Source organism: Nicotiana sylvestris, chromosome 1 (genome assembly GCF_000393655.2).
Source record: "Nicotiana sylvestris chromosome 1, ASM39365v2, whole genome shotgun sequence".
In the NCBI taxonomy this organism is placed as follows: Eukaryota; Viridiplantae; Streptophyta; class Magnoliopsida; order Solanales; family Solanaceae; genus Nicotiana; species Nicotiana sylvestris.
Window position 1 is genome coordinate 76921356 of NC_091057.1, and position 72089 is coordinate 76993444.

General features: G+C 39.6%; 1 protein-coding gene and 1 long non-coding RNA gene across 4 annotated transcripts; one reads left to right on the top strand and one right to left on the bottom strand.

Annotated features, from left to right (window-relative positions):
• The first annotated feature begins 33981 nt into the window (after nt 1-33981).
• LOC104224596 (uncharacterized) lies at nt 33982-48857 on the top strand. 3 transcript variants are annotated; one of them, XR_011403109.1, is made up of 5 exons: nt 33982-34618; nt 47017-47085; nt 47167-47298; nt 47996-48401; nt 48485-48857. It is a non-coding gene; the product is annotated as an uncharacterized lncRNA (long non-coding RNA). The 3 variants fall into 3 exon arrangements; XR_011403133.1 differs by lacking the exon at nt 33982-34618 and adding an exon at nt 46461-46861; XR_710386.2 differs by lacking the exon at nt 47017-47085.
• Nucleotides 48858-56604: 7747 nt separating this feature from the next.
• LOC104224595 (FCS-Like Zinc finger 8-like) lies at nt 56605-59069 on the bottom strand. The gene is made up of 3 exons (XM_009776280.2): nt 58704-59069; nt 57738-58613; nt 56605-57058 (listed from the first exon to the last, which is right to left on the bottom strand). Exons 2-3 carry the CDS (start codon nt 58553-58555, stop codon nt 56953-56955), a joined length of 924 nt encoding a protein of 307 aa, XP_009774582.1. The 5' UTR covers nt 58556-58613; nt 58704-59069; the 3' UTR covers nt 56605-56952.
• Nucleotides 59070-72089: the final 13020 nt, after the last annotated feature.

The window sequence follows — 72089 nt, forward strand, 5'->3', positions numbered from 1 at the left end:
TTGAAGAGGCTCAGGGAAACACCCTCGAAAAGGACCATGATGAGGCATCATAACCTAGCACCCAACTTCGTAAACCCACTTACCATACTGGTAGATTCCTCCATAAAGGCATATGCTAATTCCATCGAAACAACGACGAAAGAGCCCGACACATCCAGGGCCAAACAAAGGGAGAATAAAATGCTATGGGAATTCGCACCTCATTCCCTGATGGAACGAATGGGATTACCCCCGATCTCGGATGACCAGGCAATACAGGCCTTCACTCAAAGCCTAAACAAACCAAGCCCGATGTTTCAGGGCAGTTCAAACAAAACTTGATGAGGTACCCAGCCAAGATCTGGTTTGTTATGCTTTCAACTAAAAACTTGAAATTTCCTCTCCAATGGCTGATTCAACATCCCAGAAGAGGGTTACTCGAGGTATACCCATAAAAGCACTCAATTTCGATGGGCCCTCTTACGATTTGCAAATCACTTAAGCGAAATATGTATTTGCAGGTTCAGCAACAAATACAGTTGCAGAGAGGAGAACAAAAATACGCAATGACACATCGAAAGAAGCCCATGTTGAGAAATCTTCGAAAGAATCAACACTTCCTGATGCGGAAAAGAGAAGAAAACTTATGGATGGTGCTTCAGGTGTTAAGGGAAAGGAGGTCGATGCAGGAACTAGCTCGGATACACCAGACAAAAAGGTAATTGTAGATGTATCTATATGTATTTGAGTCCGCATACATTGATTATTACCTTCTACAATGGGTTTCTCTTATTGTATGTAAATGTATTTATATGTATTCAATAGTGCCTACACTGATTTCTCTTATTGTATGTTGATGTATGTATATGTATTCAATAGTGCCTTCACTAATTTGTACTTATTACAGTGACTTTTGTATGTTGTATTTAGATTTATTTAGATGTATACTAGTTCATCCCACATCTTTTTTTAAATACACTAGTTGTTCTAGTTTTAGTTATGTATTCCAACTAAGTGTTTTCATGTGTATTCTCAAGCCAACTGTATTCTGTTGTATTTAGAACAACAATCATTGTCACAACTCTCATTTTTTATGGTAATTATCAATACATTATGTTTGCAAAATATGAATGAGTTAGGTATTCCAAATAACTGTATTCATCTATATTTTCACTCATTTATTAAATCTTTGTAATTTTTATTATATGTGAGAAATTAAACTATTTGTTAAACACCTACCTATTTTATCACCGCATATCAGTTCCTACACTAACACAGACATAGTCTCCGATCTTAAAGAAAAACTTACTCCAGAGCAGTACAAAATATTTGGTCCTACTTATTTTGGAAGTTTCCTCGATATGAAGTGGTGTGAGGTCCAACATCAATTGTTCAGGTGCTTCGTGGTTCTGCAGTTGGAAAGAAGTCATGATGATTCATTTTCAATATAAGTCAATGGTACAACATTATCCTTTTTCAATTAGGGAGTTTGCGTTGGTTACTGGTCTCAATTGTGTTAGTGACGTTGACGATTTTCAGTTTAACACAAAGGTGCCTAACATGATTGTGGATACATACTTTGGCGGTGCAAAGAATGTCAAGCAGAAAGATTTGTTGAAATGCTTTGATGACAAGAATTGGGGTTATGACAATATTGAGGATGACATCAAAATAGCTGTGTTGGTTTTCATACACACTTTCATATTATCCACCGAGAAGAACTCTTTTACCATCCCAAGACTACATTTTGACTTGGTCGAGAGCGGGAGATATTCTGATTATCCATGGTGTAAGGATGCATTCGAACACCTTATTAAATCCATTAGCAAGAAGATGGATTCTCAAAAGAAGTACTATAGGATAGTTGGGATGCCTCTCGCTATGCAAGTATGATTTTACGAGTACTATTCAAAGGTTGACCCTAAAATTGCACTGTGAGTTGATAACCGGATTCCCAGAATACTCAAGTGGAAATTCATTGTTAACCAGCCAACTTATGTTTACTTGGTGAACGGCATGTTCAACGACCAAGGAAATGTGGTAACTTACTATTCGTTAATTGGCTGATATTTTTGGTTTAGAATATATTTCACTTAGTGAGATCATTGTTGAAATTAGCATTGAAATACAATTGGATGCATCATACATCAATGTCCATGTTTCAAAATTAGGCTGAATACAGTAGATACATAATACAGTGTTAGTATTAGAAATTAAATATATTTGCATACAACGTACATTAATATCACTATTTTCCAAATTAATTGGAATACATTAGAATACATAAAACAGTTTACAAATACACATTTAATTCAATGTGCATGATTTTGTATACAATACAACTGAATATATGTATACACATAATTTCCCATCATATTACATTTGTAATCATACAACAAGTGTCCTTTACTTGATTGTATTTTTATTTTCAGATTGTATACAACAATATTCAACCAAACAATATAGAGTTTGCTGTTATTCAGGTTCCTCCGATAGGCATTGATGCAGACAAAGGTCCTATTCATTCAAACAACAATGAAGATGATTCTGATGACTTTAGTCCTACACCACCTCTTCAGCCTAAGAAGAAATATGAAGCAAGTGTTGGTCCATCTTCATCACCGCCTCACAAAAAGCGCAAACAACAACTAATTGATCCCTCAACTACAGAGAGTCCAATTCAATATGTGTCTATAATACCTCAAACCAAATCGCCTCCTACTAGTAATACTGAAATCAAGGAAACTGTATTGCTTGTTAAGAAGCCAGCAGATTCTAAATCAGATGATTTGTCTGTTTGATGAAGGACCTAAATTCATTCAAGGATTATGTGAGTACTGTTAAAACATAATCCTTTTAAATTTTATGTATTAACTTTCATATATGTTTCTAACCCCTCTCTAATTGTTTGTGTATTGATTAGGTGATGGGCGAGTTCACTTCTCTACAAAAATTGATCAATGAAAAATTAAAAAACTTTCTGAACACGTTAAAGCCAATCAGAATACAGAAAGGGTATACCAAAGAAAGAAATATATCGGAACAATTGATGGTGATATTCAAATGTCATTCGAGGCCAAATTGCATGATAATCAAAATGCCAAACACAATGTGATATAGCTGCTGGGGAGAATTCAGAGGTTAACATTTTTAACCTCTTTAGTATATATGCAGTATAGTGATACATGTGTAGTCAGTGTATGTATATGTTTATATAACTATATTCTGAATATATATTGTATTATGAATATAGATTTTGCTATTATTCTATGACGACCCAAAGGGTGATCTTGCATTTTAGAATCAAAATTCGGGTTTCGAGGCTTTAAAAACTTTATTTTTCTTCTTCTCGATTCGCGTGTGTAGTACATGAGCATTTCCGAAAAGCTTTTATGTGAAATTTAAGAAAAATATTCAATTTGTCCTTTAAAATTGATTAAAGTTGACTTCGGTCAACATTTTTGGTAAACAGATTCTGACCCGTGATTTGATGATCCCGTAGGGTCCGTAGTAAAATATGGGACTTAGGCGTATGACCGGAATCGAATTCCAATGTCCCTAGAACGAGAAAAAGAATTTTTAAAGAAAATAGTTTGTTGGAAAATATAAGGACTTTTGGAAATGAAATGGTATGTGATCTTGATGGTCTCGGGCCCGTATTTGGTTTCGGAGCGCAGTACATTAAGTCGAATTTGTGAAATTTGCTAAGAATTGGAGTTGATTTGGTATAAATCGGACCCATAGTTGAGAAAATGGAAATTCAATGTTCTTAAGAATATCATGAATTTTTGTGTTAAATTCATTGTTTAAGATATTATTTTGGCGATTTGATCGCGCGAGCAAGTCCGTATAATATTTTTATACTTGTGTGCATGATTAGTTTGGAGCCCCGAGGGCTCGAGTGAGTTTTGGATAGGCCACAGAGAGTTTTGGGACTTAGGAAAATTTCTGTTGCAGCTGGTATTTTGTTGCAGGCTCTGATCTCGCAATTGCGAGGTCAGGCTTCGCAATTGCGAGCCTATCAAGCTTGGCAATTGCGAGGGTTTTATCGCAATTGCAAAGAAGCCCCTTGCCAGCAATAGTTCGCAATTGTGAACATCGTCTTCGCATTTGCGAAGTCAACAGGAGGTCAACCTTCGCAATTGCGAACAATTAGTCGCAATTGCGACAGCAGCAGACCTTGCAGCAGGTTCGCATTTGCGAAGCCTATCTTGCAATTGCGAAGCACATGTTGCAAATGCGACATCTACAACTAAGTAAAAGCAGTCTTGGACGGGATTTTTACTTCATTCTTCAAAATTTCAAAACATAAACTCCTAAGGGCGATTTTTCTAGAGCAAGTTCTTTCCCAAATCATAGGTAAATGAATCTTAACTCTTTTTCTTCAATCTATTTCATCTTTTTACATGATTTCATCTCAAAATCTAGGGTTTTTCATTAGAAATTGAGTGTTCTTGGGTAGAAATAAGGAATTTCAAAATTTGGGGATTTTGGACCTCAAATTGAGGTCGGATTTCAAAACCAATTGCATATTTCGGTTCGTTGGTGAATGGGTAATCGGGTTTTGGTTCGAACTTAAAGTTTTGACCAAGCGGGCCTCGGGTCAATTTTTGACTTTTTGGGGAAAACATTGGAAAATCTATATTCATTTCAATTGGTTTATTTAGAATTTACTGATGTTATTAAGTAAATTATGACTAGATACAAGCGGATTGGAAGTAGAACCGAGAGGTAAAGCAGTAATTGAGGCTTGATTTTGTCCGTGGAATTGAGGTAAGTGTTTCGTCTAACCTTAGCTTGAGGGAATAGGTGTTGTGATCTTATTTGCTACGTGTTAGTGTTTAGTACGACGCATAGGTGTGGTGACGAGTATCTATATGTTGGTGTCGAGCATGACCGTGAGTCTTATACCATGACTGTTGTGACTCTTATTATGTACCGTCCATGATTAAATTGATGATTATCAATGTTGAACAAGACTTATAATAATTTCTTTGTAATTGACCATTGTTAAGTATTGGCTCAAGTTGATATTTATTTTTGTGAAGTAACTATTGGAATGAGATTGGTTATAGCTAAATCCCTTGTCGGGATGTATTTGTTTCTATTGTTGATTCCCTTGCCATTATGTATTGTTTCTATTTTTTGGGTGAGGAAGAGTGTAAAGCACGAAGGGTGATGCCGTGCCATGATTATGAGAGCTAATTCACGAAGGGTGATGTCGTGCCATAATTTGAGAGCTAATGCACGAAGGGTGATGTCGTGCCATGATTATGAGAGCTAATGCACGAAGGGTGATGTCGTTCCGTTTCTGTTGTTTCTTATGGTGAGAATGTGAGTAAAAGCACGAAGGGTGATGCCTTGCACGTGTTACTATTTCATTATTCCTGTTGATACAAATATGGTGTTCATTATGCTTCTCTATTGAATTACTGTTAGAATTTGATATTCCCCGCAGCATGTTCCCATTCCCATCTTTATCTGTTATTTTCTGTTACTATTGTTCTATTCGTATATGATTTAACTGCATAGGTTTATATGGTTGTCTTGTCCTAGCCTCGTCAGTACTTCACCGAGGCTAGGCTCAACACTTACCAGTACATAGGGTTGGTTGTACTGATACTGCACTCTACACTTTTTATGTAGATCTTAGTGTCGGACCTTGTGAGTAGCTTGAGGTAGCTACCTTCAGTACAGGGAGACCAAGGTAGATCTACTGGCGTTCACAGAGCTTGAAGTCCCCCTTTTCTAGCTTTAGTTTTCTGTTGTCTCTTCTATTTCGAGAACAGTTGTACTTCTTTCAGACTTATATTTGTAGTAAATTTAGTCATTCGTGGATTGTGACACCAGATTCTATGGGGTAGTTATGTACTTGAGTTGTGGCACTGTTATATTATTTCTGCATTTTTTAATTATTTTGCTTAGCTAATATCTAATTCAGTTTTATTAATAAAAATGGTGGTAAAAACTGTAATTGTCAGCTTGCCTAGCTTTCATGAGTAGGTGCCATCACGACTCCCGAGGGTGGAAAATCCGGGTCGTGACAAGTTGGTATCAGAGCATTAGGTTGACTAGGTCTCACAATTCACGAACAAGCTAGGTAGAGTCTGAGGGATCGGTACGGAGACGTCTGTGCTTATCCCCTAGAGGCTATAGAGTTTAGGAAAATTTCACATCTATTCTTTCTTGTCGTGCGACTTGATTTCTAAATGCTAACTGAACTTCCACTGTATTCTTTCGCAAATGGTGAGAACACATACCACTTCATCAGCTGGCTAGCAGCTCGAGCCCCTAGTGGCAGCTCCTACAAGGGGTAGTGGCCGAGGCCGTGCTAGAGGTCGGGCTCAGCCTAGAGCTCCAGCAACAGCACCAATGGTGGAGCCTCAGGTAGAGTTTGAGGATGAGGTTCCGGCCCAGACAGTTCCAGCAGGGCTAGCTCAGGTCCTAGAGAGGTTCATCACCACCTCGGTACTCTAGGATGCTCTAGTCCGCCTAGTGGGCCTTATGGAGAGTGTCACTCAGGCAGGCATATTCCCTGTAGCACCAGCTGTCTCTCAGGCTGGAGGAGGAGCCCAGACTTCTGCTACTCGCACTTCGGAGCAGATGGCTCCCCAGTTTTAGACCCCTACGGGGTAGTTCTACCGAGTATTGTGGCACAGACTGGTGATGGGTCAGCTATGTTTGTTGATGCCTTGTGGAGACTAGACAGGTTCACCAAGCTTTTTACTACCACATGGTGGTACATCTTCAGAGGATCCCCAGGATTATTTGGACTGATATCATGAGGTTCTATGAAACATGGGGATAGTGGAGACCAATGGGGTCGACTTTGCTGCTTTTCGTCTGTCAGGTTCCGCCAAGACTTGGTGGAGGGATTATTGTTTGGCTAGACCAGTTGGGTCATCGGCTTTGACTTGGGATCTGTTCACTCAGCCATTTTTGGAGAAGTTTCTTCCTATCACTCAGAGGGAGGACCATCAGAGGCAGTTTGAGCGTCTCTAGCAGGGTTCTATGATCGTCACTCAGTATGAGACCAGATTTATTGACTTGGCTTGTCATGCTCTTCCTATACTTCCCACCGAGAGAGTAAGAGAGAGAGAGAGGGTGAGGAGGTTTATTGAGGGACTAGCTCAGCCTATCAGATTGCAGATAGCTAAGGAGATGGGGAGTGAGATTTCTTTCCAGGATGCAGCCAATGTGGCCAAGCAAGTTGAGAGGGTTCTATCACAAGGGATTGGTCATGGGTCTAACAAGAGGCCTCATCATTCCGACAGGTTCAGTGGTGCCTCATCTGAAGGCATGGATTCTTTTGTTAGAGGTCATCCTCCTAGGCTATTTCATTTAGCACTTCAGACTTCTCATAGTGCTCCAGGTGGTCGTGGTTCTCATATGCAATATTCTGATCAGCTACCCTATAGTTCACCACAAGCTCCTATCAGTGCACCCCCACTCTATAGTTTTTTAAGGTGGTTACTTAGGATGTCAGGGTCAGTTTCAGGGTCAGCAATCCCAGCAGCCGATGACTTGTTATACTTGTGGCGATCCGAGGCACATTGCTAGATTTTTCCCTCGAGCATCGAGCAGTTCTTAGCATCAAGGTTCTCGTGCCATGGTTCATGCACCAGGTGTTCCACCACCCGCTCGGCTAGCTAGAGGTTGGGGCCAGGCAGCTAGAGGTGGAGGTCGAGGTGTTAGAGGGAGAGGTCAGGCCACTAGAGGTAGAGGCCAGCCAGCAGGAGGTCGTCCCATGGATGTAGTTTAGAGTGGTGGGGCCCAGGCACGATGTTATGCTTTCCCATTCAGGCCTGAGGCTAAGGCATCTGATGTCGTTATCATAGGTACGGTTTGAGTTTGCAATAGAGATGCATTAGTTCTATTTGATCCCGGGTCTACATACTCCTATGTGTCATCTTATTTTTCTACGTATTATTTGTGCCTCGTGATTCTTTGAGTGATCCTCTATATGTGTCCACACGGGTGGGTGATTCTATTATTGTATATCGTGTCTATCGCTCGTGTGTGGTTATTATTGGGGGTCTTGAGACCCGTGTAGATCTCTTACATCTGTATATGGTTGATTTTGATGTCACATTAGGGATGGATTGGTTGTCACCTTATCATGCCATATTGGACTATCATGCCAAGAGTGTGACCTTAGCCTTGCCAGGTTTGCCTCGATTAGAGTGGAGAGGTACTCCTGGTCATTCTGTCAGTAGGGTTGTTTCTTATATGAAGGCTTAGTGTATGGTCGAGAAGCGATGTTTGGATTACATGGCATATATTCGTGATTCTAGTGTTGAGGCCCTTCTATGGATTCCGTGCTAGTTGTTCGGGAGTTTCTAGAGGTTTTTCCTACAGACCTGTCGGGGATGCCACTCGATAGGGATATCAACTTTTGCATTGATTTGGCTCCAGGCATGCAACCTATTTTTATTCTGCCATAATGCATGGCCCCGCCAGAGTTGAAAGAATTGAAGGAATAGTTGCAAGATTTGTTAGACAAGGGCTTTATTAGACCTAATGTCTCGCCCTTGGATGCGCCGGTGTTGTTTGTTAAGAAGAAGGACGGATCGATGAGGATGTGTATAGATTATCGGCAGTTGAGCAAGGTCACCATCAAGAATAAGTATCCATTGCCGAGGATTGATGACTTTTTGATCAGCTTCAGGGTGCCAAAGTGTTTTTGAAGATTGATTTGAGATCTGGCTACCATCAGTTAAGGATTAGGGCATCCAATGTCCCTAAGACAACTTTTCGCACTCGGTACGGGCATTATGAGTTCTTAGTGATGTTATTTGGGTTGACAAATGCCCTAGAAGCTTTTATAGATTTGATGAACCGGGTGTTCAAGCCTTATTTGGATTCCTTTGTGATTTTCTTCATTGATGATATTTTGATCTACTCTCGCAGCCGAGAGGAGCATGAGCAGCATCTTTGAGTTGTTTTTCATACTTTGAGAGATAGTCAGTTGTATGCTAAGTTTTTGAAGTGTGAGTTTTGGTTGAGTTCAGTTGCCTTCTTGGGTCACGTTGTATCAATAGAGGGTATTCAGGTGGATCCGAAGAAGATAGAGGCAGTCAAGGACTGGCCTAGGCCCACATTAACTACAGAAATCCATAGTTTCTTGGGTTTGGCGGGTTATTACCGTTGGTTTGTGGAGGGTTTTTATGTATAGCAGCCCCGATGACTAGGTTGACCCAGAAGGGTGCCCAGTTCAGGTGGTCGGACGAGTGTGAGGCGAGCTTTCAAAAGCTCAAGACAACTTAGACCACGGCGCTGGTGTTGGTTTTGCCCACAGGTTCAGGGCCATATACAGTATATTGTGATGCATCTCGTATTGGACTTGGTGTGGTGTTGATGCAGAATGTCAAGGTTATTGCATATGCTTCGCGACAGTTGAAAATTCACGAGAACAATTATCCAGTTCATGATTTGGAGCTAGCAGCCATTGTTTACGCGCTGAATATTTGGAGGCATTATTTATATGGCATGTCATGTGAGGTGTTCACAGATCACAAGAGTCTACAATACTTGTTCAAACAAAAGGAACTAAATTTGAGGTAGAAGAGGTGGTTGGATCTATTGAAAGACTATGATATCACCATCTTGTTTCATCCGGGGAAGGCCAATGTAGTGGCCGATGCTTTGAGTAGGAAGTCAGCTAGTATGGGCAGCCTTGCATATATTCCAGTCGGTGAGAGAACACTTCCTTTGGATGTTCAGGCTTTAGCCAATCAGTTCTTGAGGTTGGATGTTTCTCAGCCCAGCCGTGTTTTAGCTTGTACAGTCGCTCGTTCTTCATTATTTGAGTGTATTAGAGATCGGCAGTATGATGATCCTCATTTACTAGTCCTTAGGGACACAATGCGGCACGATGGTGCCAAGCAGGTTACAGTTGGAGATGATGGAGTTTTGAGGATGCAAGGTTGAGTTTGTGTGCCTAATGTGGATGGACTTCGTGGGTTGATTCTAGAGGAGACCCATAGTTCCCGATATTCTATTCATCCTGGCGCCACTAAGATGTATCAGGATTTGCGGCAGCATTATTGGTGGAGGAGGATGAAGAAGGACATTGTTGCACATGTAGCTCGGTGTTTGAATTGTCAGCAGGTAAAGTACGAGCATTAAAGACCTGGTGGTTTTCTTCAGAAGATTGAGATTCCTGAGTGAAAGTTGGAGCATATCACTATGGACTTCATTGTTAGACTCCTATAGACTAAGAGGAAGTTCGATGTGGTATGGGTTACTGTGGATAGGCTGACTAAGTCATCGCATTCCATTCCTGTGGCAGTCTCCTATTCTTCAGAGAGGTTAGCTAAGATCTATATCGGGGAGATTGTTTGTCATCATGGTGTGCCCATGTCTATTATTTCTGACCGAGGTACGCAGTTTACCTTGCATTTCTGGAGGGCAGTTCAGCGTGAGTTGGGTACACGGGTCGAGTTGAGCACAACATTTCATCCTCAGACGGATGAATAGTCCGAGCATACTATTCAACCTTTGGACGATATGCTCCGAGCATGTGTTATTGACTTTGGAGTTTTGTGAGATCAGTTCTGCCATTAGCAGAGTTTGCCTACAACAAAAGTTATCAGTCGAGCATCTAGATGACTCCCTATGAGGCATTATATGGTAGACGGTGTTGATCGCCAGTTGGGTGGTTTGAGCCGGGGGAGGCTTCGTTGTTGGGTACAGATTTGGTACAGGATGCCTTGGACAAGGTTAAGATCATTCAGGATAGGCTTCGTACAGCTCATTCCAAGCAAAAGAGTTATGCGGACCGTAAGGTTCGTGATGTGGCATTCATGGTAGGAGAGCGAGTGTTTCTTCGGGTGTCACCCATGAAGGGCGTGATGAGATTTGGGAAGAAGGGCAAGCTAAGCCCTAGGTTCATCGGACCTTTTGAGATTCTTGATCGAGTGGGAGAGGTGGCGTATAGACTTGCGTTGCCGCCAAGTTTATCAGCTGTGCATCTGGAGTTTCAAGTGTCCCAGCTTCAGAAGTATCACGGTGATCCATCACGCATGTTGGACTTCAGCACTGTCCAGTTGGAGAAGGACTTGACCTACGAGGGGGAGCTGGTAGCTATTCTAGACCGGTAGGTTCGTCAATTGAGATCAAAGAATTTCCCTTCAGTTCGTGTGTAGTGGAGAGGTCAGCCTATTGAGGCAGCGACCTGGGAGTCTGAGTCTGATATGCGAAGCAGATATCCCTATCTTTTCACCGACTCGGGTACTTTTCAATGTCCGTTCGAGGACGAACGGTTATTTTAGAGGTGGAGAATGTGATGACCCAAAGGGTCATCTTGTATTTTATTATTCGAATTCGGGCTCCGAGGCCTTGAAACCTCATTTTCCTTCTCCTCAATTTGCGTGCGCAGTCCGGGCGCATTTTTGGAAAGCTTTTATGTGAATTTTAAGAAAAATATTGAATTTGGCCTTTAAAATTGATTAAAGCTGACTTCGGTCAACATTTTTGGTAAACGGACCCAGACTCGTGATTTGACACTCCCGTAGGTCCGTAGTAAAATGTAGGACTTGGGCATATGCCCGTAATCGAATTCTGAGGTCCCTAGCTCGAGAAAAAGATTTATTAAAGAAAATTATTTGCTGGAAAATATAAGGACTTTGGGAAATGAAATGGTATGTGATCTTGATGGTATAGGGCCCATATTTTTGGTTCCGGAGCCCGGTACAGGTTAATAATAATTAATTTGAATCTGTAAAATTTGGTAAGAATCAGAGTTGATTTGGTATAAATCGAACCCATAGTTGAGAAAATGAAAATTTCAATGCTCTTAAGAATTTCATGAATTTTGGTGTTAAATTCGTTGTTTAAGATATTATTTTGGCGATTTGATCGCGCGAGTAAATTCGTATAATATTTTTATACTTGCGTGTATGTTTGGTTTGGAGCCCCAAGGGCTCAGGTGAGTTTGGATAGGCCACGGAGAGTTATGGGACTTAGGAAAATTTCTGTTGCAACTGGTGTTTTATTGCAGGCTCTAATCTCGCAATTGCGAGGTCAAGCTTCGCAATTGCGAGGGTTTTATCGCAATTGCGAAGAATCATCTTGCCAGCATTAGTTCTCAATTGCGAACATCATCTTCGCATTTGCGATAAAACTGGAGGTCAACCTTCGCAATAGCGACTAATTGTTCTCAATTGCGACAGCAGCAGTCCTTGCAGTAGGTTCGCATTTGCGAAGCTTGTCTTGCAATTGCGAAGCTCCTATCGCAAATGCGACATCTGCAGCTGAGTAAAAGGGGTCTTGGACGGGATTTTCACTTCATTCTTCAAAATTTCAAAACCTAAACTCCTAAGGATGATTTTTCTAGAGCAAGTTCTTCCCCAAATCATAGGTAAATGAATCTTAACTCTTTTTCTTCAATCTATTTCATCTTTTTACATGATTTCATCTCAAAATCTAGGGTTTTCCATGGTAAATAGGGTGTTCTTGGGTAGAAATTCGGAATTTAGAAATTCGGGGATTGCACCTCAAATTGAGGTCGAATTTCAAAATCAATTGCATATTTGGGTTCGTGGGTGTATATGTAATCGGGTTTTGGTTCAAACTTTGAGTTTTGACCAAGCGAGCCCGGGGTCGATTTTTGACTTTTTGGGGAAAACATTGGGAAATCTATATTCATTCATTACAATTAGTTTAATTAGCATTTATTGATGTTATTAAGTAAATTATGACTAGATACAAGCGGATTGGAATGAAACCGAGAGGTAAAGCGGTAATTGAGGATTGATTTTGTCCGTAGAATTGAGGTATGTGTTTGGTCTAACCTTAGCTTGAGGGAATAGGTGTTGTGGTCTTATTTTTACGTGTTAGTGTTGAGTACGACGTATAGGTGTGGCGACGAGTATCTATACATTGGTATCGAGCATGTCCATGAGTCATATACCATGATTGTTGTGACTCTTATTATGTAACGTCCATGCTTAAATTGATGATTATCAATGTTGAACAAGACTTATGATAATTTCTTGTTAATTGACCATTGATGAGTATTAGCTCAAGTTGAGATTTATTTTTGTGAAGTAACTATTGGAATGAGATTGGTTTTAGTTGAATCCCTTGTCGGGATGTATTTGTTTATATTGTTGATTCCTTTGCCGGGATGTATTGTTTCTATTGTTGATTCGCTTGCCGGTATGTATTGTTTCTATTGTTTGGGTGAGTAAGAGTGTAAAGTACGAAGGGTGATGTCGTACCGATATTGTGAGAGTTAATGCATGAAGGGTGATGACGCGCCATGATTATGAGAGCTAATGCTTGAAGGCTGATGTCGTCCCATGATTTGAGAGCTAATGAATGAAGGGTGATGTCGTGTTGATATTGTGAGAGTTAATACACGAAGGGTGATGCCGTACCATAATTAAGAGAGCTAATGCACGAAGGGTGATGTTGTGTCATTTCTGTTGTTTCTTATGGTGAGAATATAAGTAAAAGCACGAAGGGTGATGTTGTGTCATTTCTGTTGTTTCTTATGGTGAGAATATAAGTAAAAGCACGAAGGGTGATGACGTGCACGCGTTATTGTTTCGCTATTCCTGATGATACAAATATGATACAGGTTTATATGGTTGTCTTGTCCTAGCCTCATCACTACTTCACCGAGGTTAGGCTCGACACTTATCAGTACATGGGGTCGGTTGTACTGATACTGCACTCTGCACTTTTTGTGCAAATCTCGGTGTCGGACCTTTTGAGTAGCTTGAGGTAGCTGCCGTCAATCAAAGGAGACCAAGGTAGATCTGCTAGCGTTCGCAGAACCTAAAGTCCCCCTTTTCCCGCTTTAGTTTTTTGTTGTCTCTTCTATTTCGAGAATAGTTGTACATCTTTCAGACTTATATTTGTAGTAAATCTTAGTCGTTCGTGGATTGTGACACCAGATTCTATGGGGTAGTTATGTACTTGAGATGTGGCACTATTATATTACATCTGCATTTCTTAATTATTTTGCTTAGCTAATATCTGATTATGTTTGATTATTAAAAATGGTGGTAAAAACTTTAATTGTCGGCTTGCCTAGCTTTCACGAGTAAGCGCCATCACGACTTCCGAGGGTGGAAAATCCGGGTCGTGACATATTCAATTTAATCATGCATACAATAACATACATATTACAGAATACAATTATATACATGTGAATTCAGTTTTACATATGTATTCAGGATTTTCTAAATACATATTTTAAAACATCTTTTATTATTTCTCAGTTTAATCATGTATAAAGTAACATACATGTTCCATAATATACTTATATACATGTAAACACATTGTTATATCTGAATTAATGATTTTTCTATATACATATTCTAAAATAGCCTTAACTATTCTTTTATTTAATCATGTATATAGCAACATACATGGTTCATAATACACTTATATACATCTGCATACATTAACAGTACACAAGTCTGAAAAACATGTGCTATATTAATATATTCCATTGGGTATATTTTTAGGAAATGGAAAGGAAGCTGAACACTGACATTCATACTGATCATGTCACGACTCAAAATCAACCGTCGTGATGGCGCCTATCGTGGAACTAGGCCAGACTCAACTCATCAACACAACACAGTAAAATAACTTTAAAATCAAGATGGAAGCAGTTAACATTAAGGAAATCCTTTTGAAAACATAATAAATCTCAAAGTACGATACAGTCTAGCCCAAAACCGGAGTGTCACTGAGTACATGAGCGTCTAAATTAGAAAAGAGTCCACTATAGTGTCTATAGAAATAAAGTGAAATATGACAAATGAAAAAAAAAGGAGAGTCAAGGCTTGCAAACGTCGTGCAGCTACTTTGATAGTCTCCAAGGTATGGAACCTAAATTAGCAACCACCGCTACGACCAATATCGCGTGGATCTGCATATGAGGTGCAGGGGGTAACGTGAGTACACCAACTCAGTAAATAATGAGTCAAAACTTTGGACTGAAAGGTAGTGACGAACTCAACCGATACAGATAAGAAGAAAAATAACTGTGCAGAAACATATGCATGCTTTTAATAAAATAGGCAGTTCAAAACAATAAAGTAGAGCAGATATAAACAGTGTAAAAAATATATCTCTGCTACCTCTATATGATAATGCACGTGCTGTGTGGAATGCACCATGCTATCAGCCTCAGTGCTCACACTCTCAAATACTCAACAACTTGTAATGTATATGGCTTATACGGCCCAGGGAATATCCATCCCAGAATTGTGATGACCCAAAAGGTAATCTTTTATTTTAGAACTCGATTATATGTTCCAAGGCCTCAAAAACCTCATTTTATTCCTCCTCGATTTGTATGCACAGTATGGGCATATTTCTGGAAAGCCTTTATGTGAAAAATTGATAAATCAATAATTATTGGCCTAAAAAGTTGATTTTTGTTGACTTCGATCAACGTTTTGGGTAAACGGACCCGAACCCATGTTCTAACGATCTCGGAGGGTCTGTAGTAAAATATGGGACGTGGACGTATGCCCGGAATCGAATTCCGATGTTCCTAGCCCGAGAAATGAATTTTTGATGAAAATTGTAAGACTGAAATTATAAAGATTTTCAGAACATGGTTAATATTTGATCTTGTTGGTATTGGGTTCAAATTGTGGTTCTGGAGCCTGGTACAGGTCCGTTATGATATTTATACCCTATCTGTAAAATTTAGTGAGAAACGAAACTGATTTGACGTGATTCGGACCTTTGGTTGCGAAAATAGAAGTTTTAAAGCTTTCCTGAAAATATCATGCAATTTGGTGCTAAATTCATAGTTGTAAGTGTTATTTTGGTGATTTGATCACACGAACAAGTTTGTATGATGTTTTTAGACTTGTGTGCATATTTGGTTCTAATCCCCGAGGGCCCGGGTGAGTTTCGGATAGGCTATAGAGTGATTTGGACTTAAGGAATTTTTCTGGTATGCTTCAGGTCTGCAGACCTCACATTTGCAAAGTCTGGCTTGCAAAGGCGAGCATTGCATTTATGAAGAAGTTCCGCATTTGCGATCAGAAGGGCTAGAAGGAGACCTTCGCAATTGCGAAGCTCAGGATCGCAATTGCGATAAGAGCAGGTCGCATTTGCGAACAATTGTTCGCATTTGCGAAAGTAGCAGGTCCTGGACATTCTTCACATTTTTGAAGGGATGTTCGCATTTGATTTGAGGTATTAGGGATCCCCGACTTAATTGCTATGTGTAAATTCATGTGTGTGGCATATATATGAGGTGACAAGTACCTATGCACCGCCAACTTATCTGTTTAGCCTATTCCTTTCCCCCATCCCTAATGTATTGTTTTCCTGTCTTAACTGCTACATGTTTATTGGTGCTTCCATGTTTAATTTCTTCTTGTTAGATGTTGTTTTCTTTGTTGAAGGTATTGATTCTTCCGTAGTTCATTGTATCACATTAATGGTTCAAGTTGGTTTATTGGTGCTTCATGATACATTTTGGTTGGTCTTGCTGTGTAGTATTAATTGATGAACTTTCATAATTGTATAGATTTCCGTTTGCTTTTGTTTAAGGCATAAATGTTGTGGAGGGTGTTGAGTTAAATTGTGAATTATGTGTTCTTATTGTGTGATTGGTACTGATATGGTGGGATCGGGTTGCACGCCGCAATAGGGGGGATAAAGGTGATATATTGAGGACGAATAAGGGTGAAATGTAATTGTCTGGTGGGATCGGGTTGCGCGCCGCAACAGGAGTAAAAGGGTAGACAAGTGGGATCAGGTTGCACGTCACAACAGGAGGAATAAGGGTGATATATTGAGGAGCAATAAAGGTGTACTGGTGGGATCAGGTTGCACGCTGCAACAGGAGTAATAAGGGTGAATATTCATATTGTTACTGATGATATCGTAGGATCGGGATGCGCACCGCATCTATTTGTTGTTTATGTATTCTTCTTCTGCTGTAATTTTATTCTTTGTTATTCTGTAGCATTGTAACTCTCTTAAGGATTGGTTATAGCTGAGTACTGGCAAGATAATTGTGTTTCGTATTATTTTTGCTGCAAGTTACGGTTCCATTTCGTTCCGTACTTTCTCTTGCTTTATTAAACACTGTATACAGGTTATATTATAAATGCCCTACCGTATCACTACCTCATCGAGGTTAGACTCGGCACTTACCAGTACATTTGATCGGTTGTACTCATACTGCACTCTGCATTTTCTGTGCAAATTTTGGAGCAGGTTGTTGTAACGACCCGGCTAGTCGTTTCATGAGTTACCGCTTCATTTCCCCCATTTATACTACTTTATGTCTTGTTCAGCTGTATTATGTGGTATCTGGTTGGTTGGCTCGGGTTTGGAGAGGTTTTGGAAAGGAATGAGACACTTAATCTCTTTTGATATAGGGGTCAGAATGGAATTTCGGAAGTTTGAGTAGGTCCGTTGTGTCATTTTTGATGTGTGTGCAAAAGTTTAGGTCATTCGGACTAGGTTTGATAGACATTTTGATCAAAAGCAGAAATTGGAAGTTTTTGGAATTCTTAGGCTTGAATCTGATGATGATTTGGTGTTTTAATGTTGTTTTGAGCGTTCTGAGGGTTGGAACAAGTTTGAATGATATTATGGGATATGTTGGCATGTTTGGTTGAGGTCCTGACGACCTCGGGTGAGTTTCGGGTGGTTGAACGGATAAAATTTGAGTTGGAGAAGTTGTAGATTGCTGTTGTTGGTGTTGCAGACATTAGGCCTTCGCGTTCGTAAGTGGGCTCTCGCATTCGCGAAGGGATGTGGTGTGAGGTAGGGAGTTTGGCCTTCGCGTTTGCGATGATGGTCCTGTGTTCGTGAAGGGTTTGGCAATGGGGTCATCGCAAACGTGATGAGGTTCCCGCGTTCACGTAGAGTAATGAGAGCAGCTGGGTCCAGGTTCATATGTGCTCCACGTTCGCGAGCTAGATGTTGCGTTCGCGATGGGTTGAGGAGCTGAAGCTTCACGTTCACGTTCAAGATGTCGCATTCGCGATGAAGGATTTAAGTGGTCAACATTTTTGTGCTTCGCGAACGCGAGGCATTGACCACGTTCGCGAAGAATGAAAGGGTCACCTAGGCAGAATCTTTAAATAGCCATTGTCCGCGATTTTGGGTCCAACTTTCACCATTTTTGAGTGATTTTGGAGCTTTTTTAGAAGGATTGAAGAGGGAATCAAAGGGAAACACTTAGAGGTAAGATATATTGACTTAATACTGAATTCTATTGTGATTTATACCTAAATAAACATGAAATTTGTGGAATCTAAAGCCTAAAATGGGAGAGTTAGGGATTGGAATTTGAGAATTTGGTTTGAGGATTTGAGGGGTCATTTGTGGTCAGATTTTGATGTATTTGATATGTATGAACTCGTGAGAGTGTAAGGATTCTAGTTTTGTAATTTTTGTCAGAATTTGAGATGTGGGCTCAAGGGTCGGGTTTGATCAATTTCGGGATTTTTAACGTAAATTGGTTATTTTCAAGTGGGATTTATTCCCTTAGCATATTTTGATGGTATAAATCTATATTTGGTTAGATTTGGAGCATCCGGAGGCTTATTCGAGGGGCAAAGTCATCGCAAGCTAGAGTTTGGACCGGATAGAAATAAGTAATAATTTTAAATGTTGTCCTGAGGGTATGAAACCCCGAATTTCACATCGTTGTGCTACTTTAAGGTGACGCACATGCTAGATGATGAGCGTGGGGTCGTGCACCATTGGGGATTGTGACTTAGTCCGTCCTGTATGACTGTTAAGTCGCTTATTTGATTGAAAACTATTTGATATCATTGTATTTTGGAAAGTATTATCATGTTTTGGGCTGAATGCCATATTTGAGCCTCGTGCCAACTGTTTTGGACCCTTAGGGGATTTTTACTACTATTCCTCACTGTCTTGGCTTTATATTTGTACTCAGTCATGCTGTATTATACTCTTTTCATAACCTAGCCATATTTACTCCGTTTTGATATTTTAAATGATATTTTGGGCTGAGAATCATGTTTTACTGTTTCCCGAGTGGCTTGAGAGATTTCTTACTGAGTGAGTCCGAGGGCCTGTATGGTGAGGATATTATGGGATCAGGCTGCGCACCGCAGTAGTGTTGAACTGATTCATCATTATGAGACCGAGGGCCTGATTTGTTACGCCACGAGGTGGCTTGTTATGAGGCCGAGAGCCAGTTTGATTATGACACGAGATGGATTATTATAGCACTTGGGTTGTAGGATCCCCTCCGGAGTCTACACACCCCCAGTGAGCGCGGGTACCCAGTGTGAGATGTGATATTGCCCGAGGGGCTGATGTTGTTTCATGTTATTTCCCGAGGGGCCGATATGAGTGATTGTGAGGTAGCCCGAGGGGCTAGTTCTATTGATATTTTTACTGAGGGGCTATTTTGCATTTCTATCCTTTTTCTTACTATTTTCATCCCTCGTTTGAACAACTGAAAGATGTTTTAAAAAGGTTTTTACTGAACTAATGTATTTTACGAGTTTTACTGCTTTACTGCATTGTTCTGGATTAATACTGTTTTGTTATAGCATTATGTTGTGGTTTACGTGTTTTCTTACTGCTCAGCTGCCTTTACTTTTATTACTTATTGAGTTGACATACTCACATTACTCCCTACACCCTGTGTGTAGATCCAGGAGTCTCGGGTCATGCTAGCGAGTGTTGATTTGTCTTCCAGCAGGCTTTTCGGAGTTGACTATATAGCTGCTTGGCGTTTGCAGCCCAGTGCTTCTCCTTCTTATCTCTATTCCGCTTGTATTAGTTTTGTTCAAACTATGTTGTCCTTTTTTCATATTTCTAGACGAGTTGTCGATGCTCATGACTTGTGACACCCCGATGTCGGGCTATGTTTGTTTCCGCACTGTTCTATTCTACTTTATATTTTGGAATTTTTAGCTTATTAATAACTTTAAATGGCTTATCTTAATTGTTTTGGTTGGTTTGGGGTTTCCGTCGGCTGGCCTAGTTTCACGATAGGCACCATCACGACCGGGTTCGTTTTAGGGTCATGACAGTTGTGGCTGATAGAGAGGTCAGTTGCAGATACTTCATTCTGGAGACCCAAGGTACTCCTGCTGGTGTCCGCAGGCCCTGGCGTCCCTCCTTTGTTTCTATTTCCCTGTTTTCTCTTCTTTTCGAAACATATGTAGTATCTTTCAGACCAGTATTTGTAGTAATTCTTAGTATATTCGTGGAGTGTGACACCAGTTTCTGGGTGGTAACAGTTTCAATATTGTTAATAGTATATAGATCATCGGCTTATTATGTACTTCTGCATTTATTTCCGTTTGATTTAGCTTTGTTAATTTTAACTATAAAAATATAAAGGAAAAAGGTGAATATAACTCTAACGTTGGCTTGCCTAGCGAGTGCGATGTTAGGTGCCATCACGGTCCCGACGGTGGGAAATCCGGGTCGTGACAAGAATATATATACACACACACACACACATCACTGACAACAGTAACTCAGTACCGAGGAAGGCCAATCCACCCCTATGGAGAAGATCCATCTCCAGGTATCAAATGCTTCGGACAAGATCCATGTCCAAGGAAGATCCATCCCTCAAAAATACCAACTGCGCTCACTGGGGGTGTGTTACAGACTTCGGAGGGGCTCCTATAGCCCAAGCGCTATCACAAATCAATATAACCATTGCGGCATGCAGCCCGATCCTATAACTGTAACTCATAATTAGGCTCTCAGCCTCACTCAGTCATCAATCTCTCCAGTCTCACCCATGGACTCACAATGTCATGAAACTAACCCGAAACAATGATATGATGCATCAATAAATAACAGAGACTAAGATCTGATATAAAAATGCATGAATATGATTGAGCACAAAATAGCAATGAAATCAGTGAGATGACAGTAAGAAACGACCTCTAAGGGGTCCCAACAGTACTGACATCAAGCCTAAACATGATATCTAGCACAATTTACAGCTTAATTACTTTATCACATTTTGAAACACGGATATGAACAAGATAGAGTCACTATACTGTAGACATGTGATTTTTGACCCTCCCCAAGATTTTTCATATTTTAGCGCGTAAACATTTAATTTAGGCGTAATATAGATATTTCAAGTAATTTTTGCTCTTTTACTTTATTTTATTACAAGAAAATAAAAATCACAAAAAATAAATTCATTAATATTTTGTAGTCATTTTTAATCTTAAAAAAAAGCTTAAAAAAATATAAAAATAGTATCGTATTTTTATTTTAATATGATATTTGAAATGTCAAAAGTAGGTTTGCTTTAATGGTTAGTTTTATTTTAGTAATTATTTGAATAGTAGGATTAATAAATGGGCCCGTATTTTTAATTTCGTTCGCGGGGAAAGAATAGAACTTGGGCTCGAGCAACCCATTTTCAGGCCTAATTTTGGACCTAGCCTACAATTTCCAAGCCCATAATTCCTAGGCCCATACCCCTTTAACCTATAACCCCTACCAAAACCTAGCACCTACAATATAAAAAAAAGCCTAAGGCTAGAGACTAGAAAAGGAAAAAAGCTGAAGAACGAACAAAAAGCTGCGCAGCCATAAAAAAAAAGGGCGATCCTTATAGTCTTCTTCAAAAAAAAAAATCAACGCCAAAAAACGACCTCGACACCCCCCCCCCCCCCCTACGTCGTCTATCTTCTTCAAGCACCCCCACCCAAATGACCACTTTTTCTAAATCTCAAAGAGAACACCCAAAAACCAACCCACCCCTTGAACCTCTGCGACGCCGACCAGCCCGAGCCAACAGCCACCACCCCACCACCATCTTCTCCACACGCACACACAACTCCTCTTTCTTCTTGAGACAGAGAAGCAGCAATGTTCTTGATTCGAGTTTTTCCTTTGCCATGGCTTTTAATTCGAGTTTTTCCTTCTTTTTGATTTTGTTTCACTGATATAATCCAAAAACAAAAAAAAAAAAGAAAAAGGATTTCAGATGGTTTATCTTCATTTTTAATTCCAAACTCAGAATACATAATGAGAAGTTAGTCTATTACGTTGTCTTCGATTTTCAAATGTTGGAGTTGTTGTTCGAGTAAGGCTATCAGTCGAGGTCGGAGCTAGCGGTTATTGTCCTTGATTTTGTAGCTGATTTTCCGATCAAATTTCATCACCGAGTCGCGCACACAATCGGGCCGAACATATCTTTGTATTAACTGATCCTACTTGTTTTAAAAAAGGGTATATCTTAGGTCCATTTCTTGACTTCCTCCTCTCTTATTTTGGCGACCTTATGTGCTTGAGAGTTTTTTTTAATTTGACTTAATATATCAGTGATGTGGTTTTATTATTAGCCTGACTATTTGTTGTATATACTTCTTGTGTTGTGAATGTTTTAAACTAATTGTTATTGGTCGAAAATCACTGTAATTGTCTTGTCTTCTTTGATCGGTTAATTCGGCTAGTGCAACATTATGTTTGGATTTGAAAGAAACGGAGTCAAGAGTTCTATATTCGTTGTCCTATTTTATTGCTTTAATCAAGTATCTGGCAGTAGTAGACAATTTCAAGCGTTGTTAGTTTCGTTTGTGAATTGGAGATTATTAGTTTGAAATCAATTCATAGACTTGTAACTACAAGGCAAGGATAACTATTTTTAAGTGGCTCTTGTTTTGATTTGATTCACTCCTCACCTTCTTATATTTGGGCCGTTGAAACTTTATTATTGTTTATTACTTTTCTTTGATATTCTTGATGAAATACATGCATTTAGATGCCGTAATCATCTGGTCCAATTTGCTGGAAATGGGTTGTGGGGTTAGACATTAAATATAGAAAGTTGAGTTTATAATGTTAATCATTTACTTTATTACTTATCTGTCAGTAGCACGCCTAGGCCATCAATAAAAAATGAATTTCGTAGTTTACTTTAGGCACGTTAATTAAACAATTATCATGGCTACGGGTACGGCTCCCATGATATAGTTGTGATTTATAACTACTAAAACTCGGGTGCGCATTTATGTGACCCAAATCTAAATTCGAACAATGTTAGACAAGATGTGTTGCGGACTGCGGGTGCATTTATGTGACGTGGTTCAAAACGCGTTTTATGTGACGTTGAATCTTCCTAAAAATATTAAATAAAAGCGGTTATAAAGTTAAAATTGAACCATAGGTTAAAACATGTATTAAAAAATCAGATAATTAAGCCGAATATAACAGTTGAGCGACCGTGCTAGAACTACGGAACTCAGGAATGCCTAACACCTTCTCCCGGGTTATCAGAATTCCTTACTCGGATTTCTGGTTCGCGGACTGTTAAACAGAGTCAAACTTTTCCTCGATTCGGGATTAAACCGGTGACTTGGGACACCATAAATCTCTCAAGTGGCGACTCTGAATCTTTAAATAAATAAATCCCGTTTCGATTGTCCTTTAATTGGAAAAACCTCTTTATACTCTTCCACGGGGGTGTAGTGTAAAAGGGAGGTGTGACAGCTCTGGCGACTCTGCTGGGGATCGAACCCAGAATCTCTGGTTCAGGGTTCAAGAATTCAAGCTTATAATAATTGTTATATCTAGCTTTGTTTATTATCTGATTTTATTACATGTTTGGGTCTAATGTGCTAAATGTTGCTTTTACCACTTTGATATTATCTGAACTGTATATATAAACTGCTACGAAATCCCTCTCTTCTCTCTCTTGAGGAGTGCACGTTGGTCGTGACTTCTTTCTGTTAGTGTCCTATTCCAAATAGAACGAGGTTCGGACATGTTGCAAAGCCGGATGATCTTTTGGTTACCGGTATGCAGCCCCCCCCCCTCGGCTCGAGTTGTCCGCTCAGGTAAGTCAGGTCTAGAACAATAAACCCAGGTTTTAAATCTAGTATATCAAAGCCTCATGTCGGATCCCTAGTAGGAACGCTTGTTTGCATCATGTGCATTTGACTTAGGGGACTCAACACACGGGTTGGGTTCGTCTAGGACAGGTGTACCCAAAATAACAGACCATCTTGATGCATCCTATGTGCTACATGTTGCATTTCTTCAAGGGTAAAAGGGTCATTTGGCAGACCAATGATAATTGAGGGCAAATAAAAAAAAATGAAAAAAAAAAAGAGAAAAAAAGGAAAAAGAGAGGGAGAAGTATGAAGATAAAGCGAGTGGGGCCTAATTATGTTTTCTGTCACATTTTTGTTAAGAAAAAAAAAAGAGCTTGAAAATTCAAAAAAAAAAAAAAGATTTTGCACTTTTCATCATTTTCCGAAAAATCAAAAATCAAAAAAAAGAAGGAAAAAGAAAATCCAAAAAGATTTTGTATGTTTCATCATTTTTCAAAAAAAAAGACAAAAAAATATTTTCTCCAAAATTAGTTGTTTTTTTAATTCTTGCCCGTATCCAATTTCCCGAACTACGCAAACCTGATTCGCGTCTTTTGGGGCGGGATACGTAGGCAACCCACATAGGGTCCGGTATTCCTAGTAAATCATAGGTTCTTGGCTTTGTGGGGTCTTAGCTAAATCTTGCATTTTTAGCCACTTTCAGCCACATAGGTTAATTTTAGAAAAATGGTCACAACCATATCTTGCGTGTGTCTAGTAGGGAATATTTTCATCTCACATAGTATTGGTTTAAGTTTTCTCATACAGGTGTGGATTTATTTATCGGAGTTTGAGCAGGACAGACACCCCATGACCATCCAGTCAGGATCGCTCATTCGGGAGTTGCTTAAGGAGATTTGTTTTATTTTTTATGTCCTGAGGTTGTTCTTCATTTTATGTCGTCTTTTACTTTGTACTTTTGTACAGTAATGTCAAGTCTTTTGTTATTGTTATTTTATGTTTTATATTTGAAAAAATGTGTTGTAACTCAAAAATCCAAAAAAAAGAGATGTTGCATTTTATATTTCCGTTATAAGTTTTCTTTAGGAATACTACTCCTAGAAATTGAAAAAAATTCGTTTGATGTGGTTTTTCCTTAAGGTAATTAATATCTAGAACTTAAATAAAAATTTTGTTTTTATATTTCCTTTAGTACATTAGGACTAAAAAAAAGAGAATTTTTATTTTTAGTACCTCTTTAAAGGTTTTCCCTAAGATATTAATTGCAAAAATCCAAAAAAGATTTTCTTTTGAGGTTATAAAAAAAAAAATTCTTTCATTTTTACTAGATTTAGGACATTGCATATAGGAGAAATAAGATACCTTATCTTCTGTTTATTTTTAAAATTTCTCCTTTAGGTAATTAAAATTGAAATCCAAAAATAATTTTTATCTTTTTTATTTCTCGTTACGAAGTTTTTCTTCAGGGATATCAAATGAAAATTCAAAAAAAGAGTCAAAAAATATCTTTCTCTCTTCTAGGATTTTTTTTTAATAGAGTATTTGTCTCAAAAAGAAAAGAAAAGAAAAAAATCCGTTAAGCTTGAGTTTAAAATAGGTTATAGAACATTAAGTTTAGAAAATTAAAAAAAAGGGTTTGCTTCTTTTATTTCTCTTTTCTCATCAAATTGTCATAAAAAAAGGGGAAAAGAAAAAGAGAACGTTGGTTTGTTTACTTTATTTTCGATCTTCCTGAACTATGCAAAGATCTGATTCATGCGGCGTCATGATACGTAGGCAAACTACATACGGTTCGATCGACTCATTTTCTTATTATTATTAAGAAATGAAATAAAAAGAAAAAAACAAACAAAAGAAAAGAAAAGAAAAAGTTGAAATCATGGGATGAGAGGGAGGAAAAGAGCGATAATCAGAAAGAGAAAAAGAGAAAAATGAGCGAGCTAAGAAGTGCAAGAAAAGAAAAGAAAAGAGAAGGTTCAAATGGACAAATTGGGATGATGCCAAGTGACCTTGTGACCCTCGAAGTCATTCTTGGTCCGTTAATTATTGCTAGGTGCATGGCACGAAATGTGATATTTTTAGTTGTTAAATGCTCTAACGCTAACATGATGACTTCATTTTGTTTCTTTTTGTTCTCCTCATTATAGCAGAAGGTTGGTTGGTTTGTGGTTCTTAAGATAACTCATCCATTCAACGCAAGGCCAAAGGGCAAGGTAGCCATGACTAGCAAAAACTTGGGCACAAGAGTTGTTGACCCGTCAAGGGAGTTTGTGGAGTCGGAGTCTGAATTGAAAGAGGAGTTCCAAAGGGTGAAACAACAGATGGCAGAAATGTATCAGTCTTGGATCAGGGGGCATCCTCCGCTTTCATTCCCCACTACCTACACCGAAAACCCTGCAACTATCCCACCACTATCCCAAATCCAGATTCCCACTGCTGCTGATATCACCCCACAACCTTTTCACACTCTACCCGCCAAAACCACCTCGTATCCCGCTCTTTTGGCCACTCATGCTCTTGTAGATCCTCCCCCAGCTACTTTTCCTCGATCCTCTAACGAGGTTGTGTTCAAAGTCCCTGATTCCCAACACTATGCACCAGAACCAACTTTCAAAGTCTCAGATTCATACTCTCCCGCTCCTCATTTTGAGCCTCCTGGTGAAACTGAAAAGCCTGCTAAGATAGTGTAGCAAGATGAGATATCCAGGAAGGTGAAAATCTTAGAGTAGTCTTTAATAAACATGTAAGGGATAGGGAGCCAGATGAGCGTGGCTTACAAAGACTTGTGTTTGTTTCCTGACGTCCAACTGCCTGATGGGTTTAAAATGCCAAAGTTCGATTTATATGACGGGCATGGAGATCCCGTGGCCCATTTTAGAGGCTACTGTAGTAAGATGAGAGGCATTGGTGGGAAAGACAAATTATTGATGGCGTACTTCAGTCAAAGTTTGGGTGGGGCAGCTCTGGAGTGGTACACCCGCCAAGATGCTGGCAGGTAGTAAACGTGGGATGATATGGCTCAGGCCTTTGCCAGGCACTTTCAGTACAATGTAAAAATTGTCCCAGATCGCATGTCCCTTGCCAAGATAGAAAAGAAGCCTAATGAAAGCTTTAGGGAATACAGGCTCAGATGGAGAGAGCAAGCTGCCAGAGTCCATCCTCCCGTGGAAGAAAAGGAGATGGTCGAGTACTTTCTTCAAGCTCAAGAACCAACTTACTTTAGGCATTTGATCACGGCTGTGGGTAGGTCTTTTAATGATGTGGTAAAAATGGGAGAAATGGTAGAAGATGGGTTGAAGTCTAGCAAGATCATGAGTTATTCTGCTTTAAAAGCCACAACACAAGCAATTCAGAACGACACAGGAAGCTTGCTGGGTCAGAAGGAACATGATGATTTTGCCATGGTTGTTTCAGAGTCACGACATGGACCAAAGGGTTTGCCTCACCAATATACCCATCCTCAACTCCAACCCCAAACCTGTCCCCAAGCTCTACATAATCCACCTCAGTATTATCCTCCGAACAATGTCTAGTCATATGTCCAACCACCAGGTAACTTCCTATGGCGAGTGCCAGCACCACATAATGCATTCTTGCCTTCACAACATTTTCGAGCACCCAACAACCCTAGAAAACAGGGGCAGGGAAGGGAACAAAGGCAAAGAAATAGTTCCACGCCAATTGGGGAGTCCTACACAAGCTTGTTTGAAAAGTTAAAGCATTATGGCCTGATTGAGCCACTCCTCGGCTATACTCCAGACCCATATGCAAAAGGCTTTGATCCTACTGTACGATGCATGTACCACTCTAATGTCCAAGGGCATAGCATTTAAGATTGTTGTTCTTTGAAAAGGGAAATAGAAAGAATGATTCAAGAAGGGGTAATTGTGATCAATGACAGTGACAGGGAGCATGCGAATCCTCTTGGGAACTTGCTGACTGAAGTTAATGATATTGAAGTTGGTAATGGTTTTGGCAATATTGATGTGGAAACCAGTGGCTAAGATGTCGTGCTTGGTAATTGGAAAGACGCTTCATCTCTTGGCTAGCTGGAGAGGAGTCTTGGTGGTTTATTTTGTTGTCATTTCTGCTATTCGGGTTATTTTCAGGGTTGTAATCCGGATATTGTCTTGTGATTCAAATCCTTCTATCCTTTTATTTTGCCTAGTTTATTTTTCGTAGTAACTTATTTAGTGTTGTCTAGGTTTGTTTCAGGGTTGTAACCCAATTTAGTTTGCTTGTTTTGTTGTTCAAACCCTTTCACCATCTGTCTAATGCAATTTCCTGTTTTCTGTTATTTTTAGTCATTTCTGTTTAGTTCTCTTTTCCTTTTATAGTCCTTTTCCTGTTGACTCTAGTGACATGACATGCACGCGTAATTCTCAGCCTAGTCTTAAAAAGTTAGTTTAGTCATGAAGCAATGAAATAATTTTGAAGATGACAGGGACATTTGAGAAAACAAATATAAAGGCATTTTGTGATCACTTCAAGCCCGAATTGTGAAACTGGGGCAGATAGAACATAAAGAAACCTTATTGAAATGTATCATGCCGCATCGGATTGAAGCTAAAGGCAAGTTTTCCCAAATTGACAGGAGTCGTTCGTGGTAATGAGAGTGAGAGTATTGTCCAATAGTGCTTTGTACTTAACAGATGTAGAAGGCAAATGTGTGGATATGGCTACCAATTCTGATGCAGTCAAAAGATATTATGTGTGATTTCTTTGGATTGTTTAATTGTGCCATTTGCATCTGGCATGCTTTGAAGATTGGAATGACGAAGGCATTTTGTTATGCAATCTAAACACTTTATCCTTTGTTACCCCCTTTGAGCCTTACTTACTTCCTTTCGTATCCCTCTTTTGGAATCAGTAACAAAGATCAAAAGCGCAAGCGCAAAAGATAAGTAAAGGAAAAAAGAGAAAAGAAAAGATGAAAATTGAAAAAAAAAAAAGAAGAAGAAAAGAGGAAAAAGAAGAAAAAAACAACAAAAAGAGAAAAAGAGTAAAGAAAAGAAAAGAAAAGAAAAAAAAGAGAAAAAAATAGAGAAAAAGAAAAAAAAAGAAGAGAGAGAGAGAGAAAGGTACAAAAACGAAGCAATTCCTATATCATGAACTACGTTCGACCTGATTCCTTTTAAGGATACGTAGGCAGCCTCACGGTTCGGTCTCATCAAAATAAAAATCTAAAAGTCCCCAAACAAGAAACTAGGGGCAGAAGTTGTGGTTGTTGTAAGAAATCTGATTCCGAAAGTTGTAATTTTGAACCCATTCAAATTGTTTTGAGCCTTTGATATCCTTTCTTTCTAACCCTATCCAAAAGCCCACATTACGGTACAAAGGAAGACCTTCCGATCAGTCTTCGAGAAATGCCAAGTCAAGCAAGTGGAGGTGATTCATATCAAGGGCAACACTCTGGTCCAAGCAGAAAATAATGAAAATGAGAGAGTCTTATTGGTGAAAACCCTCACGGGCACTGTAAGGCGACGGGAGCTGAGAGAAATCAAAATGAGAGAGTCTTATTGGTGAAAACCCTCACGGGCACCGTAAGGCGACGGAAGCTGAGAGAAATAAAAAATGATAGAGTCTTATTGGTGAAAACCCTCACGGGCACCGTAAGGCCATGGTAAGTTGAGAGAAAGAACAAAATGAGAGAGGCTTGATAGTGAAAACCCTGCGGGCACTACAAGTCGAATAAGGATTGTGAATCAGATTGGATGATCGGAGTTTTGAAGCCCAGTTTCACGGTTTAGCGGTATAACAGGAGTTGAACATCAAGGTTTCTTAACAAAATAGGCCACAGGTGCATATCATGGTCATTAGAGTTGGTATCCACATCTGATAGGTTTCTACTTCGTAGCTTTCTTGTTAGGAATCATCCCTTTCTTTTGCCCTTTACTTTGTTCCTTTTGTCTTGTTTACCTCCTCTTCCCGAGTCTGTTTGGTCATAACAAGTGAGAAATGATTTCAAAATTTGCCACCAGCTTTCTAATTGCACAAAACGGGATCTGGCTAGCACACCAGTCTCATAAGTCAGGAAAGAACAGCAAGCGCACTGAGTTTGTAGCAATCAACATGCTTTGGGGTCCATGAGAAATACAAAGGTTTGGTATGTTTCAATTTGTGAACAGTGCAACAGATAGAGGATGTTGGGTGAAAGGGTCAAAGGTATTCTCTGTGATGAGATCAACAAAGAAAGTGGTTAACCAGTGACAAGTGAGGTCTTCCAAGCAGAAATCAAAGTTATCGTGACAAGTGAGGGAACAATAGACTTAAAGGCCAAGGCCAGTGATTTAAGTTAGGAAAAAAAAATAGCATATGCACTAAGTGGATGGCAATTAACGTTATTTGGGATTCATGTGAAACACAAAGGTTTGGTAGATGTCAGTTCATGAGCAATGCAATAGATAAAGGGTATTGGGTCTAAACGGAGAAGAGGTATTTTTTGTGATAAGGGTGACAGAGAAATTGGTTAGTCAATAAGCGAGCAATGTCTTTCAAGGTGAAATCAAAGTTATCATGGCAAGTGAAGGAGCAGTCGCCGCAAAGTCAAGGCCACAAACCAACCACCATGTTTAAACTCACAAGTTTTCTTTGTCTGAAACAGGGACGGAAGCTATGTTCATATCAAAGCTTGGAAGGTTGAAATTTTCAGGTGTAATGCCCCAATTCTGCTTACGCAAAGGCTATTGAGAAGATCACACATCAACACTAGGAAAAGCATTTCCTAGTCTGGGTTTTCAAGTTATGTTTTGCTCTAGGAGACGCACTTCCTAGTTTGAGTAATTGAGATTTCACCCCTAGGAGACGCACTTCCTAGTCTGGGTAGTTCAGGTTATATTTCTGTTTTAGGAGACGCACTTCCTAAATTGAGATTTCACCCCTAGGAGACGCACTTCCTAGTCTGGGTAGTTCAGGTTATATTTTTGTTTTAGAAGACGCACTTCCTAAATTGAGATTTCACCCCTAGGAGACGCACTTCCTAGTCTGGGTAGTTCAGGTTATATTTTTGTTTTAGGAGACTCACTTCCTAAATTGAGATTTCATCCTTAGGAGATGCACTTCCTAGTCTGGGTAGTTCAGGTTATATTTTTGTTTTAGGAGACGCACTTCCTAAATTGAGATTTCACCCCTAGGAGACGCACTTCCTAGTCTGGGTAGTTCAAGTTATATTTTTGTTTTAGGAGACGCACTTCCTAAATTGAGATTTCACCCCTAGGAGACGCACTTCCTAGTCTGGGTAGTTCAGGTTATATTTTTGTTTTAGGAGACTCACTTCCTAAATTGAGATTTCACCCTTAGGAGACACACTTCCTAGTCTGGGTAGTTTAGGTTATATTTTTGTTTTAGGAGACGCGCTTCCTAAATTGAGATTTCACCCCTAGGAGACGCACTTCCTAGTCTGGGAGTTCAGGTTGTATTGTTGTTTTAGGAGACACACTTCCTAAAATGAGATTTTATCCTAGGAGACGCACTTCCTAATCTGGTTCATTTAAGTTCATTCGTGGGAGACACACTTCCTAGTTTGAGTCATTGAAGTTTCACCCCTAGGAGACGCACTTTCTAGTCTGGGTTTTTCAGGTTATATTTTTATTTTAGGAGACGCACTTCCTATATTGAGCTTTCCCCTAGGAGACGCAATTCCTGGTTCCACGCACTAAAGTTATACCCTTAGGAGACGCACTTCCTAGTCTAGGTCTTTTAGGATACACTTTCAGGAGACGCACTTCCTAGTTTGGATCGTATGAGTTTTAGTCACTGAAGTTCTCACCCCTAGGAGACACACTTCCTAGTCTCGGTCATTTAAATTCATTCTTAGGAGACGCATTTCCTAGTTTAAGTCATTAATGTTCTACCCCTAGGAGACACACTTCCTAGTCTTGGTATTTCAAGTTATATTTTGGTTTACAATATTGCTAACAACTCACAAATCTTCCTAGTGCAAACTGGGGTAGAAAAATTTTCTTTGTTTTGTCTATTTTGTTGAAATCAGGAGCCCGCCTGGAGAGCAGGGAATACTTTCAAGCACAGCAGTCAGGAGCACGCTTGGAGAACAAGGGAGTACAATTTAAGTTTTAGCTTTCAAACTCTTTGTTTTGTCTATTATGAAGTCAGGAGCCCGCCTGGAGAGCAGGGAATACATTTCAAGTTGAAGTCAGGAGCCAGCCTGGAGAGCAGGGAATACTTTCAAGCGTAGCAATCAGGAGCCCGCCTGGAGAACAAGGGAGTACAAATTGAATTTTAGCTTTCAAATTCTTTGTTTTGTCTATCTTGAAGTCAGGAGCCCGCCTGGAGAGCAGGGAGCACTTTCAAGTTGAAGTCAGGAGCCCGCCTGGAAAGCAGGGAATACTTTTAAGTCAACAATCAGGAGCCCGCCTAGAGAACAAGGGAGTACAATTCAAGTTTTAGCTTTCAAGTTCTTATTGATATTTGGTAATGTGATCCATTTTACACTTACATCTGTGCCCAGCCACCAAACCGGGGCAGAAAATTTTCTTTGTTTTGTCTATTTTGTTGAAGTCAGGAGCCCGCCTGAAGAGCAGGGAATACATTTCATGTCAGCAGTCAGGAGCCCGCCTAGAGAGCACGGAATACATTTCAAGTTAGCAGTCAGGGAACCCCGTCTGGGGAATAGGGTCAGTTTTTACTTTATTCAAGCTTAGTTTATAGTTTTCCTAGTCTATTCTTTAGTTTAATTTCATCACTGCATCAATAGTACAAATGGTTTACAATTTTGCTAACAACCCACAAATCTTCCTAGTGCAAACTAGGGCAGAAAATTTCTTTGATTTGTCTATTTTGTTGTAATCAGGCGCCCACCTGGAGAACAAGGGGAAACAACTCAAGCTTCTAGGGAAAGCAGTGTCGAAGGAAGACAACTCGAGTTTCAAGGGAAAGCAGTTTCGAAGGAAGACAGTTCAAGTTTCAGGGGAAAATGGTTCAAGGTGCAAAGGAAAACAGTGTCAAGTAACAAGAGAAGACGGTTCGAGTTCAACAGTTAGGCGTCCACCTGAAGAAAAGGAAAAGCATCTCAGATTGCAATTCAAGTCAGCAACCAAAGAATCTCGCGGCAAGAATGCGAGTCAACAGTCCGAGGTGATCAATAGAAGTTAGTCACAATAAAGAAAAGAGAGAAAGGCAAGAAGTGAATCCAACTGCAGAAGTTGATGAAAGATGTGAACTGCTTAAGACGTGGTGGAAGCCACAAGCACTACATGTCCGGTCCTGACCCAAAAGCTGTAGAAGAACGAGCTAGCACCTATGGCTAACAAGCGCCAAGGTTCAAATCTAAAGTCTGCATGAAGAACCATTTAAGACTCAAAGTCAAGCTTCAGAAGACTTATAGATAGGAATCTTGTAACTCGGAGTTGATAGACTTAGCTAGTCTTTTTCATGTTTTGATTTTGATGTAATAGCAGGACTGCGGAATGGAACCTCGACGGAATGACACATCGACCGGCTCTCCACCTCGGTATACTCCATCACCTCACTCATCTCTGAACTACACGTGGCCTGATTCCTTTATAGCCAAGGATATGTAGGCAGCCCAGATACCAAGGCTATGTCACATTCCCCTTTTCTCTTAATTTTAGTCTCTCCAAATAAGGGTCGGGTCAAAAACCTGTCTAGTCATTCTTTGTCTGAAAATACAACGTCTTTCCAGTCAAAGAGGGCAGCTGTAGACATGTGATTTTTGACCCTCCCCAAGATTTTTCATATTTTAGCGCGTAACATTTAATTTAGGCATAAAATAGATATTTCAAGTAATTTTGGCTCTTTTACTTTATTTTATTACAAGAAAACAAAAATCACAATAAATAGATTCATTAATGTTTTGTAGTCATTTTTAATCTTAAAAAAAATCTTTAAAAAATATAAAAATAGTATCGTATTTTTATTTTAATATGATATATGAAAATGCCAAAAATAGGTTTACTTTAATAGTTAGTTTTATTTTAGTAATTATTTGAATAGTAGGATTAATAAATGGGCCCGTATTTTTAATTTCGTTCGCAGGGAAAGAATAGAACTTGGGCTCGAGCAATCCATTTTCAGGCCTAATTTTGGACCTAGCCCACAATTTCCAAGCCCATAATTCCTAGGCCCATACCCCTTAACCTAAAATCCTACCAAAACCTAGCACCTACAATATAAAAAAAGCCTAAGACTAAAGACTAGAAAATGAAAAAAGCTGAAGAACGAACAAAAAGCTGCGCAGCCTTAAAAAAAGGACGATCCTTATCGTCTTCTTAAAAAAATCAACGCCAAAAAACAACCTCGACCCCCCCTCCCTACATCGTCTATCTTCTTCAAGAACCCCCACCCAAACGACCATTTTTTCTGAATCTCAAAGAGAACACCCAAAAACCAGCCCACCCCTTGAACTTCTGCGACGCCGACCAGCCCGAGCCAACAGCCACCACCCCACCACCATCTTCTCCACACGCACACATAGCTCCTCTTTCTTCTAAGAAATAACGTTCTTGATTCGAGATTTTCCTTTGCCATGGCTTTTAATTCGAGTTTTTCCTTCTTTTTGATTTTGTTTCACTAATATAATCAAAAAACAAAAAAAGGATTTCAGATGGTTTAGCTTCATTTTTAATTCCAAACTCAGAATACATAATGAGAAGTTAGTCTATTACGTTGGCTTCGATTTTCAAATGTTGGAGTTGATGTTCAAGTAAGGCTGTCAGTCGAGGTCGGAGCTCGCGATTATTGTCCCTAATTTTATAGCTGATTTTTCGATCAAATTTCATCACCGAGTCGCGCACACAGTCGGGCGGAGCATATCTTTGTATTAACTGATCCTACTCGTTTTAAAAAAGGGCATATCTCAGGTCCATTTCTTGACTTCCTCCTCACTTATTTTGGCGACCTTATGTGCTTGAGAGTTTTTTTTAATTTGACTTAATATATCAGTGATGTGGTTTTATTAGTAGCCTGACTATTTGTTGTATATACTTCTTGTGTTATGAATGTTTTAAACTAATTGTTCTTGGTCAGAAATCACCGTAATTGGCTTGTCTTCTTTGATCGGTTAATTCGGCTAGTGCAACATTATGTTTGGATTTGAAAGAAACGGAGTCAAGAGTTCTATATTCATTGTCCTGTTTTATTGGTTTACTCAATTATCTAGCAGTAGTAGACAATTTCAAGCGTTGTTAGTTTCGTTTGTGAATTGGAGATTATTAGTTTGAAATCAATTTATAGACTTGTAACTACAAGGCAAGGATAACTATTTTTAAGTGGCTCTTGTTGTGATTTGATTCACTCCATACATTCTTATATTTGGGCCGTTGAAACTTTATTATTGTTTATTAAATTTCTTTGATATTCTTGATGAAATACATGCATTTAGATGTCGTAATCATCTGGTCCAATTTACTGGAAATGGGTTGTGGGGTTAGACATTAAATATAGAAAGTTGAGTTTATAATGTTAATCATTTACTTTATTACTTATCTGTCAGTAGCACGCCTAGGCCATCAATAAAAATGAATTTTGTAGTTTACTTTATGCGCGTTAATTAAACAATTATCATGGCTACGGGTATGGCTCCCGTGATGTAGTTGTGATTTATAACTACTAAAACTCGGGTGCGCATTTATGTGACCCAAATCTAAATTCGAACAACGTTAGATAAGATGTATTGCAGACTGCGGGTGCATTTATGTGACGTGGTTCAAAACGCATTTTATGTGACGTTGAATCTTCCTAAAAATATTAAATAAAAGCGGTTATAAAGTTAAAATTTAACCATAGGTTAAAACATGTTTTAAAAATCAGATAATTAAGCTGAATATAACAGTTGAGAGATCGTGCTAGAACCACAGAACTCGGGAATGCCTAACACCTTCTCCCGGGTTAACAGAATTCCTTACTCGGATTTCTGGTTCGCGGACTGTTAAACAGAGTCAAATTTTTCCTCGATTCGGGATTAAACCGGTGACTTGGGACACCATAAATCTCCCAAGTGGCGACTCTTAATCTTTAAATAAATAAATCCCATTTCGATTGTCTTTTAATTGGAAAAACTCCTTTATACCCTTCTCCGGGGTTGTAGTGTAAAAAAGGGAGGTGTGACATCTATACAATGCCATGGAATTAACCAGATCACAATTCTCATGATGCACGCCCATCACTTGGCATGTGCGTCACCTCGATACCAATCACATGACCATTATTCGGGGTTTCGAACCCTCAGAACCATGTTTGAAAGCGTTACTTACCTCAAACAAGCAAAATCCTATTCTGCAATGCCTTTGCCTCTCAAATCGGCCTCCAAATATCCCGAATTTATCCACAAGCAATACAATACGATCAATATAGGCTAAAGGAATCAATTCCATAAGAAAAATACCAAATTATATCCTAAAATCCGAATTCGGCTCAAACTCGGCCCCCGGGTCCACATCTCGAAATTCGACAAAAGTCACAAAACTAGAAAGCCCATTCACTTACGAGTCTAACCATACAAAATTTACTCAAATCCGATAACAAAATCTCATTCAAAACCCTGAAATTCTAACTCAAGAACACTTCATCTTCTTCCCCAAATTTTCCACCCAAATCACAATTTAGATGATAAAATGTCACGGCCCAAACCGATGGGTCGCGACGGGTGCCTGAGTCCTACCTGTCAAACACCCCTAATCATGCGTCTAAGATATGAAACTAAATAACATCTACTGCATTACGAAATTAACATACGTGAAGGAAACCTATCATTAAGGCATATGTACGTATACATGTAGAATACAGTGGGCGAGCTGGCAAGGCTACTATAGATAACTATACATCCAAAATCAAAAGCCGACAAGGCCACATACAACCCAACTAGACATACTGTCCACAGACCTCTAACAGTAACATAACTATACAAAGACGGGACTGAGCCACGTCATACCCATATACATACATATATATATATATATATATATATATATATACGAACGTATCGTACCAGGATCAAAAGCAGCTCCGGATCAAATTGAGCACGCCAACTTTCATTGATCAGGGATCCTAAGAAGGGGGGCCATCAGCTTGCCTACCTACACCTACGGGCATGAAACGCAGGCCTCGTAAAATTGGGCGTCAGTACGAAAAATGTACTGAGTATGTAAAGCATGAAAATTAGTACGTAAAAGACATAGATGAAACATGGAATACAGAAACACATCTTTAAATCTAAATAAGTTTGTAAATTCTTAAACGTTTATAATGTCATGCACGTGCATATAAATGTCGTGTCATGCATAAGTATGGGTGTACATAATATCATCAAGCCACTGAGAGCATCCCATCATATCGTCTCGATCACTGTGGGCAACATCATCAACATATACCAGCTGATCAGGTGGTGGTGCGTATATAACGCCGTAACCTTTTCCCATATCCCATATACATATATTTACATATATACATGTATATAACGCCATCTGGTCATGGGTCAATGCACATGTATAAATGAGTGAAATGCATGAAAAATACGTAATAATCTCAATATTCCTTTCGGATAAACTTTTTCAACTGTGTATTATTCTGTGACCATGAATAGAAGATAATAACAATTCTTATGGGGAATCAAGAATATAGACGCCCCTACTATTTCTATGAATAGAGTAATTTATAAAAACTAGGTATTTGCTCGTTCTTCAATATAATTTGGATCACGCCAAAAGAAAGAAGGGAGGACATTAACATACCTGGAGTAGGGAAAACTCCGTATAATATTTCGCTGGAAAACCTTCGTTGATTGAACCAGATTTGCCTCCGCCCCTTAAAAATTCGTGGATGAAAACTTGTTTCTGGTTGTTAAAAACTATGGAATGAAACAATTCTAGTTTCTTGAAATTGAAAGGTAAACGTTTTTGAGAATTGAGGGGAACACGTTTTTGTCCTTTTGAAGTTTGGAAAGAATTGAATTCATTTTGATTCATAGAAACAGCATCTGACTTAGTTAGTCATCACTTTTTATTTATGCCTAGGTGGAACTTATTAGTCACATTCTTGACATGGTGGATGCTTTCTATGTGTTTGGGAATAATTTATTAATTATTTATCCACTTATTAGTTAACTGGATAATGTTCTGTTACTCGATAAGTAATCAATTACCCGCATAATTTGAAAATTACCACAAATTACTTAAAATTTTATTTATTTTTAAAATACTTCATATCTACTTTATATATATTATACTACCGTGGTCATATGGTATCTTGCATGATACTAGTTCATAATTATCGGGTATTATCGCTCGACCCATATTTTATTCCAAATTGGTCACATTCAACGAAACTCGTTTTCTTTAATCCATGTACCCCCTTATCCTTCATAACACTTATTTATCGCTTGTTATAAATAGCGTAAGTACGTTAATGTCAAAATAATCTCATCCTTGAATCTACGTTAGTTAACTGAAAACGAAATTTTAAAGTACAAAAACGCGAGATGTAACATCCTTCCACCCTTAGAAACATTCGTCCTCGAATGTTCAACTCCCTATGATCCATATAACTTTGGCAGGGTCGCCTTTGTAACAGCACTACTACCAACTCTCCCTGTAGAAGCTTAATAATCCAACGCCACACCAGACCACAATTATCAATAACGACAATGGCCTCACATGACCAACGACAATAACCAACACAAGAATTTATACATGTATCTTATGATTATGACCTCTCAGTCGGACCCTTCTTTGGAGGAGGAAATAAGTAGGAATATCTAGACTTCATGTTTTCCTCGGCCTCCCAAGTTATTTCTTGCACATTGTTGTTTCTCCAAAGTACTTTCACGGAGGCTACCTCCTTATTCTGTAGCTTACGGATTTGTCGGTCTAGGATGGCAACCGTAATTTCCTCGTATGATAAGTCTTCTGTAACCTGTACATCATTTATGGGCACTACTCGGGTAGGATCGCCAATGCACTTCCGTAACATTGATACGTGAAAACCGGATAGACAGACTCTAACTCCGAGGGCAATTCTAACTCATAAGCTACTTGTCCCACTCTCCGAATGATCCTATAAGGCCCAATACACTGTGGGCTAAGTTTTCCTTTCTTTCCAAACCTCATCACACCTTTCATAGGTGACACCTTTAAGAATACCCAGTCATCAACCCCGAACTCTAAATCTCATCGCTTCACGTCAGAATATGACTTCTAACGACTTTGAGCTGTCAATAGTCGATCCCGAATCAACTTTACATTTTCTATGGCTCACTGAACCAGGTCTGGCCCGTGTAATCCAGATTCTCCAACATCAAACCACTGTATTGGCGACTACACCTCCGCCCATAAAGAGCTTCGTATGGAACCATCTGAATACTGAAATGGTAACTATTATTATATGTGAACTCAATAAGCGGCAGATGATCATCCTAGCTACCTTTGAAGTTTATTACACAAGCTCGTAAAATATCCTCCAGTTTCGGAATAGTACGCTCAGCATGTCCGTCTGTCTTAGGATGAAATGTTGTACTAAGACTTACTTGAGTCCCCAATCCTTTTTGGAAGGACCTCCAGAAGTTAGCTGTAAATTAAGCTCCTCTATCTAAGATAATAGATACAGGGACACCATGTAGTCGTATTATCTCTTTTGGTATAAAGCCTCGCATAATCCTCTGAGGAATATGTAGTTCTAACGGGCAGAAAATGGGCTGACTTTTTAAGCCTATCAACAATCACCCATATTGAATCGAACTTACGCTAGGTACGAGGCAAGCGTATGATAAAGTCCATATTGATTATTTCCCATTTCCAAGTCAAAATCTCCATATCCTGCAATAATCCACTGGGGTTTGATGCTTAATCTTAACTTGTTGACAGTTAGGGCGCTGAGCAACAAATTCTGCTTTATCCTTTATCATTTTGTCCCACCAATATACTTCTTTAATGTCATGATACATCTTTGTTGCTCTTGGATGGATATAATAACGAGAATAGTGAGTTTCTCCCATAACATGTCGACGCAGCTCTGCAATATTAGGCACACATAATCGCCCTTGATATCTAAGGACCTCATATTCTGTAATTTCAAACGGTGTCTTCTCCTTCTGAAGAGTGGTATCCCTATAATGAACTAGCACAGGATCCTCGTACTGGTGTTCCTTTACTTCAGTTACTAAAGAGGATGTTGTCGTATCCTGAAGAGTAATTCCAACGTTACTTGAGTCCAGTAACCGAACTCCAAGACTAGCTAGCTGATGAACCTCATGAGCTATTCCCCTCTTTTCTGGCTGCAAATACGACAGGCTACCCATAGACTTACGGCTGAGGGCATCGGCTACTACGTTCGCCTTCCTCGGGTGGTATAAAATATCAATGCCATAGTCTTTAAGTAGCTCCAACCATCTCCTTTTACGTAGATTCAATTCCTTTTGCTTGAAGATGTATTGGAGGCTCTTATGATCCGTATAGATATCAACATGAATGCCATACAAGTAGGGCCTCCACATCTTTAGTGCATGAATCACCGCAGCTAACTCTAAATCGTGGGTCGGGTAGTTCTTCTTGTGCTTTCTTAGTTGTCTAGAAACATAAACCACAACCTTACCATGTTGCATCAGCACACAACCCAATCCAACACTTGAAGGGTCACAATAGATCACATAACCATCGGTCCCTTCTGGAAGCATTAGAACCGGTGATGATATTAATCTGTCCTTTAATGCTTGAAAACTCCATTTGCAAGCATCAATCCATTGAAACTTTGCTCCTTTTTTAGTCAACTTTGTCAAAGGTGCTGAAAGGGAAGAAAATTCCTCTACAAATCTCATGTAATATCCTGTAAAACCAAGAAAGCTACGAACTTCCGTCGGTGTTGTGGGTCTAGGACAAGTCTTTAATGCCTCACTTTTGTGTATCCACCCGGATGCCTTCACCCGAAATGATATGCCCAAGGAAAGCTACAGAGTTCAACCAGAATTCACACTTAGAAAATTTTGCATACAACTTCCCTTCTTGTAGAACTCTGAGCATAGTACGCAGATGCTCATCATGCTCATCCTCTGAACGAGAATACACCAATATATCATCAATAAATACAATTACGAATAGATCTAAAAAAGGCATGAACACACGGTTCATCAAATCCATGAATACTGCTGGGGCATTGGTCAGACCGAATGACATAACCCAAAACTCAAAGTGCCCATATCTAGTCCTGAATGTTGTCTTCGGAATATCTTCATCCTTAACCCTTTCCTCATGGTACCCAGACCTCAAGTCTATCTATGAAAAACACTTGGAAACTTGCAACTGATCAAATAAATCATTAATTCTCGGGAGCGGGTACTTATTCATGATCGTCAACCTATTCAGCTACCTATAAACAATACACATTCGTAAGGAGACATCTTTATTTCTCACAAACAAAACAGGTGCTCCCCACGGTGACGTGGTAGGTTTGATAAAAACTTTTTCAAGCAAATCCTTAGTTTTTCTTTCAACTCTTTCAGCTATGCGGGGGCCATTCTATAGGGAGGAATAGATATTGGGTGAGTATCTGGTAGTAAGTCAATAGAAAACTCAATTTCTTGCTCTGGCGGGAGACCCGGAATCTCATCGAGTAAAACATCGGGAAACTCATTCACCACAGGGATGGACTGAATGGTTGGTGACTCCACTTCCACATCCTGAACCCGAACTAAGTGATAAATGCAACCCTTTCTGATCATCTCCTTTGCCTTGAGATAGGAAATAAATCTAACTCTCGGCGATGCCGTGTTACCTTTCCACTCCAAAACAGGCTCCCCTAGAAATTGAAATCGGACTATATTTGATCTACAATCAACATTGTCATGACAAGAAGCCAACCAATCCATACCCATTGAAACATCAAATTCTACCATATCTAACTCTATTAAGTCTGGTATATCAACCATGAAGTACTATTATACAACCCCTATATACTTGCTTAGCTATCACCGAGTCCCCAATAGGTGTAGATACCTCAAAAGGTTTAATCAATTCAGGTTTTATTCCAAACTTACCAGCAACTAGCGGAGTAACGTATGATAAGGTGGAACCTGGGTCAATCAGTGCATATACATCATATGAGGAGATTGATAATATACCTATAACAACATCAGGCGATGACTTCTGGTCATGTCGTCTTGCCAACGCATAAATGCGGTTTTGAGGGCTGCTCGAGCTAGATGCTCTACCTCTGCCTCTACCATGATTCATTGGTGCTTGTGGACCTTGCTCAGGGGGGCGTACTGATGATGACGAACTAGTTACAGATCCCGACGGCTGAGCTATGCTTGCACCACCTCTCATTGGACAATCCCTTATAACGTGGCCCGGATAACCACAAGTATAACAAACACCTAACCTCATATGGCACTGCCCGGTATGCTGCTTACCACATTGAGTACATCGTAGCAAGGGTGGCCTCATCTGATTTGACTTACCCCTATACTGAGAACTTGAGGCCCTGAAATTCTAACCAGACCCTGAGTATGTGGAACGATCGAATCTCTTACTGCCAAATTGAGGGGGCACGCTAGCCGAGGGCTGGGATGGATACCTCAAGTACTGCTGCCTCTGATCACCTCGAAACTCACCAGAAGAACCCGAAGGCCTTGCTCTTTAATTCTGGGCCCTATCATGCTCATGATCGGTCCTCTGTTTCTGTTGACGCTCCTCTACACCCTAAGCGTATGCCTGAATACGAGAAATATCCATGTCTGGCTGAAGTGAGACTGACATACAATCGTTAAACAAGTAAGGCTCTAATCCCATCACGAACCGGTGAACCCGATCCTCCATCTTAGATACAATAGTGGGAGCATACCTAGCCAATGAATCAAACTGAAGACTGTACTCCTGAACACTCATGTTACCCTACCGAAGGGTCAAGAACCTATCAACTCTGGCCCGTCTAAGCTTTGGTGGCAGATAATGACGAAGAAAAACTTATATAAACTCTTTCCATACCGCTGGAGGGGCATCCTCACCTCTAGACAATTCCCAAGACTCATACCAATTAACTGCAACATCTCGGAGTCTATAGAAAGCTAGCTCAACTGACTCAGTCGCAGTGGCCTTCATTACCTGTAACGTCCTCTGCACTCTATTAATAAATATCTAAGGGTCCTCGTTTGAATCTGCCCCAATAAATACTAGAGGGTCTAAATTAATGAAGTCACGTCCCGTCGCACTCACGGACCTGTTTGCGTGACCAATACCTACTTCCTGATGTCGAGCCTGTGCAGTTACTAATCAGTCAATAACTGAATAGCATCTCTATCTCCTGACCCGGTGCATCCGACTGAGGTGTTGAATGTACAGGGGTGGGCGCTTGAGCTGGTGCCCCTCAAAGCTCTTCCGAAAAGGGCGGGGTATGTGAAGTCTGAGATGGAACCTCACCATGAGACTCTCCCCGAGCCCTGGTAACTCGTGGCGCTCAACTAGTTGTCTCACCAGCCATAGACTTTCCCTTCTGGGTGGCCGTACTCTTTGGAGGCATCGTTGAAAATATAACATATCTTTAGGAACATGAATTCTTGCATTGCACGATTTGAGATAAAAAGAGAGGATAACACCCTATATGTCCTGTAGCCTCATATTTATAAGTGTGGTGCACAACATACCCATAAACCCACACTTATAAACAAGACTCTACTAGACATGGTCTGAAGAGAACCCTAGGACAGAACTACTCTGATACCACTTTTGTCACGACCCAAAACATGGGCCACGACGGGTGCCTGAGTCCTACCTGTCAAACACCCCTAAGCATGCAACTAAGATATGAACCTGAATAACATCTGCTTCATTACGAAATTAACATACGTAAAGGAAAACTGCCATCAAGGCATATGTACATATACATGCAGAATACAGTGGGCGAGCCAGCAAGGCTGCTATAGACAATTATACATCCAAAACCAAAAGCCAACAAGGCCACATACAACCCAACTAGACATACTATCCACAGACCTCTAACAGAAACATAACTGTACAACGATGGGACTGAGCCACGTCATATCCATATACATATACATATATATATATATATATACGAACATATCGTACCAAAATCAAAAGCAGCTCCGGATCAAATGGAGCACGCCAACTCTCGCTGATCAGGGATCCTAAGAAGGTGGTCTGTCAACTTGCCTACCTATACCTGCGGGCATGAAATGCAGGCCCCGTAAAATAGGGCGTCAGTACGAAAAATGTACTGAGTATGTAAGGCATGAAAATTAGTACGTAAAAGATATAGATGAAACATGGAATACAGAAACACATCTTTAAATCTGAATAACTTTGTAAATTCTGAAACGTTTATAATGTCATGCACGTGCATATAAATATCGTGCCATGCATAGGTATGGGTGTACATAATATCATTAAGCCACTGAGGGCATCCCATCATATCGTCTCAGCCACTATGGGCAACATCATCAACATATACCAGCTGATGAGGTGGTGGTGCGTATATAACGCCGTAACTTTTTCCCATATCCCATATACATATATTTACACATATACGCGTATATAACGTCATCTAGTCATGGGTCAATGCACATGTATAAATGAGTGAAATGCATGAAAAATACGTAATAATCTCAATATTTTTTTCGGATAAACTTTTTCAACTGTGTATTATTCTGAGACCCATGAAAAAAAGATAATAATAATTCTCATGGTGAATCAAGAATATAGACACCCCTACTATTTCTATGAATAGAGTAATTTATAGAAACTGAGTATTTGCTCGTTTCTTCAGTATAATTTGGATCATCCCAAAAGAAAGAAGGGAGGGCCTTAACATACCTGGAGTAGGGAAAACTCCGTATAATATTTTGTTGGAAAACCTTCATTGATTGAATGAAATTGGCCTCCGCTCCTTAGAAATTCATGGACGAAAACTTGTTTCTAGTTCTTAAAAACATTGGAACGAAACAATTCTGGTTTCTTGAAATTGAAAGGAAAACGTTTTTGAGAATTGGAGGGGAACACGTTTCTGTCCTTTTGAAGTTTGGAAAGAATTGAATTCATTTTGATTCATAGTAGACTTTAGCATCTGACCTAGTTAGTCATCACTTTTCATTTATGCCTAGGTTGCCATCTAGGCATAAGTGACTTATTAGTCACATTCTTGACATGGTGGATGCTTGCCATGTGTTTGGGAATAATTTATTAATCATTTATCCACTTATTAGTTAATTGGGTAATGTTCTATTACCCGGTAATTAATCAATTACTTGCATAATTTAAAAATTATCACAAATTACTTAAAATTCTATTTATTTTTAAAATACTTCATATATATATTAAACTACCGTGGTCATATGGTACCTTGTATGGTACTAGTTCATAATTATCGAGTATTATCGCTCGACCCGTATTTTATTCCAAATTGGCCACTTTCAACGAAACTCGTTTTCTTCAATCTGTGTACTCCCTTATACTTCATAACACTTATTTATTGCTTGTTATAAATAGCGTAAGTACGTTAACGTCAAGATGATCTCATCCCCGAGTCTACGTTGGTTAACGTACACAAATTCGAGATGTAACATCAAATCAAAGATATAATCGTAGGATTTAACCAAAGCCAAGCAAGAAACACTTACCCAAATCAACTCCGCGAAAATCCCCTCAAGAATCTCCCAAATCTGTGATCTCTAGCTCAAAATATGAAAAATGGGCTCAAGCCCTCAATTTTGAATTTAACACTGTCTGCCCAGATTTTCTTCTTCGCGAATGCTACCGTCCTCTCGCGTTCGCGTAGACCAACTCGGACTGCCTCTCCAGTTTACTCTTCGCGAACGCGACAACTGCTTCGCGAACACGATGCTTTACCAACTCAAAACTTCGCAAATGCAACCATCACATCGCGAACGCGTAGAACAAGGACATGCGGCCCCAACTGCCTCACTCCTCTTTCGGTACGCGGCACAACTCACGTGTTCGCAATGCACACACTTCCATACCCTACGCGTTCGCATCTTCTCCTTTGCAAACACGTAGAACAAAAATTTACCATCTCAGAAACACTTTTCGCGAACGCGAGGCCCCTCTCGCGAATGCGTAAGAGGAAACCAAAAACAAAATGCAGCAGCAGATCAGCTATCTCACCAAGGCCAAAAATGATCCGTTAACCACCTGAAACTCACTAAGACCCTCGGGACCTCAACCAAACATATCAACACGTCCCATAACATCATACGAACTTAGTCGAATCTTCAAATGACCTTCAACAACACCAAAAACACGAATTACACACTGATTCAAGCCTAATGAACTTTGAAATTTTCGAGTTCTACAAACGACGTCAAAACCTATCAAATTAAGTCTGATTGACCTCAAATTTTGCACACAAGTGATAAATGACACCACGGACTAGTCCAACTTCCGAAAATCTATTCTGAACCCGATATCAGAAAGTCCACTCCCGATCAAACTTTCCAAATTTCTAACTTTTGGCATCTCAAGCCTAATTCTTCTACAGTCCTCCAAAACGCAATCCGGATGCACTCCTAATTCCAAAATTACCTAACGGAACTATAGAAATTCAAATTCGAGGTCGTTTACACATAAGTCAATATCTGGTCAACATTTTCAACTTAAGCTTTCAAATAAGAGACTAAGTGTCTCAATTCATTTTGAAATCACTTCGGACCCGAATCAACTAACCCGGTAAGTCATAATACAGTTGTAGAACACAAAAGAAGCAGAAAACGGAGGAACTGGGCTACAACTCTCGAAACGACCGGCTGGGTTGTTGTAGATCAACACCCACCTGTTATTTCAAGTAGAGACACGTTAAATGCATCTACAGAGGTTAATCCTATTTGTGGTGAAGTAAGAACGGAGGGGCCTACTACATCGAAGGTGTCGTATATCATACCACCTAAAACTGACGAGGATGTACCCATAGAAGTACATGTATCACAATTTGAGTTGGCGGATGAGTTCCTTCCAAGTCAAATTCCAGAAACTAGAATTATGATAGTCAAGCAGCAAAACTTGTTGATTCAACCCCCTTACCCTCTTATAGGACTCAACATCCAAATCGATGATATTCTTCGCCTTACGAGTCAAACTTCGGCTCCGCCGGTTAGTAAATTATTATACAAAAAATATGTATTATAAAGTTATGATATATTTCCCCATGATAACTATAATTAAATGTTGCTATTAATGACTTCGATGAACCACAAGTACCTCAGTAAAGTTGACTCTCATATTTTACCAAATTTACCCCTTTGAAGATGACCATTAGTAATTCGGGAATACGAGAAATGGATTCGTGATGATATTCTTGCTAAACATGATCAAAAGTAAGCTTTTTTTTTTATCTATATAATATGGTTTTATCAATTATTATGTATGTATATAATGTTTTTTCCAATTCCTTGTAGAAAGGATAAGAAAGACCATTACAAGAAAAGCAAGTCAACATTGCCTATAACGTTGGATTTTGGAGTTGATGAAGTCACTTCAAAAAATTGGTTTTACCTTTCTCATTTGACGGTAAATTATTGAATGACTATGTAAGATAAAACCCTTGTACATTCAGTTAATTTATATTTCTCTATTTAGTTTGTCTAATTTTGTATTTCACAGTTTTATTAATGACATACAAATTATGTATTCATTATATTCATATTTTTGAACACAGTGTATTCCGACGTATTCTATATTAATAGAAATACAATTAAATACTATATTTAATGTTTGTGACTGTTTTATCTAGTACTCATTAAATTCAATAAATTCTGTGAATTCAGTGTATTTAGCTATATTCAGATTTCATTTTGTTTCACTGTTTTATCTAGAAATTTTTAAAAGCAGTATGTATTCTTCCTTAGGTATTTAACTGTATGCCTTATTGAGAGTAGTATTTTATTTATCAGTATGCATTTAACTGTATGCAAAGTGAAAACTCAAATGTATTCAGCAGTATGTATCTAACCATACACATTATATTCAATTTGTTTTAAGCAATACTGACTTCTATAATCAGTTTCTTCAACATACAATACCTGTATATATAAAGTTTCTTCAATGAAGTTTGTTTTCCTTGTTTTAATTCAATGTACTGACACTATGTATTCAACTTTATATATAGCATACTGATGTCATATTTTACTACCTAATAAAGAAAGGCATGTACAACCAAACCACCACATTCAAATATACAACTGTTGATTGTATATTCAAGATAAAAATTGCTAAAATCTTCGACAGGTATGCTGATACAGATAGTAATGCAAGTGCAGCCAAAGAAGAAAATATGTTATGTGAGTACATAAGGGGCTACAGATTTCTAGCTAATGTACCATGGCATACGGTTGCCAATGTCTTGATACTAGTCAAGTTGCAGGACAAACTTTATTGGATATTGGCAGTTGTCTCATTCAAGAAAAGATGTATCAATGTATATATACCGATCAACAGGTCATGATGCCTATGTGGGTTTTGAGATAGATAAGCTTGCTAAGCTTGTACCTCTATATCTATCGATCAATGGTTTTTACAGATATAAGCAAGGCATAGATTAGTCTCGTGAACCAGCATACAATGACAAGGCACAAACTGATCCTTTTGATGTTGTATTCATTTCGAATCTGCCTCAACAAAAGGCTGGGAGCATGTATGTATTCAATTCTCTTACTTCTATCATTTATAACACTAATAATATGAATTATAATTAATTGTATCAATCTACATTTTCAGGGATTGTGGGTTGCATGTCGCGGCATACGTAGAGTATCCGAGCACATTTAGTTTGGTTCCACAAACAACATTTGATGCCAATTTACTCCGTCAAAGATATGGTGCCCTCATTTGGGACTATGCTATGCGGAAGATAGACCCGGTGCCATAAGCGAGAATGAAGCACCCTCAAAGATTCTTAGGCAAATCACAGATTCGGATACTTCTATGAAGATAGTTTTAGAATAGTTTTCTGTGAAGATGTATTTTGAAGATGGTTTCTCTGAAGATAGTTTATGAAGATAGTTTTTTTAACATAGTTTTCTGTGAAGAATAGTCCTTTGTGAAGATAGTTTTTGAAGCTTATTAAAGAACACATGATGGTTTTAGTCAACCTATTTTGTTTTTAGAATACATAACTTTTTTGTCTATAAGATGTTGCTGAAGGAATACATAACAGCCTCCAAGTTATGTTCTCATCAGTTTATTCAATTTATCTAAAGCTTCAATGTGTTTCACTAAATTATCCAACTATATGTATTCATCAGTATGTATTCAGTGTAGTCCAATATATATTTTTATGTATTCAGATATATTTTTAACTAATATCAGTTATGTTATTCCCATATATGTTTAGTAGTAAATTTGCAATGCAAGTTATGTATTCACTTTATGCATTGTATTCACTATAGTTATTGTTTTCTATGTTTTCAATTTATTCACTGTATTTTCATTGTATTTCATGTATATTAGTGTCTTCTACTTTTTCAATCTATTCACTCTATTTAACTATTTTCAATGTAATTCTATAATTCAAAGATTCACTCTGTTCCATTGTTTTTTTCAGCAATATATATTCAACAGTATATCTCCAATGAATTGTAGAATATATTCATATCTTTTTAATTAATATAATTTATGTATTCAGATTTATATATGTATTTAACTATATATGTGGTATGTATTCAATGCATTGAACTTTTGATGACCTGTTATACCTCATTTTTGTATATAAATCAATTTGTAAAGATATCACTAAAAAAAAATTTAGTGATCTGAAATTAAAAATTTTGATACACCAATAAATCAAAATGTAATATAAAACTTGAACAAATATGTAACATATTGTTATTGCAATAATTGAATATAGAACATGAACTAACTCCTACGTGGAGACTTTTTACAAGTATGCTTATTATGTCCTCCCTGACCACATATACTATATGAATGTTAATTTTTCTTCTGAAACAATTCACTGAACGGCTTATCGCGCTTCTTTTTGGCCTTCCAGGAGGTCTTTTCCATTTGGGTGGTAAGACAACTTCCTCTGACATATGTGTTGGTATATTTTATTCACTTCGGTCGGGCAGTGGATACACTCTTACCTCGTATGTCATTACAACACTCTTTGGTTTGTAATAGTCCTAGCAAAAATCTTCTGGCATTATAAACTTGCTTTTCAAGATAGCCCAAACATGTGGGCATGATAATTCATCAACTTGGAACCGCCTACAATTGCACTTTTTCTCTAGGAGGCAAACGGTGTAAGCCTTCCTTCATCGTTCACCATATGCAAGTGTTCAGTCAATGGTATAATCTACATTAAATAGAGAAATATACTGTCACGACCCCAAATCGGACCCGGTCGTGATGGCGCCTCTCGTGAAACAAGGCCAGCTGACACATACCCTCAAACCATTTAAGACAGTTATAATAATTGAATTTAAGTCATAAATAAACTATAAATCCCAAAATAAAGAGTGAAACAGAACAATTGCGGAAACAACACAGCCTGACATTGGGGTGTTACTAGGCATAAGCATCTAAACATCCGTCTAAGAGAATGAAAAGACTACACAGTCTAGTACAAAGCTAGTACAAGGAAAATAAAGATAGGAAGGAGAAGCACTAGGCTGCGAATGCCGAGCAGCTACATAGTCAACTCCGAATAAGCCTGCGGTGGAAGCAAATCAACCCTCGCTAGCATGGCCCGAGACTCCTTAATCAGCACACAAGGTGCAGGGAGTAATGTGAGTATGCCAACTCAGTAAGTAATAAAAGTAAAGGCATCTGAGCGATAAGAAAACACGTAAAACATAGCAAAATGCTACAAAGAGGCAGTATAATACCAGAACATTGTAATAAAATAGTAAAAGCTTGTAGAAACATCTTAGTTCAGTAAAACCCTCTTTAAAACATCTTTTAGCAGCTTAAACGAGTAAATGAAATTAGGGAGAAAAGATAGATACATAAATCAGCCCCTCGGGCAAAATACCAATAGAATCAGCCCCTCGGGCTATCTCACATTCACTCGTATCAGCCCCTCGGGCAATAACATGGAACAACATCAGCCCCTCGAGCTATATCACATCTCACACTAGGTACCCGCACTCACTGAGGGTGTACAGACTCCAGGAGGGGCCCCTTACGGCCCAAGCGCAATTATAAGCCATCTCGTGGCATAATCAAACATGCTCTTGGCCTCATATCAAGCCACCTCGTGGCGTAACAACTCAGGCCCTCGGCCTCATAATCATGAATCAGCACAATACTGCTACGGCGCACAGCCAGATCCCATAATAACCTCACAACACTGGCCCTCGGCCTCACTCAATCAAAAATCTCTCAAAGTCACTCGGGCACAGTAAAATATGATGCTCAACCCAAGATATCATTTAAGATGTCAGAACAGAGTAAGTATGGTTGAGTTGTGAAAACAGTAGAATACAGGATGACTGAGTACAAATATGAAGTCAAAACAGTGAGGAATAGTAGTAAAAATCCCTAAAGGTCCAAAACAGTTGGTACGAGGCCGTAATATGGCATTCAGCCCAAAACATGATGATAGCAAAAAGTTTTCAATCAAATATGTGGTTAAACAATCATACGGGATGGACTAAGTCACAACCCCTAACGGTGCACGCCCCCACGCTCGTCATCTAGCGTGTGTGTCACCTCAAAATAGCACAATAATGTGAAATCAGGGGTTTCATACCCTTAGGATAGTATTTACGATCATTACTTACCTCTATCCGGTCCAAACTCTAGCCAGCGATGCCTTTGCCTCTCGAATAGGCCTCCGGATGCTCCAAATCTAACCAAAATCAGTACATAACCATCAAAATATACTAAGGGAACAACGCTCACTCAAAAAAAATCAAATTACAACACAGATCCCGAAATTTACCAAACCCGACCCTCGAGCCCACGTCTCGGAATCCGACAAAATTTACATCAATGAATCCTTATACCCCCACGAGTTCATTCGTACCAAAAGTACCAAAATCCTCCCACAAATGACCCCTCAAATCCCTAATTCTAGGTCTCCAATTTTTCAAGCCCTAACTTCCAATTTGCTACTGATTTTCCCATAGATTTCAAGCTTACAACGTTAAAAATCATAATGAAAACGAATTTAGGGACCAAGGACCTTACCTCTAAGAAACCCTCTTGAGTTCTCCCTTCAATTAGGGGACTTTTACTACTATTCCTCACTGTTTTGACTTCATATTTGTACTCAGTCATGTTAACAGGTGCATACAACCTAACCCACTTTTCGTACCAGCTAATTTCAAGTATTCTTTCACCCAAATATCTACCTTCTCCATCTTTTCCATTAGACTATCAAATTCATCCTGAGTGTATGCTTTTGCCATCGAGAAGTATATCTCGCTCAACTTTGAATGACTCTTTTTGAATTTCTTATATACGTTGTTCCATAAATGCCATATACAAGCAAGATGGGGTACCGTAGGATACACTCTCGCTACAAATTTGATGATGCTCTCATTCCTATATGAAACGGTGCATATGTTTTCTATCTCACCATATGCTTCCTTGAATTACTCAAAGAGTCACGACCAAGCAGCATCATTCTCTGAATCAACAATACCATAAGCTAGTGGCATTATGTGACCTATAAATACAATTTCATACATATATAAAAGTATCATTCAATATATATTAGGCTGTAAACTTAACAAATTTTACTATAATCCATATATATATATATATATTAACAAGACTCACCTGCACCATCCAACGTTCTAGCTGAGACGAATGTCCCTGTGTATGCCAATTTTAGGTGGCTACCATCCACAACCACGATGAGTCTATAGAGATCGAACCCTTTATAAAAGCATACAACGATATATACAAATACATGAACTCATTTTTTGGTTATTTTACTATTCTAATATGCGAACCAGGATATGTCATATCCAGTGTATATAAGTACCTTGGCAATTTATTGTATGAATCTGTCGGTTCACTTCTCAAAAAATTCATTGCCTTTTCTTTAGCCCGTCACGCCAACATGTAACTAACATCTACACCAAAGTCTGATTTTACATCATCAATTATATCCTTTGGGGTATTTTCCTCTTATAATTAGTAAATTTGGATCTAATCATACCACCAATAAGGCTGCTACTTGCTTGACGTTGCTCATACACCTTATCCTTTAACGGACATGTATACTTATCATTGAACTCCCTCACTTTGAACATTTGTGATTTGTTAATGCTCTGAAATACATAATAATGTATAGCTGTAAATACATTTATGATTTACATACAATCAGTTATGTATGGATATAAAATATAAACAGAAACTACAACTGATTTGTCTACGTACACCCGGTATTTTCATTTGGCAACAAAGTTGTCTATATGAAAACATACAGTGAAATACAATGTTTGTTTATTGAATACACTATAACTTTTTTCAATACATATGAATAAGTGTTACATATGTATACATAATTATAGAATACACTCATATACATGTTAATACAGTGATGCATATGTATACATAATTATAGAATACACTCATATACATGTTATGAATACAGTGATGCATATGTATACATGATTAGACAATACACTTATATACATATGAATACAGTGTTACATATGTATACATGATATAATTGTTTTAGCAAACTCGGGTACAGAAACACTAATACATGAAAAATATAACGAAGGAAATCATATATTGTCAAATACATATATTATACATGTTGTATTTTAAAAAATTCTGCCATGAATACATCATACAAAAATTCAGAATACATATCAATACAGTTGAATAAAACATGTTGTTCAACATGTTGTAAGTAAGAACACTTAAACCTGATAGCATTAGACTTAGCAACCCGGAATTGAAACCTTTTAGCAATTGCATAATGCTCCATCACCGCTTTCAATGTGGCCTTATCCTTATTTACTTGTCCAACCATAACCTCTCTTTGGTTAGTTTTTGAAATAATCAAATCCCTTTCCAGTTCGAACATATCAATTGGTTCACCTGAATTGACTGACTCAAGAGCAAGTGTATCAATTGTATCAAATTTATTCACCCCATCTATTCCGTCTATTCACATTAGGTCGCCTTGAATTAAACTACCTCCAACTACAATTTCTTTGTCCATTGTTGTTATACACAAAGGATACATCCCGAATTCTCTGTTCTCTTTTTTCAACTCTATATACACCCTGAAACCTATGTCATTGTGTATTTCCATTGGCGTGCAATTTTCTTCCACTTTGTATTCAATTTTAATTGACTTTGAGCTCAAATCTATGGCAAGTTGCTTCGAAATCGATGCTACAAAATCATTGTACGTCGCAGACTCCTTTATCAATATCCCCTCAATCGAATAATCGACATAGTTATTCACACTGTTCCACTTGCCAGAATGATGAAGTAGCACTGTTAAACTTTACATCTATAAAATCAAATTTCAGTATATTTTTGTATATACGTGTATGAATTTCGAACAATATTTGCGTGCTAGAAATTCCACGAATTATACCAAAAAAAAGAATGGATTGAAATCTCTGAAGATTGCTCTGTTTTGTGGTGTTTTTCGGCTGAGATTTTTTTCTATAACTAGAAATACATGTTTTGCGTGTTATAATTAAGGTTGTTGAGTTATATTAGGATTCTATCGCGTTAATTGATCCACTTACCGTTTTTAAAAAGCTAAAGAGACCTTTTTTCCGCTGATTTACGTTACTGTATTCGCGAATACATATGAATACAGTCTATGTGGTTGCTGGAATTCCCTGATTTCCGCCGAGTTTTGCTATTGTATTCATGAATACATTAGCTTAAATACATCGAATACACTCTATAATAACTGAAATCTAGATATAGGAAGTAATTTAGTAAATGGTAGCTATAGCTAGTTAATAACCACCAAACAATAGTGGTTTCTGGAAATTTGTTTAACCCAACCTTAGTCCATTAATTTTAAGGAGGACAGGCTGGAGTAAAAATAGCACGGTATAGCCAGTTTTCGGACTGGTCATTCAAAAATAGCCAGCGTTTACCAAGTCAATGAAAAATAGCTACTATTTTACTGCAACGGAGACCGGTCCAACATAATATACTGGAGTTCGGTGCACCTGTATATGAACTCCAGCATATTATGCTGGACCGGTATACTTTGCTGGCTCCAGTATAATATACTGGAGACTGGAGCACCGATGCTCCAAACTCCAGTATATTATGCTGGATCGGTATACATGCTGGAACTCCAGCATATTATGATGGAGTTCTAGTGTACTTATGCTGGAACTCCATCATATTATGCTGGAGTTCCAGCATACTTATCCTGGAACTCCAATATAATATGCTGGAGTTCAAGTATAGTTATGCTGGAACTCTAGCATAATATACTGTCGTATTTTCCGGGTTTTGAACAGTATTTTCGCTCAGATTTATCTTTACATAAAAAGTGACTAAATTTCGATTACTTTTGAAACTGTGCTATTTTTGAACGACCAATTATAAATCTGACTATTTTTGAATTTCTCCCTAGGCCGGATCAGTCTGCTAATGGACTGGGCTGGGTCAGACATGGGCGGGCTAGGTTTAGTCTGACATGTTTAGAAACTTCCATTACATTCTATGCATACAGTGCATCTGCTGCCCCTAGGGGGTAAAATGATTGGGTAAAATTGGAGAGAATAACAAGGGCAAGAAGCCAACAAGTAGGTTAAAAGAGTACTGTAGAGTGGGAAGTTGGTAAATGAGTTACATCATGCCGTAATGGTCCCAATTCCCAACTTGCATTCATTATTTATCTCTTCAGTTGTTGGGGACTGTTGCAGCTCTCTCAGATTTCATCAGTCACCACTCACCTGTGATCAGCATTCAGCCCCATGCCTGTTTCCTTTTCTCCAACCATCTTCATATACCTTCCTCTGCACTTTCAGATTTTATTACTCTTCGGGACCAGTATATTTCATTTGCTTTCTTTCTAGTACTACTACAGGTTCATAAAAGAGCAAGAAACTCAGCACCATATAATTGGTACTAAGACTATTAGCCCAACATTGCCAATTAGCTCCTCCTAACATTTTCAACAGACTAACAACTTGTTGAGAAAAAATAAAAAATAAAATCCATCTTTTCTGTAGCGCTAAATTCATAAATGATGCGAGACAACTTAACATGTTATCAGAACAAAACAAACCGTGTTTCTGAATTCGACTTTGTGTTTGAGTAATTGTAACTTTCTTGAAATAAAAAAATTCTTGTTAAAGTACAACATTTGTGGGTGAAAGTTGAATATTTGAAAACTTCACTTGAAATGCACATCTAAACCATATCTTCAAAAAGTTGAACTTGGAAACTCAACAAAGTGTGATAACCACCAACTTCATAAAATTATTTGCAAGTGCAGTTTAAAAATTCTATGAACAAATGCAGGAAGTGGGTAAACCATATATTAGTGATATAATTTACCATTTATATGGAACTTAACAAGAACACAGGGTAGTTGCTACACGAGGCCACTAGCCCAATTTTTTATGTTTGATCCGTATCTCTTTTTTTTTTTTAATTTCATCTAGGTTATCACACTTATTAAACAATAGCATAGGTAGAATAATTTCTTGTATAATACTACACCATGATAGTTTCTAGCTGAATTGTTTTAAGATGAAAGCCCGGTCAAAATAGCTAAACTTGGCCAATCAACAAATGATGAAAGAGGACATCCCAAAGAAGAGAAAAGAATCTACTCAATTGAGGTCATTGGTTATGATGATGTGTGCATTATTATGGGATTGATTAGTGTATATTATAATACCATAATCAAAGATAATGCCAACAGCTTTACTCTAACATCATCAATCAACATCATTATATAAACTTTCAAAAAGCATACTACAAAGTAGTGTCAGACACCATAATCACCTACTACATCTTTTCTTTCAAATAAAAATTCATCAATCACTTCAATATTATCTCATCAGCTTTCCTGTTCCTCAACAAAGACATTTTCTTACCCCTAAACCAAAAACAAAAAAATAAGGCAAAAAAATGACAGATACATCTAAACAGATTCAATTATGCCAATTTACAAAAAACAGTTTTTCAATCTGCAATAGTCACTCAAGTCTTAACACCTTCTCTTCTTTTTTGCAAGTTATACTACAGATAAAACTTGCCATCAGCCTTGAGTGACTCAGTTACTATCAGGAAATGATACCATATACATCATCGGTCTCTGGTTTATCCATTCCCTCTTCCAACATCATTTCTTTGTATCTGCAATCACTGCTACAAAATGCCTTCTCACCTCTAAAAAGAACACAGTACAGAAATACAACTCAGGAAATAATGCATCACATATTGTTCTTACAAAAAGGAAAGTTTCCAAAGTTTTATCAATGTATTACTAATCTTTAAGGCACAAAATAAAAGATTGTAGAACAAGATGTGAAACTCTAGCTGATAACTACTCTGATCTTTTGCAGAATACAGAGCCCTACAAAATTTCTCAATGCTACTAGAAATTTGCAAAGAGAATGTCCAGATTACATGTCCTAGAGCAAACTGTTCTAAAAAGGTGTATCAAACAACAATTAAGTAATGAAAAAGAAAAGCAAAAATCTCACCCTCATGAGTCATACCAGATTAATAAACTTATAAACTGAAATTATCAAGTACTTTAAAATAAACCATGAAACTTAAACATATACGATACTTTAAAATAGTCTACTATTTTAAATGGTCTTTTACAGAATACAGAACCTTTGGAGAAACTCTAAAATGCTACAAGAAATTTGCTAAGGGTGTGTCAAGATTACCATGCCCAAGAAACAGTACTAAAACAAGTCTCAAATAACAATTAAATCATGAAAAGGGAAAAATCTCAACCTCATGACCACATTAATAAACTCATAAACAGATCAAAATATGAGCATAACTATAACCCCCTAGGCAAATTTGAAATTTTAAAATAGAAAATTTGGATTACCTGTACATGTAAATGTCTTTCCCTAATCCAAGATTTTTCTTGCAAGAGTGACAGAAGCTGAGAAAGCTCTCAGAGGGATAGGGATAGCTCATCGGCAGACTGGGAAAATGCTCATTTTCTTTTCTTGAAGCAGAGTACTTAACAACACCACAACAGCTCTCAACAATGCAATCATCAAATATGTGAGTGGTTCTTGGATTTGGACCATATGAAATGACACAAGTATAGTCCTCAGAAAGCTCCATCTCAGCGGCAGAGATACTACTGAATGCCCCTGGTGAATTTGGGATGTCCATGTTAGAATTTGAAGACCCAAATGGAGATTTCTTCATATGAGATGGGGAGAAAGAACCTAAATGAGAATTTCTGGTCTTGATACCAAAATCACCAGGAGAAGGTGGTGAATCAGTAGGGGAATGAAAAGAGGGAGGCAAAGTAGTAGGGATCTGAATCTTCAACTGTGAGCCAAAAACAACCATTCTGCTCACAGGATTCAATTCTTTGGAATCAGATTTTTCATCAATGAGAGCATCAACAAGGCCAAGACCAACCCCTTTTGAGTCAAGTTTCTCCCAATGAACTCTACTATCTGGTTTAGGGGATCTTGGAGTGTTTGAGTTAGAATCAGACCAAAAAGGGTTTCTAAAAGCAGATATAGGTTTACTACTATCAAGTATTGAAGTAGGACTCATTATAGACTCAGTATCAGGAAAGCCCTTTGTAGCAAAACCAGTGAACAACCTCGGTGAACCAAAAAAAGAGGAAGAGGTTTTTCTACAGTTATCTGTTGGAGATGGTATAGAACCATAATCTGCCATTATAACTTTGTTACTGGATATTCTTGAACTCTTCTTTAGCACAGAGATCTTTTTTTTCCTGCACCAAAATCAAAGCAAAGTTTCAAACTTTCCACTTCAAGATCATCAAGAAACAAGTCAAATTTTATTTTCAACAAAGAATACACACCTTGATTGGTTTCAGCTTGTATCCACCATTAACATAAACTCTAAAGCTCAAGATTCAATTTTTAACCAACCCCAGAAACTGTTTTCTTTGTCTTGGCAACTTACAGCTCTACCATAAAGTAAGGATCCAAAGAAGAGAGAAAAAAAAAGGCAACTTTTTTTCAGCAAGAATCCCTCATATCTGAGAACCGACATGAAACCTCAATAGTCATCATCAAGACCAAACATTTACACAAGCAACAAAAAAGAAAATAATGTCACACAAAGGCCAATAGGTCTTTGGTCATCTTTTTCTCTCACTTTGCTTTTTCCCCTCTTTTGTTTCTTTGTGAATCCTCACACTGTATTATTTCAGCAAAAGATTTCTTTGCATCATAAAGACCCAAAGCCTTATAAGCTTTTTGGGCCAGCTATAAAAATCCGTTTATACGTGAGAACTATTCTTTTTAAAAAATATTTTTTTCAAAAGTACTTTTGGTGAGAAGCAATTTATGTTTGGTTAATTAGTTTAAAAAATATTTCTGAGCAGTAATTAATATTTGACCAAGCTTTAAAAAATTACTTCTAAGTGTATTTTTCTCAAAAGTGCTTCTCAAAAAAATACTTTTGGAGAGAGACTACTTTTTTCTCTTCTCCAAAATTGCTTCTAATTCTCATTAAAGCACTTTTTTCTTCAAAAAGTTTGACCAAACGCCTCAATTTTTGAAAAAGCATATTTGACCAAAAAAAAACTTGGTCAAATAGGCTATTACATGCAGACAAAGACGTTTATATCAACAGTTATTCAACAAAAACAAAATTTAAATAATCCCCTTAAAAATAAAATAAAAGTCTAGAAAGTCTGATTCACTGTTCTAGTGCTCCTATTAGTAGTACTTTTTAACTCTCTACCTCGTAGTGGGTTTTTGTCCTTTTTCCCAACCCACTACACTTTAGGCTCTTTTTTCACCCTTTATCCACCCTTTGGGCGTAGGTGTACAACTGTGGTACATTGGGAGATTATTTGTACAACCTTTACCAGCCTTTTTTACTTTTCCATTTCTTTTGTGAAACAAAAAATATTAGTGTGTCTAATTGAAGACGAAATTTAAGAAATTAAAATTGACATATTACTATGCATCGCAATATTCTGCAGCATTAAGAGCAACGGTCCGTTATAGGAAATTTGGTATTTATGTCCATCGTTACATCTTCATTACTGACCCTCATAATTGACATTAAAGGAGGGCACAATCATCGGCCTCCTTCCCTAGACACAATTATAAATAGTGAGTTTAGTTATCATTGTAGAGGATACGAATTTTCTGGCAAACTTACATTACATTCTATACAAAGCTTAATACAATTTTACTTTCTTGCTTTTTGATTTCATCAAAATTGTGCCCGGAAATCTTGTTCCCGGAACTGTCATCTTTGATGTTTCGTCTACATTTCAAGGCTAAATATTGCTTAATTCTTTATTTATTCTATTATTTTCAAGATCAAATTAATTCACTTGTCTAGAAACCACGTATAAATTCAACTGTACCGTTTTATGGGTAAACAGTTTGGCGTCCTTCGTGGGGCCTAGACAACCATGCAATTAAATTGATCCTTGCCTTTTTACTAACGTGCTTTGAGTATTTTTGTCTTAGAAAAAATCATAAGAAACGGCAGATAATGTTGTTAACAACATACATAACCCCGAGGTTCAAGAAGATCAGCCTCACTTCGAGAACTCAATCAGTGACACCCACAACGAGGGGAATGACGCTACATCGGTGCATGACATGCAGTATCCTCGACATGTTCGACAGAGGACTCCCGATGATGCTGATGAGGAGCATGTCGTCCCCGCGGTAAGGGTTTTGCAAGAGCAACATGCGATCATTCTAGGCCATTTCACGCGACAATACAAGATTATGGCGGAGTTGAAGCAGGCTGCCGGGGGACTTCGAATAATTCAAACAGACAAGATCCAATTCCTCCCGGTGTTCCCGCAAACCAAACAACGCAGAGAATTGACATCAGCACTCCCGGGGGTGAAGTTGGCTCCGATAGGGCTGGGGGAGCGGATCTGGTCTTAATAACGAGAACGGTCCTTTTAAGAATGAACTTTTAGTAAACTATCGCATGGACCAAATCCCGGGTGCACCACCGGAATTAAAGGGCTCGGACTCCAAGAAGTATAATCAATTGCCGTACAAGTCGAGCGCGATACCAGAATTAATCCTGAAGCGGTTAAAAATGCCCGAAGTTCCAAAGTATGACTTCAGACCCTCAAGAGTTACCCCCTACACACACTATAAGAATATTGACTTTTAGCGACCAAATTCCAACGAAGGGATTTGAGTCCGGTCGTTATAAGTATATTTATGACGACCAATTTTTTTTCGGTCGTCAAAATCAAATTTTAGTATAATATTAACGAAAGGATAATTTTTGGTCTTTAAAAATCATGAAATCCGGACGTTAAATATAAAAATTAGGCGCTAAATGTTTTCCCTCTTTTTTTGTAACCCATAATCAGCCCACACACCCCTCAACTCTCTTCCTTCCCCTTCACGAGTCCACACCCATCTTCTTTTACATTCTTCCATCTTGCTTTCTGAGAGGAAACTTTATCATTGCTATGGCCAGGACTTCTAGAATGGTTCCTCGGCAAAATGAAGCTACATCTTCTTCTCGGTCATCCAAGGAGAAATCCAAAGCGGTACCCACATTGGAATAATGCACTCCCTCCAAGCTTGATATGTCAAAATATTTTACCGTCGATACCATTTCATCCACACCGGGCCGATGTGAACATGTGTCCAAATACATTAGTGTCGTGACCAACATTCAAACAGTGAAGACGGACTGCCGATGGAGTGAGGCAGTGAAGGTGGAAATTCCCGGCCCTGATGAAAATATAACGGACTACAAGGCCAGCTTCCTTCATGTGTATACCTACCTGTTAACCTTGGGTCCTGCGGATCCTCCTAAATCTTCTCCCCCGGAAATAAATCTAGTTATCATTGATTTTTGTGACAAATATCAAGTGATGCTCGGCTAGATCTATCCCTCTATCTGGAGGATAGTATTGATGCTCCTTCATTTCATCGAAGGGGTTGTGGGCGAGGTTTTTATCCTCAAACATTTGATTAGGTTGTACAGCCCTCGATTTTATCGAGGTTTGATAAGGCTCCATAATCGATCAAAAAAATCATTTTTCTCGAACATCAACGAGGGGAAGGACCAAGGATGGATGAGCAGGTTTGTCTGAGTAAGGACCTCGGACATCATTCCGGCCCAGAGGATGCCTTTCTCGGAGAGGTGGAACACACAACATAAGGGACTCTCCCTTAACCATGTTTTGTAATTTTCTTCCCTTTTCCCCGGAATGATGACCTCTTTGTCGTTTCATGCAACCGCTGTTTGGTACCCCGAGGCGGTTTCGGACTTTCCAGGGTGGATCAGACGGTTGGACACCGCGTTCCCATATCATGTTCGGTCTTGGACCTACCTGGCCAAGGAGCGATGGGTGGCCAATAATCATGGTAGAGCTTCTTTGCTGTCTATGTCTTAGGTTTACGTTTCTCCCTACGTCCCTTGTGCTGACAAATTACAGTTATCATGCTTGTGTAGGCCTTGGCGAGAATATGGAGATGAGGTTGCCCCTGGTGGTGGGTTGGAGGCTTCGGAGCCCGGCAAGGGCAAGAAGAGAGAAGGCAAGGCGGCTGTCGACCTTCCTACAACAAAGAAATCCAAGTCACTCGAACATCAAGCCACTACTAGGACCTCAACTTCAACTTCAGGGGCAAATCCTGACACCAAGGATGAGGATGAAGATGAATGCCAGTTGGCCCGGAAGACGATGTCGAGTGCGGGAGCCTCGTAGGTGCCTCGATCCGAGGCTGATGAATTTGGAACGGCCAACTCAGGTCGGTCCCGTAGACCATAGACCCTTGAAGAGGGTGTTAATGTGGCCTCAGATCGCATGATCAGGTTTGGCGTAATTTCCATTGGGGGGACCGCTGCCATCGATCCTGAAGGGTTAGGGCCCGAAGCTTTTCAGGAGTAGGGGTTGACTTTTGGGGAAATCAGCGACATGAATGATTTCATCTCGTGCTTTCAGGTCTCGTCAGGGGAACTGAGGGACGCTTAAGAAGCGAATGTCGTCAAAGCAGGGATTCCTCTCAAAGGTGGAGGCTCTCTTGCTAACATCTTTGACAGTGTTAGCGATAGCATCAGTCTTGACGTTCCTGGCACCGTCAAGGTGGCGGAGAGATTCATGCAGCATGTGATAGCTATCTTTCGTATATTTTTTTTTATATTTTTTTAGTCTTGGGCGTCATTCTTCGTCTTTCTAACTTTTTCGCTATGCTGCAGTGCAAGGATATATATGATCATGCCCTCTTTCGGCTCCACGAGGAGCTTTCTTACCGTGAAAAGGAGTGTAAGAAGCTTACCTTGATGCTGCGGGATTCGGAGGCTCACTCTGCCCGAGGAGAGAAAGAATTAGGAGAGCTCCGAGCTGCTTTGGAGAGAGCGCTCCGGGAAAAGGCTGATCATGCCACACAGGTATTTCTCCACGCTTGTACCCGACCTTTTCTCCTATATTCCGACACAAATTGGCTTACCTTTCTTTTGCAGGTCGAGCAAAATGGCTCATAGATTAGTCGACTGAATGTGGAGATCCTCAGGCTGAGGAAGCAAAGTGAGGTAGCTACTGAGGAGTTGGCGTCATCTCATGATCTTCTCAAGAATGCTCGCAAGGAGATTGCTGCCTCCAAGTCCTAGATTGAAAGAAATGCTGCCACTTATCTGGATGACGCAGCCATGATGCATAAAATAGCTCATTACGTATCTATAGCAGCCGAGCAGAAGCTAGCTCGAGCTATTAAACATGCTATGGTAGAGGCGAAGAGAGAAACCCTGGAGGAGATCAGAGCCAAGGGCATCGATCTGTCAGTTGATCTCGAGGAAGCCCGCGAACTGGAGAGAGAACTAGCGCTTTTAATTGTCCCAGATGAGGGCGAAGATAGTGGTGATGAAGAGTAGTCCCCAAGTCGTTTTGCGTCCTTCCTTTTTCCTTTTGTATGCAGTTCTGGATTTTGTAAAGATGTCTCTTGTGGATACGTTTTTTGGCAATGTAAAAAGAGGGACTTTTCTTCTTTCCGTTTTTTTTTCTTTGCTTTCGTAGATTTAAACTTTTAACTTTTGACGTTAGCCTTTCGAAATCTGTTCTTGGAGCGATCGGGACCCTCAAGTTAGGCCATGCCCCGGGGTTAAATCGACATCTTCTAACGGGCCAGTGCCGGCGATACCGAGGAGCCCCCAAGGCCTCGTAGTTTCTCGAATTCTGCCGAGTAGCAACATTTTCTCGACCTGGTAAAGGGGGCCCCAGGGCAATTCTGTCAGTGCGTTTCCCTAGGAGAGGATGATGTTAACGCGACCAGAATTAATTGGTCTTTTGGATAGGCGGGCAGTTGCTGTTTTGCCCCTATATATTCATTCACTTTCCTTTCCAATGTTGATTCTGCTGCTTTGAGAGACTACCTCTTCCACAGAGCCTAGCGCTTTGTGTTAGTCCTTCCGTTGCTTTAACTCAAAATTTTTGCTCAGATCCACATCTTTCTTCCCATATTCTATCGTAGCCATGACTACTTCGTCGACGTTAAACCGCCAGGGAGAGGGGAGTTCTTCCTATGCTTCGTGTTAGGTTGGTGATAGTGACGCACCGCTGGTGACCGGTGAGCGGGCCTCGGGGTGCCCTGCCTCGAAGAGAGTCGTCACACCAGGGAGGCCTCCGAATGTTTCGGGTCATCGGGAGCATGTGTCGAGGATCATCTCGTCAGTGGGAGAGGAAAACCTCTAAATGATCGGAAAAGATTGTGGATGGGGAGAAGGCGTGGTATTACAAGTACTTTATTCCGATGAGAGCATCACGACATACGATGAGGGGTTTTTGAGAATATACACGCATATTTTTGCGTCGGGTCCCCCCGACCAGGTCATGCTTGATTTTTATCGGAGATATCGGGTTACATTGGCGCGGGCTCACCCCTTTCTTTGGAAAATAGTACAAATGATAAGATATTTCGCCAATAAGGCCAGGATAGAGTTTACCCTCAGCCATCTCATGAGGTTATATCGGCCACTGCGTTAACGAGGTTTGATTGCTCTCCAGCGTCGATCCACCCGGGCTCCTATCGTCGGTAGCGAAGAGGATAAGGATCTTGAATGGATGAATCAGTTCGCTCGGATTCGAACGACCAATGTCATCCCTAGAGAATTTTTGCCATTTCCTGAGAAATGGAACTTCACGCGTAAGTGTCTCATCTGAACTATCATCGTTTTGACTGGAGGCAGGATCCGTAATGATATCTTTCCGTTCCATATTTGTAGCAACTCATTTGTCGCTAAATGAGGTCCTCGATTTAGCCGAGTGGTCTCGTAAGCTGGCAGCTTGCTCGATTTATGATAGGCGCCGGTGACGAGATCTGTCCAAATGGAGATGGGAGGCGAAGCATTGTGGTAAGTGTCTAGTGTTTTTTTTTTATAAATGGTGTTTTTCTTGTCAGCTCATTAACTCAACTGCCGCAGGTATCAGAGATTTTTCTAAAATGAGGTCGTGTCCTACGGGGGAAGAAGAGAGATTGCTGGCCTCGGAATCGAGGATCGACAACAAACGAAAAGATTCTCTGGGGTGCGAAGGAGCTTGCAGTGGGGTGATCCTTCTCAACGGTTAAGAAGAAGCGATTCGGTCGATCGGCTACCTTCTAAAGGTAGTAAGCTATCGGATATATGCTCAGCCTTTGGTGAGGCTCAGCGGCTCGGCCTTATGGTGAGTTTTTGATCGCTGTAAGATTGTTCCGGTCCCGCGCTCTTCTCTTTTTTCATTTAGTTTTCTTCATAGGCCTTTGACAGGCTCAAATCCGATCTGCTTCACTGTGAGGCCCCCGCTGCAGGAGGCTTTGGGTAAGGAAAAATCCCTTAATCTCTTTTGTACGGAAAAGGAAAGCAAGTTGGTTTCCCTGTGACGCGAGGTGGACCGGAGCCAGAGCCGTGAGATCTGCCTAGAAAAATAGGTACCACGCATTCCATGCTAGCTTGCACTCCCCTTTTCATCTCGACGGATTAATGTTTTGATATTTCAGTTGGAGAATAAGGTAGAGGAGCTGGGACAGCTCTGGGGCGAGGTTGGTCGAGCCAAACGCGAATTCAATGAAATGCAGGCGCATGTAAGTGCCCATTTTGCAGCCAAAAAGAGTGCTCCAGCCATAGTTTCTGCTCTTGAGGTGCAAATCCAGACCGTTCGTGCGAATGATTCTACACGAGCGGATATGATTGGAAGGCTTTTGTTTTCGAAGGCAAATGCCGAGGTGGTGAATGTTCGGGTCGAGATCGTGATGAGCAGCACCAGGGCAGGACAGAAAACGGCAGCCTATTTGAAGAGTGTTGCCGTTGCTAAAGCTGAACTGAAGAGAGCCCTTGATCGTACAAGCAGCAGCAAGGAGTATGTGAAGTGCAAATCTCGGAGGGAAGTCCTCGAGAAGATCCACTCCAGGGGCTTTGATCTCTCAGAAGAGATCGAGCAAGACAAGGGGGAGGAGTATGATGAAAAGTTCCTTCTGTCCGATGTTGAACATGATGAGGAAGGGGCCGCTGGGCCATAGTCACCAAAGGGGAGGACATTTATTTCCTGTCTTGTTCTTGTGTACATAGCTTTCTCAGTACGTTATAAATGGAGCTTGTGTTTTATCATCTGTATGTATAAGGGGGGAACCCAACAATTTATGCCTTCTTGTTTCTGTTTGTCAAGATTTAAACCAGGTCGATTCGACCTTTGAGCTAGTAGAAATCTTTAAATCCATGATACGGCCCTGAGGCTCGTTAGGTTGGCGACAACGACTCTTACGCTTTGCCTTTGGGCATATGTATTTTAACTATTTTGGGTTCAGTCTCTGAGTCGGGTTTCGACTCGAGCTCAATCGACCCTCAAGTTTTGTATTTGTGCGGGCTGGCGACAATGGCTCTTACGCCTTGGGTTGAAGCGACCTTTTATATGCGTGGCCCTGAGGCTCGTTAGGCTGGCGACAATGGCTCTTACGCTCTGCCCTTAGGCATATATAGTTAACTATTTTGGGTCTGGTCTTTGAATCGGGTTACGACTCGACCTCATTTTGACCCTCAAGCTTTAAAATTTTAAGTTGGCGACAATGGCTCGTACACTTTTGGTTTTTGCGACCTTTTAGTGTGTGTGGCCTTGGGGCTCATTAGGCTGGCGACAATGGCTCTTACGCTTTGCTCTTAGGAATATGTAGGCTTTATTTTCCTCTCGTTGAGGACTTTTTGAAATGATTTTGCTTGACCCGTCGTCGGTTCAGGAAGAACCTCAATTTTAAGTCGTTTGCATTGATGTTCGAGAACCTCAGAAGGTTTAGCTCATAGGCTGAGTAGCTCGAAGCCTTGTGATTTGGAGCTGACATGGTCGAAGCTCTTTTTCCTATCAAGAGTAGCCTGTTTAACCGGTTCTTTTCGAAGTAGATTTGAAGTAATGGCCTATGATTTTGTAGCAACGGTCGGGCGTCCCCGAGTCACGTTAATTCGGCTGGTACAACCGTATAACCGAGGTCATTTGTGTTTGGATGGAGCCATTTTTGATCCCAAGTGTAGTAGTTTAGGCGTCTATATCGAGGGTATGCCCTTTCGGGAGTCTTACAAATGCGACATATAGCCTAAACTTCGGGATTGAGTTTATGCCTGTAGTAAGGTCTTACAAAATTTTCATGTCTTTTGAGGTCTTACATTTTTGTTTATACTAGGTACAAGTATGATTCATACCTTGCTTGAGGTCTTACAGTCTTCGTTGCTGCCTTAAATAGGTCTTACTAGACCGAGTCTGCCCGTTCGGGGTCTTATGGCCTCGGTTTTTTAAATGAATTGCGATTGGCGACAGTCCCTGAGTCATCGAGTTTGCTTAGGCACGGGGGCCGTTACTCGTGAGATCGGAATTGCCTCATTGAGGGCTTACGATTTTGGAGATTCCGACCCTGGGGTCATGTGCTTTCTGAGTTAGCGATGCCGGTCTCCAAGTGTTCTGGACATTTTTCCCTTTTGTAGATGTTTCGTGATTTCTGTGCTGCCTCATGAGGGCTTATGAGTTTGGAGCTCTGACCCTGAGGCCATGCGGGTGCCGAGTTATTGACGCTAGTCTCCGAGTACTTCGGAGCGTTCTTGGTGGAGGGATCCTTGCTGTGAAAACGCTGAACTTCCTTTGGAGTAGGAGATGCTTTGGCAAAAGATATTCTTTGATTGTTTGGCATAAGTACATGTTGTTTTGTAACCGTGAGCCCGGCTTATGCGGACACGGTTCATTTGTCCGTTTGGCCCGATACATCATTTCTTATTGGGACCTTGTTTGTCGTTCCCCGGTTCTTCCGAGTGGATGACCTCTCAAGGGGGCGCCCTACAGTGTTCGGGGTCGATTGCAAAAGAAGCCTCCTATGCTTGTTGGGTCCTTCTTAGGTAGCGCATGGATGTTGCCTCATTAAAAACCTTGCCGGTAAAAACCCATTTTGGGATAAAAACTCAGTCGAAGGAAAAGAGTACAACGGACGCCTTGGAGCCTCGAGGTATTCGAGCTAGATCAGCATCTCGACTGCTTTGGTCGATGGCCTGCGCAAAAGTTATTGTAACGTAAAAAAATATAAAAAGGGGGGAGATGATTATACCTTAGAGGCGATAGTGCTCTTGAGTTTCGGCGTTTGTTTGGCGGACGCGATGTAGTCCTTTATTTGAATACAGTCGAGGGTGTGTCTTAAAAGATCGTGTGGTTGACGTGTTGGGATTTGTCTGCTTTGTTCTTTTTGGTTGTTTCTCTTTCTCGGAACTGGTTCATAGCTCGATCGCTAAGGAATTCCTGAAGGTGTCCGTTATCGACTAGCCGGGCCACTTCCTCCCGGAGTTGCCGACAATCCTCGGTTCTGTGTCCATGTGAGTTGTGAAACTCGCATATCAAGTTATAGTTCCTATGTGAATGATCCGACTGTATAGGCCTGGGCCATTTGGCGTCTCTTATTCTACTGATGGTGAATACGATGTTCGATACATCGATGTTGAAGTTGTGTTCTAATAAGCGAGGTGCCCCCGTGTCCCCGTCGAATCCGCCTCTGTTGATAAGTCCCCGAGGGTTCTGTCCTCGGTTCACCAATTGATCATTGTGAGGCGGATTGCGTCTCGAGGCATTCCTCCAATCTTCGGGATACGACTGATACCTCTATTTGTTCAGTTTTGACTCCTTTGCCAAGAGTCTGCTCGGATACACTAAGCCCGAGGGGGCTTCCAGCTGGTCATCCTCGACCCTGATCTTTGGCTGGTATCGGTTGTGGACATCCAACCAGGTTATGACGGGATACTCGATCAGATTCTCTTTCAGCTGTCTTGAGGCCACTGAGCTTCGTTCATTCAGACCTTGAGTGAAGGCCTTATGATGACCCAAAAGGTCATCACTGGTTTTAGAAATAAATTTTGTGTTCCGAGGCCTCAAAAACCTCTTTTCGTATCACCTCGATTTGTGTGCACAGTTTGGGCGCGTATCCGAAAAGCTATTATGTGAAAACCTATGAAAAATGATAAAAATTTGCCTTTAAAATGAATTTAAATTGACTTCAGTCAACATTTTGGGTAACCGGACCCGGACCTGTGATTTGACGGTCCCAAAGGGTCCGTACGAAAATATGGGACTTGGGTGTATGCTCAGAATTGAATTCCGAGGTCCCAAGCCCGAGAAATAAAATTTTAAAGAAAAATTGTTTTCTGGAATATATATGAGTTTTGGAAATGAAAATTGTTTGGAAGTTGATGGTATCGGGCCCGTATTTTGGTTCCTGAGCCCGGTACAAGTCTTATATGTGATTTAAGTTGAGCGTGTAAAATTTGGTAAGAAACGGACTTGAAATGACGTGATTCAGAACCTTAGTTGTTGATGTTATTTTGATTGCACGAGCAAGTCCATATGGTGTTTTTGGGTTAGTGTGCATGTTTGGTTTGGAGCTCCGAGGGCTCGGGTGAGTTTTGGACAGGCCACAGGGTGTTTTAAACTTAGAAAGTTTCATATTTTCAACTGTTGCGTGTTGCAGGTCTGCAGGCTTCGCAATTGCGAAGCCTGGCTCGCAATTGCGAGCTCGCATTTGCGAAGCCTGGCTCGCAATTGCGAGCTCGCATTTGCGAAGCCTGGCTCGCAATTGCGAGCTCGCATTTGCGAGAGAATCATCGCAATTGCGATGATAGGCTGGGGCAGGAACCCTCGCATTTGCGAGGCTTGTGTCGCAAATGCGCCTCACAAATGCGACTTCAACAGGTACCGCAAATGCGAACATATGTTCGCAATTGCGAAGATAGCAAAATTGACCTACCTTCGCATTTGGGAAGCCTGGGCCGCATTTGCAAGTTCGCATTTGCGAACCTGACTTCGCAAATGCGATATCTGCACCTGTGCAAACTATAACTTAACCAAAAATCTCTCATTTTTCAAACCCTTTTAAAACCATAACATCTTTGGGCGATTTTTCAAAGGCAACTCTTCTTCCAAATCGATTGTAAGTCAATTCTAACTTGTTTTCTTCAATCTTTAACATCTTTTTACATGATTTCAACTCAAAATCAAGGGTTTCCATGGGGAAAATTAGGTGTTTTGGGTAGAACCTAGGTTTTTTAAATTTTGGGGATTTGGACCCCGATTTGATGTCTGATTTCAAAATAAATTGTATATTTGGATTCGTGGGGGAATGGGTAATCGGGTTTTGGTTCGAACCTCGGGTATTGACCTTGTGGCCCCGGGGCGATTTTTGACTTTTTGGGAAAACTATAGAAAATCTATTTTCATGCATTGTAATTGATTCATTTAGCATTTATTGATATAGTTAAGCAGCTTGTGGCTAGATACGAGCAAATTGGTGGTGGATCAAGAGGTAAAGCAATAGTTGAGGATTGAATTGTGTTCGTGGCATCGAGGTAAGTGTTTGGTCTAACCCTAGCTTGAGGGATTAGGAGTTGTGTTTTATTTGCTATGTGTCAACTGTGGAGTACGACGTATAGGCATGGTGACAAGTATCTATACGTCCGTGTCAAGCATGCCCGTAAGTCTTGTATTGTAATTTTTACGACTCCATTGTGGTTTATTCGTGCTTCATATTAGAATTATATTATTGTTACCTTGCCCGAATGTTGTTGTGATATTAGTGTTCCCTTGCCGGTATGTTGTTTTAATATTGTTGTCCCCTTGCCGGGATGTTATTACTATATTATTGTTCTCTTGCCGGGATGTTGTTGTGATATTATTATTCCCTTGCCGGGATTCTTTTACTATTGGTGTTGATAAATGAAATGGGAGCAGGTTGCACGCCTGAAACGGTAATATGTGAAATGGGAGCGGGTTGCATGCCTGGAACGGTAATATATGAAATGGGAGCGGGTTGCACGCCTGCAACGGTAATATATGAAATGGGATCGGGTTGCACGCCTACAACGGTAATATGTGAAATGGGAGTAAGTTGCACGCCTGCAACGGTACTATATGAAATGGGATCGGGTTGCATGTCTGCAACGGTATTACATGTGTACTTGTTTTCCTTATTTCCTTATCTTTTGCCGGTAATTGATTTATGGCGTTCCTTACATTTTTCTACTGTTATTCTATTGTTATATGTTACTTCTCGCAGAATGTTTCCCCCGTCCAACGTTAGCTGTAATTATCTGCTTTTATTTCCGCTATATATGATTTAACTGCATAGGTTTATTTGGTAGTCTGGTCCTAGCCTCATCACTACTTCGCCGAGATTTGGCTAGGCACTTACCAGTACATCGGGTCGGTTGTGCTGATACTACACTCTGCACTGTGTGCAGATACTGATACCGGAGCATTTTTACCGCAGTGAGAGTGTTGTCTTTAGTCCATTCAGGTGACCCGAGGTAGTCCTGCAACCATCCACGGGCCTTGGCCTCTCCTCCTATGTTTTCTCTTCTATTTTTACTTATTCAGAGACAAACTTATGTATTTCATTCAGACCTTATTTGTAGTATTCTTAGACAGTCCGTGACTTGTTACACCAAATTCTGGGCAGTATTGTACTTCAAATTATGTAGTAGTGTTTGGTTGAATATTGATTTTCGGCTTTCGCATTTCCGATTACTTAACTTATTCTGCTGTTTAATCACTTATTACTTTAAATTGTTGAACATGTTTAATAAAAAGGGTAGTGATTTTTTAATATTCGGCTTGTTTACCTTCTACGGGTAGGTGCCATCACGACTCCCGAGGGTGGGAAATCCTGGTCGTGACAAGTTGGTATTAGAGTTCTAGGTTACATAGGTCTCACAGTTTATGGACAAGCTTAGTAGAGTCTGAGGGATCGGTACAGAG

What these genes read in the sequence shown, in the direction of transcription:
- LOC104224595 (XM_009776280.2), bottom strand. Translation starts at nt 58,555, where the DNA reads ATGGCAGATTATGGTTCTATACCATCTCCAACAGATAACTGTAGAAAA. An exon ending in AAAGACATTTACATGTACAG is followed by an intron (nt 57,059 to 57,737) that starts GTAATCCAAATT and finishes TGTTCTTTTTAG; the next exon opens with AGGTGAGAAGGCATTTTGTA.